Source organism: Cynocephalus volans, unplaced genomic scaffold (assembly GCF_027409185.1).
Source record: "Cynocephalus volans isolate mCynVol1 unplaced genomic scaffold, mCynVol1.pri scaffold_35, whole genome shotgun sequence".
Taxonomy (NCBI): Eukaryota; Metazoa; Chordata; class Mammalia; order Dermoptera; family Cynocephalidae; genus Cynocephalus; species Cynocephalus volans.
In genome coordinates this window covers 2,492,221-2,564,309 of record NW_026902463.1, presented here as the reverse complement: position 1 = coordinate 2,564,309, position 72,089 = coordinate 2,492,221, and the positions used below count along the sequence as shown (strand labels likewise).

Genomic DNA, 72,089 nt, shown 5'->3' with positions numbered 1-72,089 from the left:
TTCTTACTGCAGACACTCTTTGCTATAAATTTTCATCTTGAACTGTGAATGTTGTATTGTATAGACATGTTGTGTTGAGTTTTCATTTTAATTTGTCTCAGAAATTTTTCAGTTTTCTAATTTTGTTAAAAACCCATTGATTCAGAAGCAAACTGTTCAATTTCTATGTATGTGAAGAGTTTTTAATGTTCCTTTTACTACTAATTTCTAGTTTAATTTCATTGTGGTAAGCAAAGATACGTTCTATGATTTCAATATTTTTCTTAAATTTTAAGGCTTATTTTGTCACCCTACATAGGGCCTACTTTAGAGAATGTTTTGTGTGCTGTTTATAAGAATGTGTATTGCTTAGATGTTAGATAAAACGTTTTCTACATGTTTTGTGTATTTGGCCCTTTTAATCTAGAACTTCGATGTTTCTTTGCTGATCATTTGTGCATATAATCTCTTTATTGCTAAAAGTGGGGTGTTTAACTCTCCTTTATTGTATTGAGTCAATATCATTCTTTTGGTTTATAAATATTTGCCTTTTATGTTTGCATGCTCTGGTGTTTGGTGCATTTATATTTAAAATTATTATATGCTTCTGGTGTTTTGGCTTCTTTATCACTATGTAATGCCATTATTTCTGTTTTTTCTTTTGATACATTATTAGTGAATTGTATTTATCTGATATAAATATAGCTACTTTTATTGGTCTTTATTTCTATTCATAGTGACTCCATTTTGTTCAACTTCTAAATTAAAAGGTATTTTTCTTACTCTTGCAACCTGAACGGCATAGCTTGCAGCTCGACATTAGAATACAATGATTTTGGTTCACATGATTCTCTTAATTATTGTCTGTGGAGTAGTGAGCAAACAGACATTTGGGGTTTTGGTAACAAATGGATTATTTTTTCCCCATTTCTTCACTTTCAGCCTGTGTGTGTCTTTTTAGATGAAGTTTGTTTTGCGGAGGCAGCATGTGGTTAGGTTTATTTGTTAAAATGTATTAACCTACTCTAATCCTTTAATTAAAAACTGTACTGTATTTACATTTAGAATTATTGTTACATTAGTAGTCACTACAGCTATTTCATCACTTGTTTTTTTGTTCATATTTTTTGCTTTTGTAGTCTCTTTTAACTTTTTTTTTTCTTCTCTTACTGTCCTTCTTGGTATTTAAGTGATTATCTCTGGTGGCATATTTTAATTCTATGCTATTTATTTTCAGTATATATATTATAAGGTTATTTTATGTTTACCATGTGTTGGGAAAATAGAATAGTTTGGTCAGGGCCCTCACCTCAGGCCCAGTTGGGTGTGGTTTTAGCACATCTTTGTAAGCAAATTGTGCGTGTGTGTGTGTGTGTGTGTGCAGTTAGTACAAATGCACACCAATGTATCTTTTTAGTGTTGTTGCTATTCTTGTGTTCTTCAGACAGAGAGAGAGAGAGAGAGAGAGAGAGAGAGAGAGAGAGAGAGAGAGAGAGAGAGAGAAAAGTTTTAGTGAATGAGACAGGTGGACATCTGCCTCAGGCATCTGCCCTGTGCAGCCATGTTTTCCCACCTTTTGCTCCATGACCTTTTGGCTGGTTACCCAGCTTATAGACTTATGTGAAGGAGTCTGGTGACCCAGCCTGGCGTGTGTGGGGTCTGGTGACCCAGACTGGCATCTGAAGAGTTCGTGAGCCAGTCTGTGAATGGGCTTGAGGGGCCTGGGAGCTCCAGACCCAGCCCTAGTGCAACAGTTGGCCCAGTCAGCAGGATTACCGGCAGGTAAAAGAGCCCGACAACTGGTATGGCTGCCTACCTTTACAATTGGTTATGTTGACAGGATTCCAGACCTTAGCTGTGGTTCCACAATTGGTGTAGTTGGCAGGATTAAGAGTGCCACACCATGATACTAACAATAAACGTCTTACAGTTATAATAGGTTATTTAAAACTGATAACAACATAACTTTTATTAGAAACAAAAGGATGAAGCAAAAGCATATCTAAACTTTAACTTTATTATTTTTTACCTTCTGAGCTTTTAATGTCTCTGTTTACATATTTCATTCTGTCTCTTAACCAGTCCTCATAGTTATTACTTTCAACATTTTCTTTTTAGTCTCTATTAAAGATATGTTATTTACTCTCCACATTTACAATATTAGAATATTTTAAACTTGTCTGTATATTTATATTACCAAACAGTTGTATACTGTCTATATTTTGTTGTTACAAATTAATATCTTCTTTTTTCAGACTGAAGAATTTTCTGTAGCATTTCTTTTAGGATGGGTCTGGTGTTGATAAATTTCTTCAGTTTTTTCTTGTCAAAACTCTCTTCTTGCTAAAATGGTAGCTTTGCTGAACAATAGTTTTGATTGGCAGTGTTTTTCTTTCCTTTCATTTATCAGCACTCTAAACATATTTTCTCAATCTCTCCTAGCTTGTGAGATTTCTTCTGATAAATCCACTGAAAATCGTATTGAGGATCCTTGAAATGTGACGTATTTCTTTTTGCTGCTTTTAGCATGCTTCTTTATCACTGATTTTGATAATTTGATTATTTTGTGCCTAAGAAATATGGTAATCCTTTTAGGGTTGAATATGACTAGTAAATTCTGAGATCCATGTACCTGAGTGCTGTTGTCTTTCTTCAAGTGTAGAGAACTTTCAGCCATTATTCTAAAATATGTTTCTAGGCCATATTTGGTTTGTTTCCTTTGTAATTTATTTGCTTGGTTATAGTTTTCCATAATGTTTACAGGCCTTTCTCATTCTTTGTCTGTCTATCTGTTATCTATCCTCTATATAATCTATTTATTTTTGTTTCTCAGATTCGGTGGCTCCAGGCGTCCCTGGGCTTGTGGCCACATCACTCCAGTCTCTGCCTCTGTCTTCGCATGGCTTCTTCTCTGTGTCTGTGTCTCTTCTGCCCCTTATAAGGACAGCTGTCATTGGATTTAGGACCACCCTGATCCAGAATGACCTCATCTCAAGGTCCCTAACTAATCACATCTGCAAAGACCCTGTGTCCACATAAAATCCTCTTCAAGGTTCTGGGTGGACATTAATTTGGGGGTGTCCCGCTCCCCCCACTGCAGGTTTTATTATGAGGTCCATCTCTGGTCTCCACATTTTTTCTTCAACAAATAAGACTAGCCGAGACCCAGGAAGACTAATAAATCCAGTTTTATAAAGCATCTTTCACACGACCAGATGTTTAGCTCTGTTTGTGGCAACATAAGAAGAGAGCCACAGAAGCAGTAAAGTCACAGGTGTGAAACTTCCAACAGCAGCAGGGCAGATCAGCAGACACTGGTCTCGGACGCTGAGAAGATACTGTGCCAAGTGCATGGCAGCCCCAGCACTGTCCTCTGAGAACACTCAACACCCAGGATGGAGCAGGCTCTGGATGGGCAGGCAGCTGACCTCACGGTGTCTGCGTATGACCGGCAGGCCCCGGACCCAGCCCCTGAGTGGAAGCCCGGTCTCCCCCCACATCGAGTCTTCCCCATGGAGATAGCAAACTCCAAAAAGGTGGACAGAGATCATCATCGGTGACAGCAATAACCACCTGCACAGAGACAGAGCCAACGGGTCCCAGGGCTGGGAGAGGAGGGCATCCCTGCGACCTAATTCTAACCCTCCCCACCAGGAGAAGAGCCAGGACTGGAGAAAACACAAACTGATGTTCTCAACCTGTAGAGGGTCCAGCGAAGCCAGCAGATGCACATGTTCTGTCTCCTAAATGCTCTGTCCTCTGGACACTCTGTCCTCGATGGTCTAACCCCTGGATGCTCTGTTCCCTGGAAGCTCTGTCCACTGAACACTTGGTTCCCTGGACACTTTGTCCCCTATTTGCGCGGCCTCTGTGTACATTGTTCTCTGGACACGCTGTCCTAAATGCTCTCTCCTCTGTGTACTTGGTCTTCTGTCTCATCTCCTGATTATTCCGTCCACTGCCTGCTTGACCCCAGGTCCCCATCCCCCAGGAGGAACCCCTCTTTTGGCTCTGCCTGAAACCCTGCTCTGCTCTGTCACCCAGGGATGTGGGGAGCACAGAGGTCTGTCCTGGATGTGGACACTGCTGTCCTCTGAAGGGCAGAGATGGCCGTGTGGTCATCGTGGGCTTTGCAGCCAGCAAAGGACCAGGACCTGGTCAGCTGAAGGAAAGAGGAAGATCTCTACTAACTCAGGCAGCGACCTCACTGAGTGACTGCCCCATGGGCAGGCAAGAGGCCCCCTTGTGGGGAGGCTGGTGGGAGGGGATGCTGATATCCATGCAACTACCTCCGGATCCAAGGTGCAAGATGTATCAGAGCCCCAGGAGCAGCAGGCCTGACACAGTAGGTGATAGGAGACACCCCTGGGGGAGATGGTGAAAAGGTGGAACCCCAACATGGCCCCAAACCCAGAGCCTCTGCAGTGGGGAAAACCCTCCCATTCCTCCAACAGGGACCAAACTCGAAGGGAAAATCCAGGAGAGTGGCTTGGACCCATCCAAGCAGTTGGCTGCGTGGACACTTCTGCAGTAGGAGAGGAAGGCCATCCAGTGGGGATGGAGGGAGTGGCTCTGCAAGCAGCCATGGCTGGGAGACCTGGGACAATTTCTCAGTGCTGGCAGGACATGTGCTGAGGCAGAGAGCTTGGCTGAGTGATCCTGACAGAGTGTCAAAAAGGCTGGTCCAGGAGGTGGCAAATGCCATCCAACCCAGGCAGCATGATGGGCATGGCCTGTGAAGACCTCAGTGCGGAAAGCTTTGGGCCACCTGGCAGAGAAGTCCAAGCACAGGACCGTGACTACTCAGAGAGGACCTGGAAGGCGCAAGTGTGTGTCCTCTCAGAATAAAGATTCAAGTCTGTGATTCCTAGGAAACCCTCATGGGAGCCAACACCACCTGCTTTTCAGAGGATTAGGACAAAACCTCTCATTCAGGTTAGGATTGTGGTACCAAGTCTCAGGACAATGACGACTCAGCACCCAGTGAGACAGTGTGATGGCCTCTAGGGCCACTGGCCTGTAGGATTACTGACCTCTGGTGTTGCTGACCTCTGACCAGATGGCCAGCCTGCCCCTAGGGCAGTAACAAGCAAAAAGAAGCCCAGAGCCTTTAAGAACCAGCCTGACATCAGCCCCTAACATCAGCCTTGAAGTGTGCTTTGTTACAGTCCATGAATCAGTATTGACACATTATTGTTAACTAACACACACTGGGGTCTTACTCTCAGTGTTGTGCATTTTGTGGGGTTGGGCAAATGTGTAGAGAGCACTAACATTTATGGAGCAAATGTATTTCACAGGGCCTGTTTTCCAGGGCCGTGTGGCTTCAGGTTTAGCCTAACCTTTTAAAATTACATATAGAAATGTTAACCTTCCAAAAGAGAGAAAACTTTCTTCAGGCTAGGGTCTCTGATGTGGATGGAGAGTTGTGGCAAAGCAAGGTTGCTGGCTCAAGGACAGACAAGTTACTGATTGATGCGTAAAGATACTGGGAAATCGCTGCAGGGAAAAACAGTGTTTTCTAAGATCAAACTTTTGTTGGTGGACCGACTTAACCTTTTGCACTTGTCTTCCTCACTCCAGACCAGGACTTGGAGACCAGTTCCAGCACCCTGTTCCTTCACAGGAGGACAAGTCAGCACTTTGAAAACACGAGCCATGGGCCTCCACATCTGAGACACTGGATGGTGCAGCAGGCAGAACCAACTGCACACCCTCGTTTGCCCACACGCATGGCGAGACCCTTGTGGCCACATCACTCCAGTCTCTACCTCCATCTTCATGTGGCTTCTCCTCTGTGTCTGTGTCTTATCTCCTTCTGCCTCTTTTAAGTATTGTGTCTCGGGGCTGGCTTAGCTCAGCACAGCTATGTTAAGTGGCTTTTCCACTGTTCCCCTCCTGGCAAGGGGTAAACATTACCTTCATCATCAAGGGAAAGTCTTGTGCATTGTGTCCGCAGGCTTCAGGCTGGATTGCTTTGAACCAAGACAGTGGCTCATTGGGAGCCTGTGCCTTAACCAACCAGATGTTATCAGACCACAAGGGTGGTTTCACTTGCATACCACTGATTTCAAAACTGCCCCTTACTCTGCCAGAACCCGCAAAGCCTTATAATCCTCCTGCTTTCCTTTGTTGGTGGAAACTAACCTGGCTCAGTCTCCCTTCCATGTTACTGGAATAAAGGTTTTTGGCTGAAATAGTGCCTGGCTCGGTCTCTCTCTCTTTCCCTATTCTGTGTCTCACTGTATCTAATAATAAGGGCCTTGTGATGACACTGAACCCACTCACACAATCTGGAGCAATCTCTGCATCTGAGGATCCTTAACCAAATCACATCTGCCAGGTCACTTTGCCATGTTAGGGGCCAACTCACAGGTTCTGGGATGGGGACGTGGGCATCTTTGGGGACAGCATTCAGCTGACCACAAAGTCTCACATACAAGAGGTGGAATTCTAGCACAAGAGCCCCAGCTGCAGGCACATCTCCAGGTGACCCTTGCTAAGAGGGAATGCCACGAGTACCCTGACTGGTTCCAGGAGAGCTTTGGGGCATAAGGAGCAGCTGCCTTGTGGTGGGAACTGCTCAGACCCCTGTGTCCTAGAGACCTGGCAGGGCTGGCAGGAAGTCAGGGGCAGGGTCACACAGAAGGAACAGTGCCATGCGGGGATGCGGCTGCCCCTCCCCTCCCCATCTCCGCTCACAGCACCTGCCTCAGAGCTGAGCTCTGACCTGCCAGGGAGCCAGCCCAGCTGAGGGGCCTGGGAAGAAGCAGCCCCCCCCAAATGAGCCCAAACGAGAGGGGAGTCTTCAGTGGTGGCCCTGCACTGCACATCCCAGGCCCTCAGAGACACTCTGTGGTGACAGTGAGTGGCCGTCCTCCCCAACTTTGCGTTGAAACAGAGCAAGGACAGCCCAGGCATCCCTTGTGCATGGATAGGTGGATACACATGGTCTGTCCACACCATGGAGATGGTTCACCCGAGGCCTGAAGCTGTGACATGCTGATGCGGGTGAGCCTCACACAAGGAGCGGAGGGGAGGACGCCAGACACACACGGCACAGAGCATGTGAGGTTTTTCACACGTGTGTACAGAACAGGCGAGTCCACAGGGACAGAAAGCAGATCAATGCTAGCCGGGGCGGGGACTGGGGTGACTGCTGATGGGGACGGGGTCTCCTTTTGGGGTGATGAGAATATCCCGGGTTAACAGCACCGTGATGTATTAAAAACCAGTGAGTCGTTCACGTTTGAATGGTGAAAATGATTTTAAAAAGCCAAACCATCTCAGAGAAAAACGTCATTGGAATTTTGGGGGGCGTTCCATTGAATTTGTAGATCACTTTGGGTAATATGGACATTTTCACAATGTTCATTCTTCCAATCCAAGAGCATGGGATACTGTTCCATCTTCTCGTGTCCTCTTTATTTGCTCTCAACAGTGGTTTGTATTTCTCTTTGCAGAGAATTTTCACATCCTTGGTCAGCTTTATTCCTAAATTTTTTAATTTTATTTATTTTTTTTCTTTTTTTGTGGCTCTTGTACATGGGTTAGCTTTCTTGATTTCTTTTTCTGCATGTTCACGGGGAAGTATAAAAATGGTACTGATTTTTGTGTGTTCATTTTGTATCCTGCAAATTTGCTGATATCATTTATCAACTCCAAGAATTTTTCTGTAGAGGCTTTACTGTGTTTGATATGTAGGATCATGTCATCTGCACACAGGGACAGTTTGACTTCATCCTTTCCAGTCTGGGTGCCCTTTATTTCCTTCTCTTCTCTGATTGCTCTGGCCAGTACTTCCGACACTATGTTGAATACCAGTGGTGAGAGGGGGCATCCTTGTCTAGTTCCTGTTCTTAAAGGAAAAGCTTTCAGCTTTTCCCCATTCAGGATGATGTTGGCAGTGGGTTTATCATATATGGCTTTAATTATGTTGAGATACTTTCCATCTATTCCTAACTTGTAGAGAGTCTTTATCATGAAAGGATGTTGAATTTTGTCAAATGCTTTTTCAGCATCAATAGAGATGATCATATGGTTTTTGTCTTTGCTTTTATTAATGTGGTGTATCACATTTATTGATTTTCATATGTTGAACCAACCTTGCATCCCTGGGATGAATCCCACTTGATCATGGTGTATAATTTTCTGTATGTGTTGCTGTATTCTGTTAGCTGGTATTTGATTGAGGATTCTTACATCTCTATTCATCAAGGATGTTGGCCTATAATTTTCTGTTTTTGATTCATATTTGGTTTTGGAATTGGTGATAGTTGCCTCACAGAATGAGTTTGGAAAAAATGGCCTCTGTTTCAATCTTTCGGAACAGTTTGTAGAGAATTGGTATCAGTTCCTCTCTGAAGATTTGGTAGAACTTGCAGTGAACCCATCCAGTTCTGGGCTTTTCTTTGTTGGGAGCCTTCTGATAACAGCTTCAATCTCTTTTATTGTTATTGGTCTGTTCAGATTTTGTATATCTTCTTTCTTCAGTTTTGGTAACTTGTATGCATCCAGAGATTTATCCATTTCCTCCAGATTTTCAAATCCAGACATTTATATGGAACAACAAAAGACCATGCATAGCCAAAGCAATCCTGAACAAAGAAAAATAAAGCTGGAGGCATAACACTCCCTGACTTTAAATTATATTACAAAGCTATAATAACCAAAACAGTATGGTACTGGTGTAAAAACAGAAACATGGACCAATGGAACAGAATAGAGAACCCAGAAATTAAGCCATATGCCTTCGACATCTGATCTTTGACAAAGGCAGCAAGTCTACATACTTGGGAAGAGACTGCCTTTTCAACAAATGTGCTGGGAAAACTGGATAATCATATGTAGGAGAATGAAACTAGACCCATATCTGTCACCATATACCAGAAACAACTCAAAATGGATTAAAGAATTAAATATACATCCTGGAAAATAAAACTCCTTAAAGAAAACATAGGGGAGGGCTGACCGCATGGCGCACTTGGGGGAGAGCAGCGCTCCCGCTGTGCAGGTTCGGATCCTACATAGGGATGGCCGGTGTGCTCACTGGCTGAGCGCAGTGCAGGCGACAGCAAGTCAAGGGTTGCGGTCCCCTTACCGGTCACGAAAAGGACATAAAAAAAGAAAAAGAAAAAGAAAAAGAAAACATAGGGGAAACGCTCCAGGAAATAGGAGTGGGTACAGAATTCATGAATAGGACCCCCAAAGCACAGGCAACTAAAGGTAAAATAAACAAATGGGATTATATCAAACTAAAAAGCTTCTGCACAGCAAAAGAAACAATCAACAGAGTAAAAAAACAACCAACAGAGTAGGAGAAAATATTTGCAACATATACAACTGACAAAAGTTTACTATCCATAATATACAAGGAACCCAAACAAATTTACAAGAAAATAACAAATAAACCTATTAAAAAATGGGCAAAGCAGCTGAACAGACATTTCTCAAAGGAAGATATACGAATGGCCAACAGACATGTGAAAAAGTGTCCAATATCACTCCTACATCTGGGAAATGCAAATCAAAACCACACTGAGATACTATCTCACCCCAGTTAGGATGGTTAACATCCGAAACACTGACAATGATAAGTGCTGGAGAGGTAGTGGAGAAAAAGGAACTCTCATCCACTGTTTGTGGGGCTGCAAAATGGTACGGCCTTTATGGAAAACGATATGGAGCTTCCTGAAAGAATTACAGAGAGATCTACCATAAGACCCAGAGATCCCACTGCTGGGAATAGACCCAGATTAATGGAAATCATCATGCCAAAGGGATACATGCACTCCAATGTTTATTGCAGCTCTGTATACAATAGCCAAGAGCTGGAACCAGCTGAAATGTTCATCATCTGATGAGTGGATAAGGAAACTGTGGTACATCTACACAATGGAATTCTACTCTGCGATAAAAAAGAAAGATATACTACCATTCACAACAACATGGATGGACTTAGAGAAAATTATATTAAGTGAAACAAGTCAGGGACAGAAAGAAATACCACATGTTCTCACTTATTTGTGGGAGCTAAATATGAACAAATGAATAAATACACAAACAAATAACGGTTGGGGGGAAGAAGACAGAATAAGCACAAAAATTCCTTGAAGTATTTAGGCCAACTGCACAGATATGATGTGGGGGTGGTGGAGGAGAAAGGGTAAAGAGGAACAGATAAAGGGGCATGAAAATCAAGTACAACGTATTTTGAGAAGTAAAATTAAATTAAATTAAATTCAAAACAAACAAACAAACAAATAATAATAATAAAAAGCCAAACCAGAGCAGCAGCCCCAGGCCCATGCTGACACCTGCTGACCCAGGACCTGTTCCTGGGAATGGGCTGGGATACAGCAAGGTTGTTTTCTTCAACTACAGTTCCCAGTGCTGCTCTGATGGGCCACCATCAGCCCATCTGGGCAGCCAGCCCCACCCTGCCAAGGCCAACCCAAGGCAGGCAGGCCCAGGAGGGCCAGACCCCACAGACCCAGAGGTCTTAATAAATCGCCTTCCCTGCAGCCACAGTGCACCTGAGGCTGCACTTCCTGCCTCCCATCAGTGCTGCAGGGCTGCAGGCCAGGAAGGGTGTGAGGACTCCCGGGCCATGCAGCATCCAGCTCAAGTGGCCTGCGGGACCCACCGCAGGCAGAGCTGGACAGCGAGCTGCTGCTAAGGTTGGTGCGGCTCCCACACTTGCCATCTGAAGTTCTCCTACAGCAGGCAGACATCGGAAGCAAGAAAAAAGCCCTAAGGAGGCATAGCCTAGGTTAATCCACCCAGATAAAAAGAGCACCTGGGGCCAGAAACCAGGAGGCGTGACTCAACTCCAGCACTGTGTGCCTCTCACCTGGCTCCCATCCAGTGTCTGCTCCTTGGTGTCTAAAATCTTTGCACACATCTGGCCTGGTGTTCCCTGCGAGGGATGGGTGAGCCACCACAGGAGCAGCCAGCACAGGGACAGCTCACATTCATAAGAGGCTGGCTCTGGGGGCCTGCAAGCTTTTTCATGAGGACTGACCACTGGTGACTGTGAGAAAGTCCCCGTCTCCCTGGGGACTTGGTCTCAACTTCAGAATCCTGTTCATTTGCAATGCAAATGTCAGGAGTGGGTTTTCACAGATGTGGCTGGTGGCTTCCTAATCACCAGTGTGAATGGTGATGCTGGAGTCTCCACAATCAGAGGTTGACTGAGATGCGCCTGCCCCTCCTACTGTGGCTTGAGTATGGTGGGGGATCTGGTCATGGGCTGCAGCCTCTGGGATGGGTCCAAGGCGTGCACTCCAGCAGCCTGTGACCAGACACTGTGCTATGACTCCCGGTGACCCCGAGGATGACTCTAAGGGGTGTGTGATCCAGCCTCTACAACCCTTTAAGGAGACCCACACACCCAGGAGCCTACACAATGGGGACTGCAGGAGTGTCCTGGGGCAGCCATAGCAAAGGACCACAAACTGGGGACTTAACACAACAGGAATTGATTCTCCCCCAGCTATGGAGGCAGAAGTCTGAGATCCACAGAAGGCAGGGCCACGCTCCCTCCGGAGGCTCCAGGGGAGGATCCTTCCCACCTCTTCCAGCTCCTGGTGGCTCCAGGAGTCCCTGGGCTCGTGGGCACATCATTCTGGTCTCTGCTTCCATCTTCACATGGCTTCTCCTCTGTGTCTGTTTCCTCTTCCATGTCTTATGAGGACACCTGTCATTGGATTTAGGGCCCACTCTAATCCTAGATCATGTCATCTCAAAATTATTAATTACATCTGCAAGCACTCTTTTTCCAAATAAGGTCCCCTGAACGGGTACTGGGGATAAATCTATCGGGGGCACTATCCAACCCACTACAGTGTGTAATAAAATAACCTTTTGTGTGGGAGGTGACCGAGGTCTGGAGCAGACTGTTACAAATAGCACTGGGCAGGGTCTGGGCTGAACAAGGGTGCCGAAGGCCCTTCTGGTGGAAGGTCCATGGCCCGGCCTGTCAGAGTATGAGCCTGTCTGCAGCGAGGCTGTGCCAGTACCAGACCCAGAATGAGTTACCTTGGAAAGCTGGTTCTTCTGGAATTCATCATTAAGACCATCTTGTAACCAATAATTACAGGGTTAGAAGAAATCGATCACAAGACACATGATGGCACTGCTGTCTTAGGCTCAACAGGAATGAAATGGATGTTTAAAACAAGGAAAGCTCGGGCAGTTGCAAAGTGTGGCTGTCGAGGAAACTAAGCAGGCTTCACGGTTTCAGGGATGCCTCTCCTGAATGCAGACAGCAGAGTTGGGTGAGGCTGGACCCCAGGGTTCTTCCCGAGGGCATACCTTTAAGCACCGTCGCGTGAGTAATGGTCTTGAGACACATCTCTGCAGCGTGGGCTGTGGTTGAGGAAGTGTGAGCTACATTAAGTCTCATTTTCTGTCACAGCTGGGGAGGGGTTTGCAAAGCACTTTTGTGTTTAGGAAAAAGTCGAGGTTATGAAGAGTCCCGACACACCAGGGGCTGGAAAGAGGAGGCATCCGTTCCCTCACGTCAGCATTTAGGGATGCAGGTGGACAGCTCTGCTGCTGTGGTGACTCAAGCCCAGCCTGTGTCCTCCTGGCTTGTCACCTTCCTCCTGGGTGGAGGATCAGCAGCAGGACAGGTGGGTGGTTGTGCGGGGTGACCACGGGGCACAGCGTCCTTCCTTCCTCCTCACATCAGGCCGGCTGGGGTACACCTCACCTCCACCCACTTCCCACTGGAAACTTGGGGTCATTGCGCCTGAGCTGCAGGGTGGGGCAGGTGGGAGATGTTGTCTGGACACAATCTCAGGACAAAGGAAAGCAGACTGTGGTGGGTGCTGGGTAGCTCCAACACTGTGGGGTGAGCTGGACTCTGGGCACAGTGATGCCTGAGGTGCAGGTCAGTGCAGACCAGACCCCCGATGCAGTGTGGCTGTGGGAATCCTGTAAGAGGGGCGTGTGGTAGCTGCCAGCCTGACGCTAACAGTGGCGGTGATCATGCCAAACAACTGCAGTTCTGCATCAGGCATGGGAGTGGAGTTCCTGGAGAAAATCGCAGGAATAAACTCACCTTCTGAGAGTGTGTGTAGCTGTGTTCAACACGGATGCAGTCATGTTATGCACAAAATTTCTCCTATTGCTTCCTCTATTTGTCTGCACATTATACACCCTTGTCTATCCTGTTGAATAATCCAGCTAAGTCCATGCAGATGGCTGTGGGCCACCGTGCTGCAGCAACTGGCTGGTCAGCACGCAGTCAGGGGCCAGGCCCACAGGGATGTTGCCATTCTCTTTCTTGGTGTGTTGGGGGCACTCGTGGTATGTCGCTGCTTTGTAGTGAGCACTCGGGTGAACATGCTTGTAACGGAAACATTTTCAGGGTTTATGAGGGAAAGTGGCAATTAACCTGTCACTCAGCTGATTCCAGCCCAGCCTCCCAGAGAGCCTGCAAGTGGGACAGCCGTACTTACAGGAAGCCCGCTTTGTTTAACAACACAAACCAGCAAATTCGCTGTAATTGCAGACACTTGGTAGAGAATGGCCAATAGCTTGTCTGACATCAACCTGCATAGTTAAAATTCCCAGGTGCCATAAGTCTCTGTTGCCGAGAAAATATCCAGCACTCTCAATTGAGAGGCATTAAGTGCTCTCAGCACCCCACATAGCATTAGGGTCTCACCTTGTGTTCACGGGGCAGCTTAGGGCTGAGGCCACACGTGTGACACACCCTTTCACAAAAGGATACCATGTGTGTGCAGAAGGCCAACTAGAGGTGCCTGGTAGCTCTGATGAGATCTGCAGAACTGCTTCTGTTTCCACTGCCCAGGGAGGTCACTGAGGCCCAAAGATGCCAGCAGACCCCAGGCACCACTTCATCGCATGACAGGTAAACTCCTGGTCAGGGCCTGACACAGAACACCCATCTTAGCAGACAGTGGCCTCCTTGGCCACAGAACACACTAATCTTTGGAATCCAAGGGACACACCTAGAGGTCCCAAGTGGGGACCACTCCTGGATTCAGGAGGCCACAAATGAGTTTGGAATGATGGTCAAAATTAGTAGAACAGATGCAACTGTCCAGAAGAGCCTGGTGTGGCCTGAGCACACTCAGGTGAGGACACCTGGAGTCCCATGTTTGTGTGGTGAGTTGGGCGAGAGACCAGGTCAAGGCTGAGGCATGGGCACAATGGTTTCTACCCTGGTTCTCCTCACATCAGACACTTTGTGAGCCCAGCATCCCTCCCCAGTGAACCATCTGCCCCTGCAGAACAGCAGCGTCCCTGCTCCAAGGCTGAAATCCCTTCGTCACGTGGGAGATGTTGCTGGGAGGTGCAGGGAGCATGGAGCTGGAGGCAGAGTTGCATGGAGTTTCAACATTGACAGCGTGCACCCTGGGACAGCAGACTCTGCTATCCATGCGCCCAGGGCAGCCCCTAACTGCTCAGCATCGCAGCCTCGAGGCTGCCAGTTAGGGTTAGAAGAGTCCCAGTCTAAGCATGGCTGTGATGCTCAGCATAGTCAATTATGCACAGTGTCGAATACTCGAAAGCACTCACGCATCAAGCACACGTCGCAGCCAGACCAGCCAGACTGACAGAGGGAGCAAGAGGCTGCTTCCTGAAGGTTATGTACACCAAGGCACAGCCCTCTCCTCAGGACACCCCCAGGTCCCTGGGGACCCTGTAAAGTTACAGCGAACATACAAGGGGGGTGCGTGGGCTCCTTGAGTCTGGGATCTGATTTTACTCTGTGTGAGCCTGCCAGGGCCACCATAACAAAGTCCTACAGCCTGGGCGGCTTAAACAACAGACATTTATTTCTCCCAGTCCTGGAGGCTGGAAGTCTGAGATCAGGACGTGGCAGGGCTGGTTTTTCCTGAGGCCTCTCTCCTTGTAGACACCATCTTCTTCCTCTGTCCTCACATGGACATCCCTCTGTGTGTGTCTGTGTCCTAATCTTCTTTTCTTATAAGTACACCAGTCCTCTTGGATCAGGGCTCACCCTAGTGACCTCATTTTATCTTAATCACCTCTTTAAAGACCCTGTCTCCAAACACAGTCACATTCTGAGGTCCTGGGGTCAGGGCTCCAACACATGAGCTTTAAGGGGACTTGGCGTAGCCCATGCACCCTACTTAGGGCTAAAATGTGTTCTAGTCCCTCTCGCCTCAAGTCCCATGGGGTGATGTGGTGGCTTGGGGGACACTCTATGAGCAGGGGTTGGAGTCCCAGCTGGGAAATCCACTGGCACTTTTAATCCCATGGTGAGGGGGCCAATCCCCTCCTGAGTTGAGCGGTTCTGGGGTGTCTTCCATCAGGCTGTGTCACCTCGACCTTTTGGGGCACCCATGCAACCCACCCAGGAGTGCTTGGTGTCAGGAAGCTAAGGGGCATCCTGGAGAGGACTTCGGGGCTGTGTGATGTCTCCCCTGACAGATGCTCAGCAAACATGGAGACCTTCAGGAGTTGGGAGTGGGGGTGCCCGGGTCTGACGTTTGGTTCCGGAAGCCTCATGGGTCTGGGTGTGTGATGCTGGGGCGAGGAGTGCATTAGGTGGTGACGCAGGTGGGGTCTTGACAGGGCTGTGGCTGCAGGTGGCATGAGTGGTGGGATTAGGTTCTGGAGGAGGAACCTTTAGGAGCACTAAGGTGCAGAGCTAGGGCGTGAACGGGAGTGGGGGATAGTGGACAGCCCCTGTGTCTGGCTCAGAGCAAACCCCCGGGGTGGGCACAGCAAACCCCATCTCTGCTGACTGGATGCCTCTTAGACCGCAGAGGAGGTGGTCACTTGGTGACTGCATAGATGCAGCTGGAGCTGGGGAGAGGAGCCCAGTTGGAGGTGGCACTGCTGGTGTCATCAGCATAGCGATGACAAGGAAGGGGCAAGGGGACGTCTGTCACCAGCAGACCCCAAGGGTGGTCAGGGGCCATCTTGGCTGAGGCAGGTTCTGAGCCACACAAGGCAGCGGCCTCGATGGCTTGAGCCTCTCAGTTCAGATGCGTCACACCTCTAAATCCAGCTGCTGTGATGTTGCCATGGCGCAGGCTGGTGGCTCACAGGGCTGCCCTGCTGGGCATCATTGGGGTGTCGGGCAGCAGAGACCCTCTGCCCCGGGGAGGGTCTAGCGTTGTCAGCACTGCCTCCTGGCTATGGGACTTTCCACCTGTGCTGTGGTTTCCATGGTTCCCACTCTGCATGGCACTGTGCATCGAGTAAGTCACCCTGCCCACCCCCAAGGTGTCCATGGCATGTTTGGATGACAGACATGGGGTGGAGAAGCTGCTGCTTCGGCTATCAAGGGAAGCAATTGGATCCCTGCCTTCTTCTCAGCCCTGAGCCCAAACTGTTGCTGCTGCAAATGGCCTGTTCATCTGACTGTCCAAAAACTAAATAGCAAGTTTTTACCTGTTCCCAGCTGCAACAGGACTTCCACAGGCTTGAGGGGAATCATGGCCCCCAGGGACAGGAACACTGGGACAGATTCTCTCCCACTCCTTCTCCATCTCCCAGACACCTGCAGAATAAAAGAGACTTCGGGGTTTTATTTGGGGTTTTTTTTGGAGGATCTCTTGGGGGAACTTAGGGGAAAAAAGTCCAAAAAATCATACCTTCAAAAAAGACGGAAGAATTATTTCATGATTCCAGCACCTTAAATATCGTGAAGGAACTTTTGTGAACCAGCAGTAAGTGCTTGATGAGGACACATGATTTCAACGCAGAGGGACGGTGAAACTTCATAGCAGACTCAGAACCTACTTACAGCACGCTTGTGGCATCGCCAGGGCTAGACTGGGCTCTGGGTGTTTAGGAGTGAAAAGGGCAGTCTGTGCATTAGGTTCCCGGGGCTGCCACAACAGAGGACCACAGGCTGGGCAGCTCGAACAGCTGAAGCTTGAACAGCAAGGTGTCCCCTCTCACTGTTCTGGGGCACAAGCCCAAGATCGAGTGTCGGCAGGACTGGCTCCTTCTGAGGCTGTGGGGAAGAACCTGCCCCATGCTTCTCTCCCAGCTTCCAACGGCCACAGCGGCCTTGGTTTGTAGACAGCCAGCTTCCCCCTATTGTAGACAGCCAGCTTCCCCCATCCATGTCTTTCCTATACCCAGATTTCCTCTTTCAAATAGGACCCCAGTCGTCCTGGCTTATAGGCCCACGACAATGACCTCATCTTACCCTGATCGTTTGTAAAGACCCTATTCACAGGTACTGGGGATTACAACTTTTTGGGGAAACACAATTCAAGCCATACCAGTCTGCCTTTGAAAGATATACAAGCAATCAACGACATACATAATAATATGGAGAGCTAACTTTTATTGAGTACATACCATGTGCCAGACATGGTGCTAAGTGTGTTATACACATTCATTAGCCCTGCAACAGCTCTGTGAGGTAGCACTATGGGCTGAATTGGGCTCCCCCACCCCAATTCATAAGTTGAAGCCCTAACCCCCAGTAGCTCAGAATGTGACTATATGTGGTCTCACGGTGATAAAATGAGGTTGTTAGGCCTGGCCCTAATTCAATGTCCTGTTCTTATAAGAAGAGGGAATTTGGGCACAAAGAAAGGATGCTTGTACACAGTGAAAAGACCACGCGAGGACACAGGGAGAAGAGGGCCTCACGAGAAACTGGCCCTGCCACACCTCGATCTTGGCCAGGACTCTGAGAGGATAGAGCTTTGCTGCTGAAGCCCTGTTCTTGGTATTTTGTTATGGCAGCCCTGACAAACTCGTACAGGCAGGAACATATACTCTCTCTGTTCTTCTGACAAAGAAACTGAGGCACAGAGTGTTACCAACCGGCCAGGCTTGCCCTGCCCTCTCGCATTAAACAAATGACCTCGAAGTCCAAAAGCTGATGCAAGGATTGGAAGGTTTATTCAGATTACACGTACTCAACTAAATGTCTAACCAAGCAAACAAACAAAGAGAAAAGAGGAGCAGTGGAACCAGTTCAGCCTAGACCCAATCGGCAGGGCCAACCTACCCCATTAACAAGAATTGATAAAAGAAGTTCTCCCCCTTGTTTTCAGCATAAAGAAGAAAAGTACCAACTAGATTTAAATCAAAAAAACAAAGCATAGCCAGGAGCCCTCCACGGTGCACCTGCACAGACGTGGATACAATCCAAGCAAACAGAACAGGTCTCGGAAAGTCAGAGAAAGGTAAAGAGAATAAAGCATTGCCTTGTCAGAACTTAGGACAGGGACTCCAGGAGAGATCTGCCAGCAGCAGAGACATGGGAGCAAAATAGTCCCAGTGGCCACTTGCCTCTTGCAGCTGGAGTCCTCTCCGATGCCCTCCCAATTTTTGCCAGTGATTAAATTAGGAAATCGGATTCCAAAGTCATAGAAATGAATAATGTACCGAGCAGTAAAGCAAGCAGCGCTTTATGAAAAGAGGAGATGGACTTATTCATGAGGGGGGTAGCAACAGTAATTTAGCCCCCCCAGGGGAGCTGCTCAGGGTCTTTTTATAGGAAAGGAGTTAAGGGGTGGCAGGCAGCATCACTGGAGGTGGTCCGTTCTGTTCTTCCTGGTTGTGTCATGGGTGCATGCTCAGTAGGCAGTGCTGTTCATCATTGTCACCCCAGGAGGGTCATTGTAGCAGTCACCTTGATACTTTGTGCACAGGTGGGAATTCCTAAAGCGGTCTTAGGTTAATCTGTAACTTTTACAATTATAGTAAACAAGCCTTGGGAAGGGTTTTTTCCACTCAGGAAATATCTGTTTCCTGTCTTATGTCAGTCTGTTTTGTCAGGGCAGCCCATGGGGTAATCATTTGCCCGGAGGGGTCTCATGACTGAGGAGTGGAAAAGTAACGAAGTGTCTTCTGCAGGGAAAATGGAGTCAGTTTGGTTGTAGGCTTAGCCTTACTCAGTTTCAAGAGAGGTTTAGTGACTTAGCTCACGTGGTCAGGACCCGACAGAAACGAGGCCTCTCTCTGCAGCACACACACTCTGGGGTGCTGTGCTGCGCTTCCTTAGACTCCCTGGAAAAATGTGATTCCTCAGTGCACCCTCAGTGTGCAGGAGCGTGAGTGTGGAGATAAAACCCGTTTCAACCATCTTAAGCAAATGGGCACAAGGCGGAGGAGTATTGGATATGTTGGGGAAGGAATGAAGGACCAAGCCCAGGAGCGAGAGACAGACCTGGCCGCAGAGATAGCTGGGTGCGGACTGGATGCACTGGGCTTTGTCTCCTCTCCCCGCTGCACCCTCGGAGGAAGAACTGGCTCTTCTCCCATCACAGAGCATGTGCCACAACTCACAGTCTGTGACGAGGTAGATTGATTTAGCTAATGCCATTTTTACTGTTCGAAAAGTGTCCTTGTTTGAACCCACCCCCCAACACCTATGGTGAAAATTGAAGTTTAAAAATTGTCCTGTTCTTACACAAATTTTAAATTCTGCCTGCCTTTGCTGTTTCCCGCCTATGCTGTCCCTGACTAATAAAACCAAGAGCTGTTTCTGGATGTATCTAGACAACCTGAGGAGGAAACCGCTCTGTGGAAGTTTTTGCTGTCCCTAAGTGATTAACTGGCTTGTCTTGGCTTCTGTAGCCAGCTTGCAGGAGGCCTCAAAAAACCCCCTCCCTCCTCAAACTAGGAGGAAACGTGTGTGACTATATGATAACTTTAAGTGTGTGACTATATGATTTTCTTGCCTGTGTGACAATGTGCCTTTAAAAGACCCTTTCAATTTAAACTCAGGGCTCTTCTCATACCAGAATATCTGGAGAGACAGTTGCCGGTAAAGACCCCCTTTTACAATTCTCAGTTGGACGTTCTGGTTCCTTTTCTGTGCGACAGCCTCACCACAAGTCCAGCTGCGGAGAGACTGGGATCCAGGGTGGTCAGATTCCCAAGTGGCAGATGTCCACTGGCTGCCGCCAGCCCAGCACTGCGGGAGTTGGTGTTTAGTGGGTGCAGAGTCTCAGTCTCGGAGATGAGAGAGTTCTGGAGAGGGACAGTGGTGATGTTTGCACAGCAGTGTGAACGTGCTCAATACCCCTGACCTGGACACTTAGATGGTCAAGATGGTCAGTTCTATGTTACGAATGTTTCACCACAATAAAGATTATTCCTTAGAGAGAGATACTGACGGGTGCACTGAGAGATGGGCTTAAATGGGGCCCACTTGGGTTGGGCCCCAACCTTAAGCCATGCAGCTTGCGTGGCGCCGTGGCTGGGCGCTCGCAGGCGTCCGTGGCATGGCCAGGGAGGTCAGTCCCCAGCCCAGGATGGCGCAGGCAGCAGAAAGGCGTCCTGGCGAGGGATCATCCCGGGGCTGTCCAGGGCCAGGGGACCCTCGGGCTGCAGCAGCGAGTAGGACTAATGGTCCCAGAAGGAGCGTGGCTGTGAGGGCGTCGTGTCCATCCATACTCGGGTGGCCAAACGGCAGAGAGCAGGTGTCCGCAAGAGCCCTCTTGACCCGCGGGCGGAGCGGCGGACCCCGGGTCGCGGTGCGTGCGGCCCGTCTCTGGACCCTGCGGGCCGGGTCCACACAGCTGTGGGGTGGCGAAGCCTGGAGCCCGGGAGCCCGGGACCCCGGGCCGCAGCCGCACCGCATAGTGAGCCCCGGGGACGTGTGCCAGGCGCGGTCGGGGGCGGGAGTCAGGACGGGGAGGGAGCCAAGGAGCGACAGGGGCAACCGGGGCGCCGCCCAGGGCCATGCTCTGCCAGAGACTGCGCGACGGCCGCCGTGAGCCTCCCAGCGCCCGGGCACCGCCGCGCGCCCCGGGCCACCTGCTCCCCGGGGCCCAGCAGCCGCGCGGCTACCCCAGTCCAACGCCCCGCTCTCTGCCGGCGCCACCCCGCCCACCCGCCACACCCGTCACCGCTCGGCTCCACTCGGTCCCATCCGCCACCGCTTGGCTCCACCCGCCACCGCTCGACTTCACTCGCCACCGTCCGGCTCCGCTTGGTCCCATCCGCCAGCATTCGGCTCAGATGGCAGCCTGAGGGTGGGGTGCAGGTGTAGGTCCTGCAGAGCGACAGCTGAGGGGCAGGTGTTGGTGCAGCAGAGTGACAGCTGGGGTGCAGGTGTAGGAAGTGGGCAGCTGGCAGACGGGAGGTTTGCCCCTACTTTAGGTGGTTCCCGAGTGTCCACCTTCTGACTGCATCCTTCACCCTCTCCGCGAGCCAGACGGAGCCTGTCAGCAGGTGGGAAGCCGAGCGTGCAGGGCGTCAGCAGTCCAGGGGATCTGCCATCACCGGACAGGGGCTACCTCAGCAGAGCTTGAGCCACGACGCCAGGTGTAGTGGATCGAATCATGCCCCCCGCCAACTCATTGCAGCTTGAATTGTGTCCCCCAAGTTTTATGAATTAGAAACTTAGGGAGGTCAAGATGGCGGAAGAGGAGAGGTGCCTGCCGCTTTTCCGCCACCAGTAGAAGCAGCCTGAGGCCCGCGCCGGATGCAGCTGTAGCAGAGTCAGCGCAAAGGAACGGCTTCGAAAGGGTGTCTTTACCCTGCCGAGAACCGGGAATCTTCCCCCAACGCAAGCAAGGGACCCCCCGGTTCGCCGCAGCCCGCGTCTCAGCCGCAGCCGCAGAAGTGGAAACATGGAGGCCTGAACAGCGTGTGTCACCCCAGGCTGCAGCTGTGACCACAGCTTCTGACCCCCACCCCCCGCCTCCACCTGCCCATCCCTGGAGCTGGAAGCAATTCAACTGGCGGCCGAGAAAGGGAGACGTCCAGTGGGAGAGGCAGAATTTCCATGGAGACCACATGCCCTGCAGGGCCGCCACTGCGTGATCCAACAGGTAGGCTTCACAGCTGCCACCCAGCTTCATTCCCAGCTCAGCCCAGTGCACACAAAGCGGGGAGACGTCCGGCAGGGGAGGCGGGAACTCCACAGGGTCCACGCTGCTGCTGCACAATCCAGCAGCAGGTAGGCTTCACCACCGCCACCCGGCTCCATCCCAAGCCCCGCCTAGCGCACACAGGGCAGGGAGACATCCTGCAGGGGAAGGGGAAGCTCTGCAGAGACCACACGCTCTGCGGTGCCTCGGTGCATCCCAGCAGCCCGGAACAGAGCACACAGGAACAGGGAGTCACTGAGGTAGCGATACCAAATTGGCAACCACAGCAACATCTTAGTCAGTCAATAGTGCCAAACCTGTGGACTGTGAAACCCCCTGCCACAATGAATAAACAACAAAGAAAAGATAGAAATACAAAAAATCAAGAAAGTACACCACCAAAAGATAATAAATCTCAAGCTCTAGATCCTATAGAACAAGAAGCCCTTGAAGTGACTGACAAGGAATTTCAAGTGATAATTCTGAGGAAACTGAATGAGATACAAGAAAACTCAGCTAGACATCATGATGAAATGAGGAAAAGTATACAGGACCTGAAAGAGGAAATGTACAAGGAAATCAATGCCCTGAAAAAAAATGTAGCAGAACTTGCTGAACTGAAGAAGTTATTCAGGGAAATAAAAAACACAACGGAGAGCTTAACCAACAGGCTTGTGGAACTTGAAGAGAGAACCTCTGAACTTGAAGATGGGCTGTTTGAAATAACACAAGCAGTCAAAAAAAAAAAAAAGAAAAAGAAAAAGAAAAGAAAAAGTAAGAAAGAAAGAAAAAAGAATCAAAGGCATTGAAGAAAATCTGAGAGAGATATCAGATAACCTTAAGCGCTCAAATATCCGACTCATGGGTATTCCAGAAGGGGAGGAAAAAGGAAATTGCATTGAAAACATATTCAACAAAATAGTGGCAGAAATCTTCCCAGGTATAGGAAAAATCACAGATCTTCAGATCCAGGAAGCTCAACGATCTCCAAATGTATTCAACTCAAAAAGGCCTTCTCCAAGACACGTTATAGTCAAATTGGCAAAACTCAAAGACATAGAGAGAATCTTAAAAGCTGCAAGAGAGAAGCATCAAATCATCTATAAGGGAGCCCCAATCAGACTAACATCAGACTTTTCATCACAAACCCTAAAAGCCAGAAAGGAAAGGGATGATATATTCAAAACACTAAAAGAGAGATTGCCAGCCAAGAATACTCTACCCTGCAAGGCTATCCTTCCGAAATAAAGGGCAAATAATATATTTCTCAGATAAACATAAACTGCGGGAGTTCACCACCACACGACCACCCTTACAAGAAATTCTCAAGGGAGTACTGGGTTTGGTTCCTGAAAAATAACTACCACTGCCGTAAAAACCCAAGAAAAATCTAAAGCCACTAGTATAATACAAATGGCATTCATGAAGAGAAAACAAACAAACAAAAAGGCTATCTGCAACCTAAGGAACCAACAAACACAGAAAACAAACAGTAAATCAGAAAGCAAGGAACAAAAGACACTGAAGCCAACCAAACAACAATCAACAAAATGCTAGGAATAAACCAACACTATTCAATAACAACTCATAATGTAAAAGGCTTAAATTCCCCAATCAAAAGACACAGACTTGCTGACTGGATTAAAAAGGAGGACCCAACTATACGCTGCCTTCAAGGCACCCACCTCACCTATAAAGACTCACATAGACTAAGAGTGAAAGGATGGGAAAAGATTTACCATGCAAACAGAAAAGAAATACGAGCTGGAGTAGCTATTCTTATATCTGACAAAGTAGACTTTAAACTAAAAACCATAAAAAGAGACGACGAGGGAACTATATAATGATAAAAGGACTGATCCATCAATAAGACATAACAATCATAAATATGTACGCACCCAATGTTGGAGCAGCCAGATTTATAAAACAAACTCTATTAGAACTAAAGAAGGAAATAGACACTACTACCATAATAGCAGGGGACCTGAACACCCCACTGTCAATATAGGACAGGTCATCTAGGCAAAGAATCAGCAGAGAAACACAAGATCTAAAAAATACTCTAGACCAGTTGGACTTGGCAGATATCTACAGAACATTCCACCCAACAACCTCAGAATATTCATTCTTCTCATCAGCACATGGATCATTCTCCAGGATAGGTCACATATTGGGTCATAAATCAAGTCTCAACAAATTCAAAAAAATTGGAATTATCCCATGTATCTTGTCAGACCATAATGGATTAAAACTAGAAATCAATAACAAACAAAATTCTGGAAACTACACAAACACATGGAAATTAAACCGCATTCTACTTAATGACATATGGGTCCAAGAAGAAATCAAGCAGGAAATCAAAACATTTATTGAAACTAATGAAAATAATGATACATCATTATTATTATCCCAAAACCTGTGGGATACTGCAAAAGCGGTATTAAGGGGGAAATTTATTGCATTAAATGCTCACCTCAGAAGAATGGAAAGATGGCAAGTGAACAACCTAACACTTCACCTTAAAGATCTAGAAAATCAAGAACGATCCAAACCTAAAGTTAGCAGACGGAAAGAAATCATTAAGATCAGAGCAGAACTTAAAGAAATTGAAACCCAAAAAACAATACAACAGATCAATGAATCAAAAAGTTGGTTTTTTGAAAAGATAAATAAAATTGACAAACCATTAGCATGGCTAAAAAAAAAAAAAAAAAGGAAGAGAGAAGATTCAGATAACAAAAATTAGAAATGAAAAAGGAGATATTACAACTGATTCATCTGGAATACAAGGAATCATTCAAGACTACTATAAACAACTATACACCAACAAGTTTGAAAATCTGGAGGAAATGGATAAATTTCTGAACACACACCAGCTCCCAAAACTGAGCCATGAAGATACAGAAAATCTGAACAGACCAATAACAATAAAGGAGATTGAAGCAGTTAGCAGAAAGCTCCCAACAAAGAAAAGCCCAGGACCAGATGGATTCACAGCAGAATTTTACCAAACATTCAAAGAGGAATTGACACCAATTCTTTACAGACTATTCCAAAAGATTGAAACAGACGCAAGTCTCCCTAACTCTTTCTATGAAGCAAACATCATCCTGATATCAAAACCAGGTAAAGACATAACCAGAAAAGAAAACAACATGCCGATATCCTTGATGAATATAGATGCAAAAATCCTCACTAAAATACTAGCAAACAGAATACAGCAACACATACGTAAAATTATTAACTACAATCAAGTGGGATTCATCCAGGGATGAAAGGTTGGTTCAACTTATGCAAATCAATAAATGTGATACACCATATTAATAAAATCAAACACAAGGACCATATGATCATCTCTGTAGATGCTGAAAAAACATTTGATAAAATTCAACACTCATTCATGACAAAGACCCTCTATAAGTTAGGTATAGAGGGAAAGCATCTCAAAATAATTAAAGCCATATATAATAAACCCACTGCCAATATCATCCTGAATAGGGAAAAGCTGAAAGCTGTTCCTTTAAGAACAGGAACTAGACAAGGATGCCCACTCTCACCACTCCTATTCAACATAGTGTTGGAAGTACTAGCCAGAGCAATCAGAGAAGAGAAGGAAATAAAGGGCATCCAGATTGGAAAAGGTGAAGTCAAACTGTCCCTGTTTGCAGATGACATGACCCTATATATCGAACAGCCTAAAGCCTCTACAAAAAAAAAAAAAAAAAAAAAAAACCAAAAACTCTTGGAGGTGATAAATGATTTCAGCACAGTAGCAGGATACAAAATCAACACACAAAAATTAGTAGCATTTCTATTCTCCAATAGTGAACATGCAGAAAGAGAAATCAAGAAAGCCTGCCCATTTACAACAGCCACCAAAAAAAATAAAATACTTAGGAATTGAGTTAACCAAGGATGTGAAAAATCTCTATAATGAGAACTACAAACCACTGCTGAGAGAAATTAGAGAGGATACAAGAAGATGGAAAGATATCCCATGCTCTTGGATTGGAAGAATCAACATAGTGAAAATGTCCATACTACCCAAAATGATATACAAATTTAATGCAATCCCCATCAAAAGTCGAATGACATTTTTCTCAGAAATGGAAAGAACTATCCAGAAATTTATGTGGAATAACAAAAGACCACGCATAGCCAAAGCAACGCTGAGCAAAAAAAATAAAGCTGGAGGCATAACACCACCTGACTTTAAACTATACTACAAAGCTATAATAACCAAAACAGTATGGCACTGGCATAAAAACAGACACACTGATCAATGGATTAGAATTGAGAATCCAGAAATCAACCCACACACCTACAGCTATCTGACCTTTGACACAGGCATCGAGCCTATACTCTGGGGAAGAGACTGCCTCTTTAGCAAATGGTGCTGGGAGAACTCGATATCAATATGCAGGAGAATGAAACTAGACCCACATCTTTCACCATACACTAAAGTCAACTCAAAATTCATTAAAGAATTAAATACACACCCTGAAACAATAAAACTTCTTAAAGAAAACATAGGAGAGACACTTCAGGAAATAGGACTGGACACAGACTTCATGAATACGACCCCCAAAGCACGGGCAACCAAAGGAAAAATAAACAAATGGGATTATATCAAACTAAAGAGCTTCTGCACAGCAAACGAAACAATTAACAGAGTTAAAAGACAACCAACAGAGTGGGAGAAAATATTTGCAAAATATACATCTGACAAAGGATTAATATCCAGAATATACAAGGAACTCAAACAACTTTACAAGAAAAAAACAAGCAACCCAATTAAAAAATGGGCAAAAGAGCTAAGTAGGCATTTCTCTAAGGAAGATATACAAATGGCCAACAGACATATAAAAAAATGCTCAACATCACTCAGCATCCGGGAAATGCAAATCAAAACTACACTGAGATACCATCTCACCCCAGTTAGGATGGCTAAAATCCAAAAGACTCTGAACAATAAATGCTGGCGAGGTTGCGGAGAAAAAGGAAGTCTCATACATTTTTGGTGGGACTGCAAAATGGTGCAGCCTCTATGGAAAATGGTATGGAGGTTCCTCAAACAATTCCAGATAGATCTTCCATATGACCCAGCTATCCCACTGCTGGGAATATACCCAGAGGGATGGAAATCACCAAGTCGAAGGTATACCTGTTCCCCAATGTTCATCGCAGCACTCTTTACAATAGCCAAGAGTTGGAACCAGCCCAAATGTCCATCATCGGATGAGTGGATACGGAAAATGCAGTATATCCACACAATGGAATACTACTCTGCTATAAAAAGGAATGAAATAGTGCCATTTGCAACAACATGGATGGACCTTGAGAGAATTATATTAAGTGAAACAAGTCAGGCACAGAAAGAGAAATACCACATGTTCTCACTTATTGGTGGGAGCTAAAAATAGATAAATAAATTCACACACACACACACACACACACACACAAGCAAAAAAAAAAAAACGGCGTGGGGGGGAGATATAATAGCTATAATTCCTTGAAGTTGATACGATGAGCAAACAGAAAGGACATTGTTGGGAGGGAGAGGGGAGAGAGAGGAGGGAGGGAGTTTTCAGTAATGGGCCACAATTATCAACAACATTGTATATTGACAAAATAAAATTAACAAAAAAAAAAAAATAAATAAATAAACTTAGCCCCCACTCTGACTGTTAAGAGGGTGGGAAATCCTATTATGGTAATTGAAAGTTGGAACCTTAAAGAGGTGACTGGATTGTAGGACCATGCAGTAGTGAATGGATTAAAAATGGTGCTCAGGGGCGTGTTTCTGAGGGCTTTAAAAGAAGAGGAGAGCCTGACTCTCTCTCTCTCTCTCTGTCTTGCTTCCTCCCACCATGTGATCTGCTGGTACCCGCCAGCTGCTGCTGCTTTTCCTCCATGAGTAGAAGCAGCCGGAGGCCTGCGCCAGATGCAGCTGTCCCAGAATCCTAAGCCAAATAAAACTCTTTCCATTATAAATTACCCAGTCTCAGGTATTCTGTTACAGCAACACAAAAATGGGCTAATACACCAGGGTCTGTGACTAAATTTTGCCACAGACTGGCTGAGTTCTTGGATAATTTGCCAAGAAATGGAGACTTTTATGTAAGTGTGCTTATGTACAAATACATATACACCTCTATATATCTCTCTCACTGTATAAATATCTCACTATATATCTCTCACTGTGTATCTCTCATTATATAAAAACCTTACTATTTATTTATTTCATTATGTATCTCTCACTGTATAATCCTCTCATTATACGCATATCTCACTATATAAACATCTCACTATAAAAATATCTCATTATATATCTCACTAAATAAATATCTCAGCATATCTCACTTTACATCTCTCACTGTATATCTCTCATTATACACACAATTGAACTCTCTTCTCTCATGTTCTTTTCCATCTATCACAATATTATCGATGTCACTGGCTCCAAGAAGCAGCAATCACTGGCTGCTTCTGACCTTAATTGGGTCGACACACATGGAGTTTAGGACAAGGTCAGGCCGATGTCCTCAGTGTCAGCTCTCTGCAGGTCATCAGCTGGGGGACACTTGGGTTACTTCTGAGATGTGCTGACCATTCCTGCCCATCTCCAGGCACCACGGGTACATTGCTGAGGGTCAGACTGGACAATGGGTAGATTGTGGTGACAAGGCCCACCCAGGGCAATGTGGGTGCCCAGACACCTCAATCCCAACACCTGGCATGGTCCAGTGACTGCCATCCCTGGCTGCACTGCAGACACTCTCGGGATGCTTCTTTTTCATTCTGGCTAGTTGATTTGAAATTCTTATGTGGTCGTCATAGGGTTCAGGGCTACCTGTGATCCAGGTGGAGGCCCCTTCTCAGTCTGGCTTCCACTCTCATCTACTGAAAGGAAACAAGCAATGTAGACAGCAAGATGCAGACAGAAGTTTTGAGAAATGGTTCCAGGTCCAGAGCTGTGTGGCCCCCCATCCCCACCCCAACACCCCAGGGCTCTGTGAACCCATGGGGGTGGGTTCGTTCTGTTGATGGGAACTGTAGGGACAGAGACGCCAGTATTGCACGGGTTAATGTTAGGATTATGCCTCGAGGTTTAGGGCTGGATATCATGGTTGTGGTCAGGGTTGGTTCTCAGGTAACCTCAAACCCTTCCTTAACTTGAAAGGGCTGAGGCCAGTGTTTCCTGTACTCAGTTGCATTTTTCTAGGATCCCAATTTGCTCCAGCACTTGTTTAAAATTCCCCATATTACCTTGTAAGATGTCCAGTGCAGTCAGTCTCCAGCACGTTGTTTCAATCCTGTAACCCTCAACAGGCAGGTGGATGTTTCGTCAACCTTTGATTTCCTTCCTCAGCATTCTGAGCACATCAGGACAGCCACGACACATCTGCAGGGATTACTTTTAGCACTTTTCTTAGAGGACTTAAATGCTGTTTTCGAGACTCTGGGTTTCATCACAACTTCATTGCTTGTGATGCACTTGCCAACTCCAGGTCAGCCTGTTGTTTTTCTGTGAACTCACCACCTCTCTCTCTCTCAACAGCAGAATCTGATCAGAAATTGTCTCCCACGTCCAATGCTGTATGCCAGTCACAGCCCTGAGGGAAAGAGGTCTTCAAGTTTGAACCTGTGGGCTGCCCACCTAGCTCCCTGGAGCTGTGCCTGGACAGGGCCTTGAGACCTATGGGGCCTCCATGTTGGGCAGTGCCCCCAATGCTCAGAGCCCACCCAGCACAGGATCAGTAGCTTTCTCCCCAGTGCCCACCGGCCTCTCACTGAAGACACACTCAGTCTGTGCAGAGACATGGTTTTCTTCTCTGTGTGAGGATTCACTCCCAGAAGGGACCAGGGGCAGAAGGAGGAGCAGAGGAGGGGGCACCATCCCCATCTCCCCCCTGCTCCTCTGTGGAACCCTGGCCCTGGACACCAGCCTTTTATAGCCCATCCCAAGCTCCCCAGCTTCAGACAGGTCACAGTGGAGTCCCCAAAATATTACTCCCATGACTCCATCCATCTACCACCTCCTAGAGCATTCTCCTCCTGGGTATCTGCCCAGGCAGATTTGTCCCATGACTCCTTCCCTTCTCCAGGCCCCGCCTCCCTCTCCCCAATTCCAGAGACTTCATTTTACAGGTAGAACGTTTGGGTCTGGGGGAGATGACCTACCCAGGAGCATATGCAAATTATATGTCGGGCAGCCTCAGACCAAGACCGCAGTGGTCTCCTCCCACCCCCCTCACGCTGTTTCCAGGAGCTGGAGGATCAGGGACCAAGAGCCCACAGCTGGGGAGGGCTCTGTGATTACAGGGTTTGGGCCCACCCCACCACCGAAGCCCTGCTCTGTGAACATGCCCCAGATCCTGGGGCTGCAATTGCCCCCTCTGCTATGATGCCTGATACCCAGCCTAAGACTGGACCCATAGAGAAGGGGTTGGGGGCTCGGGGAACTGGTTTCCTGACTCCTTTTCCTTGTCTCTTGAGTTCCCACTCACGTCCCTGCCTGGCTTCTGCCTCTAAGGCTACAGAGATCAGAGGAAACAGGAAAGGCCAAGGGGGTGCTGGTGGAGGCGGGCCCCTCCTGGCCCATCTCAGTCTCCATGTCCTCCCCTGGTTCTCTCCCTGGGCCCAGGAGGTGATTTAAGCAGGGCTTGGTTCCCATGAGACCCAGCTGAGAGTCCAAGTTCTCCGTGGCCTCCTGGACTCTCCCACCTTTGGGACTGAGAACAAGGTACACAGCCTGCACTGTAGCTTTGTATGGGGATGATGTTTATTGGAACAGGAGGCCAGAAGGACATGGAGGGGAGCCAAGTGGGACATGGAGGGGATCCGCACCCGTCCACAGACCATGAACCCTTAAGGAACCCCTGCATTCCCACATTTTCTGCCTCATCTCTGGTCATGAAAATGGAGGGTGTGTTTGATCGGTCACATCTGTCTCTACACTCCTGGGGAATATGAGAGGTCCAGAGAAGTTCTCTGAAGTTCCCTCAGTGCTGGGTTGTGGAGGTGTGTGGTGGCCACACACTCTCTGTTGAGATGTGGTTTTACTGCTGACTCACTTGCCCTTCCTGCAAACATAGGGCTTCTCCCCTGTGTGTGTCCTCTGGTGTCGCATGAGGTGTGACTTACAGCCAAAGCCTCTCCCACACTCCCTGCAAACATAGGGCTTCTCCCCTGTGTGTGTCCTCTGGTGTCAGATGAGGCCTGACTTGTTACTGAAGCCTCTCCCACACTCTCCACACTTGACTTTTGCAATTCTTGAGATTCTTACCCCCACAGATAACTTGCCTGTGTTCTCTGGATTCACCTTCTGGCCTGTTCTGGACTCTTCTTCCATCTCACTCTCCCTAGAACTCCCCATTTGGCCTTTGGGCGGGCTGGAAAATGTGCTTGAAATCCTCCTGTGCCTTGTCCTCTTATATAAGGGTTGGACCTTTCTTTGGCCTCTTGACCTTCGGCCTCATCATTCCAGCTGTGTGGATCAGGATGTTGCTGCTCCTGATTCTGACCCACTGCACAGAGATCTCCTGGCTGGAGATGTTCTCTTGCAGATGTCTCTGGGAAGGTTGGAGAGGAGTGATTGTGTTCCACATGTTGCCTGAGGAATTTCTGACTGGAGAAGGCCAGAGGGCATGAAGAACAAGGGTGGATCTCTGGCTTTGGTTCCACTGAAAGAAGAAGGTTTTGGTCAGGGGAGGTGTAGACAACTGGGCCATCTGCTTTGTTGTATGGTAAGGCCTGCTCCACTAATCATTCCTCATGTGTTAATACAAGCTGTCTCCCACCGAGCATTCCTTTACAGTCTATTTTTCATTCTGTTTTTGTTTACTACATCTTCCTCAGAAATCTAGAAAGCCCACATCAAAGGCCTTGTCTATGGATCAGCCAAACCAGGGACCTTCAATAGCATCAGAGGCAGCTTCAGTCTTTGTACAGAAGGAACTGCAGTGACTTCCCCCCCACACACACTACAATTATCTTCTGGGTCATATCATATCCTCTTCTCTCCCTAATCTCTGGGTACTTTTCCTGATAGAGCATCTGCAGCTATTTTATTCTACTGAGAAATAATAACTCTGGATTACATAGATGGTGATAGAGTTTGGATGTGTTGTCCCCCCAAAACTCATGTGAAAATCTGATCCCCAATATGGCAGTGTTGGGAGCTGTTTGAATCATGGGGGCAGATCCCTCATGAATGAATTACTGTTCTCCCCGGAAGGTGGCAGTAGTGAGTGAGTTCTCACTCTATTAGTTCCCATGAGGGCTGGTTGTTTAAAAGACCCTAGCACCTCCCCCATCTCTTTCTCTTGCTTCCTCTTGCCGCTTGTACCCGCCAGCTGCCTACCACTTTCCACCATGAGTAGAAGCAGCCTGAGGCTCATGCCAGGTGCAGCTGTCCCAGAATCATAAGCTAAATAAAACTCTGTTCTTTATAAATTATCCAGTCTCAGGTATTGTGTTATAGCAACACGAAAAGGGGCTATTATGGATGGACTCATCCTTAGTGACTTTTCTTATGAGGGGAAAAGGATCTAGTAAGTCAGGAACCACTTCGTCTGGAGATGCACAAATGTAGAAGGCAGTGTAGAGTTAAAGAGCATGTGTAAGTACACCTGAGTTTGAGTCTCCCCAGTCAAAGACATCTAATTGAGGACTCTTGTGTACCTGGTTCTCCATCAGGAAGTGGGATTCAGAGTGGTCCAGGCCCCCTTGAGTAAAGGACTCTGGTTCCTGCTGCCTAAACTAGATTATGGATTGCTTCCATCTCAGTGTCCACAAATCATAAAATAAAAATATGTTCTTCCTTGGGTGACACATCAAGTATTCCTACTTGAGGTATTTCATTCAGTCTTAACACATTTCAAATTTAATAGGAAGTTCTGTTTCAATTGTATCCCTAATCAGACTTCTTTCCTCCTGACTCCCATCTTTATCCAACCCACCATCCTCTCTTACCTGGAGACTGATGTGGCGTCTGAGGGGATTACACACTGCAGATTATTTTCTGAAAATTAACTCAAAGTCCACAATGGTTTCCATCTCAGGAAAATCCCCAGTGTCTTGGCAGGAATCATGGGCACTACATGTCCAGGCTTCTGTGTATCTCTCTGACCTCTGCTCTCTTCTCTGCTTCCTTCACCTGGGTGGTCTCAGCCATTCCTCAAACACCCTCACTCTCTCCTGCCTCAGAGCTGTTGCACGAGCTGCTCCTTCTGCCTGGAGACATTTGAGCACAACTCTGAACCTCTCAAATGTTATGTCCTGAGAGGAACCTTCCCTCATGTTCCCTGCCATACCCTCCCTCCCCTCATGATGATCTCTAGGCACTTTTCTGGCTTAGTTTTCTTGAAAGCATGAATGACTATCTCATTTTATGCACATGCCTGTGTGTGTCTGCGTGTTTCCCTAACTCACATGTCAGCTGCTCAATAGCACTTATTCTGATCATCTTGTTCTATCCATATTTCCTGTTCCTCAAACATTGTCTGGCACAGAGTAAGAATTCACATGACAACTAATTGAAATAATGAATGAATGAAAAACAACATATGTATGTTATTTAGAAATACGGAAGAAATTAAGAAATAATTAAAAGAGCCAGAAGAAACTGCCTTGTTGAAACAGCCGGTAGGTGCTTGAGAACTTGTTCTTTGTCTCTAAGCCTGTCAGGACTATATGTTGTTATATATTTTGCATATAAAGTAGTTAAAAAAATAAAATGAGAACAAAAAAGTTTAAAATATAAATTGTCCCTAAAAGTCAAATGCATATAAAACAAAGCCTTAATTTCAGAAACACCTGATTTGAAATTTTTCTGACTTCAGACTGCATTTTACTCTACTTAACAGTTGTACCATGAAAATTCCCAAGGAGAATTCTTTCTTTTCTGTCCTTTTTAAAGAATAATGTGGTGCCTACCTCTCCCTGCCATGAGCTCTTTCTTCCACTTGCTGTCCCACTTGATACCCAGCTCCTGGCCATATTCATCCCCGTACCAGACCAGCAGTTCACAGCCTGGCCTGATGACCTGGCAATTTCAATAGAAGATCTGACCGTGGTATTGAAAGGCCACCAGGTTCTGCTCCTCATCATCCCGGGCACAGTTCACATACCTGGGGTTGAGGCAGACAAAGGGACAGAAAATAAAAGGCAGTGAGTCTCCACTACCTGCCAGGGCCGTGTTGGGCTTGTCACCAGATGGTCAAGGCCCCCATGCTGTGACTGGCCATGCCGTTACCCTCCTCCAGGAACCTGCTGTTCATACCTAAGCCTCTTTCTCCAAGTCCTGCTTATGGTGCTCATCCTGCCTGGAATGCTTTTCCCCCCTTGCCTACTTAACCATTCTTCAAAGCCCAATTACAGACTTACCTCCACCATGATTGGCCATAAAACACTGACTTCTCACTTCTCTAAACTCTCAATCGATTTCTACTTATACCACAGAATTTGGTGTTTAATCAATCATGTACTCTGCTTCTAGATTAGCTCACATCATTCTATAATCACCCCAAGTCTATCTTCTTTTGAAAGACCTTTTTCTAATCTCCCATAGTTTACCCAGGTGCCATTCATCTGCCTCCCTGGGTTCCCATAGAAACTTAGATGTTCCTTTGGCCTTGCATGATAATACACAATAATAACAGCATATCCCTATTCTTATCCTCTAATATAACAAGAACCTTCATGGAAAGGGGCTGGTCCATGCAGCACAGAGGTCCATGACCACCCTGCAGCTCACTTCTCAGGCTTCAGGTTTTAATTTCACTGAAGCTGGGAAGAATTCCTGTCCTCACAGATTAAAGGTCCCTTGTTTTACATTGTCTTGGCCTTGTGTACTTCTACTATAATCAAATGTTTCATTTATGCTTGCAATAGTCCTTCACAAGGGCATGGGTTGTGTGATCTATTCATGAGATGTACTCCATTTTCTAAACTAGAGTACAGCAAATGCTTAATAAATGCTGATTAGATAAATTAAAGTGTGAATCCAGCATCCCCAATGAATCTAGGCTCCTCAGGGTTTATCCTGGTGCCCCAATTTTGTCTATCATAGAGATTTAGTTTTTTGATTAAAAAATGGTAATGTTTATATTTTACCTCTTTTTTCCTGGATGTTCATAATAAGAAAGTACATTGTAAGGGGAGCAGAGAGTGTAAAAACCATCGAGGGAGGCATCCTGAGGAGGAAAGAAGCCGAGCTTGAGAGAGATGAGTGTCCCTGCTGGAACCCGAAACCTATTGGCCTTACCTCATCCAGTTGGCCCGAGATTTGTCCTTTCCATCCACATACTCATAGCAGTTTCTCCCCTTGGTGATCTGAGTTTCAGAAAAATAAGTTAGTCATTTTTGGGTTTGATGGGCAGGTAATAATCAGAATTATTTTATTCTACTGTCATCCATGCATTTGAGCCTGCATGGATTCAGCCGCCAATGGTGACACATGCTGTGTACTCCTCAGCATCATCTACACATCTGAGTTGATTTGTCCAGTCAGAGCTGAGGCCCCATAGGGAGAATGCACTTTTTCTGTCTCTGTGCCACTTTTCTCCCACTCACCCACTAACCTTTAAATAGGAGTTCCACGTTCATGTAAAGACCACTAAGTACACAGATCTAACCATGTTGTCACTATCCATGTTCTAGCATGTAGAAGGTGATGTCCCACCAAAGGCACAGAAGGGATATAGGAAGCCAGAAGACGGGGTTAAGGTAGGCCCTTCTCACCATCCAGGAGTAGCCACTGTTGACTGCCTCTTCATCTTCTCTGATCTGGCCCTCATAGGGGCCAAAGTGCTGACCCAACGGCAGATCGGATGCCTCATTCCATACTCCAAGCCCGGCCTCGGGGATGCCCGACGGCCCAATTCTCAGCCCAGGGGGCAAAGTGAGGGCTGAGTGGTTGGGATGCCCCTTGTCCACTGCACTGTCCTTTACAAATGTAGGGGGTCTATAAGCCAGTCAGCTGTCGATGAAGTAGTCCTGGTATTGCTCACAATCTGAAGGCAAGAGCAGCAGGGATTAGGAAAAGTATAGTGCGTGTTCCTGGATATAAAGAGCTTCAGAAAGAGCCCAGCATTTACATAATTCAGCCTCAATCCTGTACTCCAAGCCACCAGAGTAAAGGAATGATTTGGGTTCAAACAACAAGATAAAATTATTGTACCGGGACATAGCCTTCTCCATGAGTGGGCCAAAAGGGTCACTTACACAGGTAGTCATCATCCTGAGGTTCACAGACCTCTTTGTATGCATGACCCTTTCTCGCAGGCTACACATCTTCATTTCAATCTCCTTTCTCTTGAGTTCTACATTGGAGAAGATTAAGTGAGTGAAGTTAGGAGTCTGGAGTGTTTGTCCCTGTATCGTCAGAAAATGTGAAATCTCCTACCATCAAATTATTGTCTATCCTTCTACATACTCTGGCTCGCCACCCCTTCACTACCTCTTAACTATTATTTCAGAGAGACTAAGACTCTACACCCACACTGACTACAGATGCATAATTCAATTTTAGTTTCTGGATTCCCAGGATCAGGATTAACTTCCGAAACTTTCTAGTAACAAACCGTTAATTCATGCATTTATTTATACATAAAATATTTGTTGAAGGTGCATTACATATTAGGCATTGAACAAGGGCAGGGATATACAATAAGAAAATGTGGTCTCTATTATCACAGATGGATTTATTGGACACCTTGAATGTATATTTATTTTAGTGCTTTCAAACAATATATGAGCCATTGGTCTTTATCTTCATTTTACAGATTAGCATTAATGAGCTCAGAGAATTTATAATGTCTTCCCAAGGTCCAAATGATTCTACGTGGATTATAACAAGTGTGTGACTTCAGAGTTAGTGTTTGTTCTTACATGTTATTCAATACAGCATCTAACTTCTGGTCTCAGCTTAGTCCAGCTTAAGCACAGGCCTATCGAAAGTCTACGCCACATATCTAGACCATACTCATCAACCTTTCTAAAGGACCTAGAGGGACTAAAGTCCCCAAATTATTTTCTCTTACCCAATTTTTCTCTAGAATGCTGTACGGAGGTACTTGCTTCTGCAGGAGGGGACACTCGTTTCCGGGCCTTCTCTGAGTCCCTTGTGTTCAGTAAATCTGTTGTTCCTGACAAATTCTTCAAAATAGATTCATTATTTAACAGTGATCTGGATATTCCCTTTAATGTGAGAATCACATATTAAAAGACAACATACATTTCTTTCGTTCCTTAGGGCTTGCAACCTGTTTTCACATGCATGACTTTAGTTAATGGGTCAACAATCCCTGGAAAAACTTGGAGTGACTGAATACCAGAGAGAAAGGGAAAGGCCTGTGTGGGCAGGACAGTCTTAAGGCTCTTTTGCTTCAACTTTCTATATATACATGAGAGCGAGGGAGGGAGAATAATCTGGAAGACTACCTGGAGACTCAACAAGGTCTGTGAAAGAAGGAGGTAGGGGCTTATAGGGAAAAAGAGGGGATCTTCTATGAACTAGGAGACATTTGACAGAAGGAGAAAGGTAGGAAAGCACAGAGGGTAGAAAACACATCTGGGGGCCGAGCCCGTGGCGCACTCGGGAGAGTGCGGCGCTGGGAGCGCGGCGACGCTCCCGCCGCGGGTTCGGATCCTATATAGGAATGGCCGGTGTGCTCACTGGCTGAGTGCCGGTCACGAAAAAGACAAAAAAAAAAAAAAAAAGAAAACACATCTGGAGAATGAACAGTGAGGTTGGGAAGAGAAGAAACAGTTGGCATAAAGGTTATCTAGACAACTAAGAGAGTGATGCTAAGAGCTGCAAACTGCCATATCCTGGAAGGGATATTTAACTTTGAAATTGAATTAACTAGTTCCTGTACCAATTCTGCCTAAGTAAGGGTGTACTACCAGCTAATTCTATTCACTTTCCCGATCCGTAAATTGGCATACATGCTAATTCTTAATGGTACAGTGAACATGAAATGTAATAACGCTCACCAAAGTGTTTTGAGATTAATAATTTCTCTTATAGTCCTGACATCAATTTTCCTCCTCAACCATCTCTACAGTCAAAATCTAATTCAAAGATATTATCTTCAGCACTCTCTGACCCTGTTACCTCTATTTTAATTTGAAAAATTTGGAATTATTCAGAAAACACTGAGGGGGTCATCAAGGGCTCTGAGTTGGGCCTGGGACTCCTGAGAATAATCAGGTATGGACCAGGCTCTCAAAGAGCTCGTAATACAGAGGTGGCAGGCTATACAAATGATTACAAACAGCATGAGATTTGCCTAGTTCGGGCCCAGAGGAAGGAGCAGTTAACTTCTTCCTACAGGGATGAGCATTTCAAATCAGTACCAGGATACATTTCTACTGAATAGTGTAATATACATGAAGTGCTAAGTCATTCTCCTATCTGTTGTTTCTCAATCAAACTTCAAACTTCTCAGGGCTAGGAGCAGTCTTCTCACATCCGAATGGGTCCCTTATGAGAGAGTAGGAACTATCTCCGTCTTCATCTGGGACCAGGCACAATGTAAATTGACTGTATATTGCCAAGCTCCCCTCAGACTGTCTTAGCATATCTCTCACTTAGCACATCAGAGAAGAATCAGGTTGAAATAATCAGTCAGATGAATAATGTAAAGGTGTATGAGTAAGGCAGCATGAACTTTACAAAAGAAGAAAGTTTTAATCAGCTCTTAAGTACTTTAGGGAAAGAAGGAGTATTGGATTAGACTGAACCACTACTGACTGTAATGTCAGGCATAATCTAACATTTCTGTACTTCAGTTTTCTCATCCACAAAATGGTTATGCTTACAGTACCAACTTCATAGGGTTGTTGTAAGGTTTGAGTGAGTTTATTCACGTACAATGCTTAAAATAAAGTCTGAAATATTGCAAAAATAAAACAAGCAGTAGTGATTATCATTGCTCTTCTTATTAACTCTTAAAAGGATGATGTCCGACATTGTGCTAAAGAGATCAGAAAAGGGAGGCAGCAGTCCTACGATACTGTGCACATTCTCCTTCTCTTACCTGTGTTTGGATCTTACATGAGGAAGATTGTTGTGTCAATAGGATTTTTCAGGTATTCACCTTCTGGTGTTTACTCTGTTCCACTCTGAAGACCACCCAAGGAGGATGGACCAAAAGGTGATGAGAAATCAGTGTTTTGATTGGTAAATATTTCCAAGCTCAGAAGATTCTCATTAGGGACAGAGAATTCTGAACTAGAGAGTGACAATTCCAAGTATTATCCAAGGGTGATTTGAAAATGGTTTCTGAAGTACCATGAAGACCTTTGCTTCTATTGGAGGCACTGCTAATTTTCTTAAAATGTTTTTTAAAAATAGAGCTCTGGATCTTGGTGTTAACACCACACTCTAACCAACTGAAGTAACTGGTCACCCACCAAAAAACAAACAAAACAAAACAAAACCTCATCTCTGCTTCATCTTGTGTTGACAAGGTTTCTATTACATTTATTTAAAAAAAAAAAATATTGGCTTGACTTTCATGAAAAAACGCTGAACAAAACCACACAATGGAGGAAAGGACAGTCTCTTCAAGAGATGGTATTGGGAAAACTCGATCACCATATGCAAAAGAATGAAGATTGACCCTATGTTACACTACATACAAAAATTACATCAAAATAGATTAAAGGCCTTCATGTGACACCCAAAAGTATAAAACTTCAAGAAGGAGACATGGGGGAAAGCTTCAAGAAATTGAGTTTGGCCATGATTTCTTGGAAATGACACCAAAGCATAAGTGACAAAAGCAAAAATAGACAAAGAGAACTATGTAAAACTTAAAAACTTCTGAGCACCAAAGGAAACAATCAAGGAGTGAAAAGGCAACCTACAGACTGGAAGAAAATATTTACAAACCATATATCTAATAAGGGGTTAATATCTAGAATATATAAAGAATTCCTACAACTCAGCAAGAAAAAAACTCAGTTAAAAGAGTGGGTGCTATGACTGGGTTTTTTTCCTCCAAAATTCATATTTTGAAACCCTACTTCCTGGTGTGATAATATTTGGAGATGGAGCTTTCGGGAAGTAACTAGGGCTAGATGAGTTCATGAGGGTGGGGTCCTCATGATGGGATTAGTGCTTTTTATAAGAAGAGGAAGAGAGAGATTCCCCCCAAGAGGTGGAAGTAACCTAAATATCCATTAAAAAATGAATGGATAAGGAAAATGTGGTATAGAAATACAATGGAATATTATTTAGCCTTAAAAAATAAAGAAACCCTGCCATATGCTGCCACATGGATAAATCCTGAAGACATTTTACTAAGTTAAATAAGCCAGTCACAATAAGCCAAATATGGCATGGTTCATTATTTGAGGTATCTAAAGTAATCAAATTCATAGAAACAAAGTAGAATTGTTGCCAAGAGCTGGGGCAGGAGGAAATGGGGTGTTGTTGTTCAATGGGTATAGTTTTATAGTCATGCAAGATGAAAAAGTTCTAGCAGTTTCTTGCACATCAGTGTGTATATAGCTGATAATATGAAACACTCAAAAACTGTTAGGAGGGTGAGTTTATGTTATGTGATTTCTTACCACAATAAGAAACAATAAATTGACTAAGATGGGGATTTAACTGAATCCAGATAATGATGTGTGACAAACCGTGGGGTTAGTCATTTCTTCTTCTAAGACACTTGATCCAATGACTGCACTATTATGAGATTAGGGTTAGAAAGCTCTTTGGTGGATTTACAGTTCAATTAAGGTTTAGTTAAATTGCCCACTAATTAATTAACAATGTTTAGCAAAACCAGTCTTTCTTTATGACTTTAAAGAATGGTAAACTTTAAACGTATAGAAAAGTACAGAGAATAATGCTGGAAAACATAAATCCACCACCATGCAGTCCCATTTCAACATTGTGCCACAGCTGCTTGAGATGTTTTTATTTCTACTTTTTATTTCAAAATTCAAAAGTAAAAATAAAACAAACAAGAAAGGTAACTATGACATAGTGAAGCCACCTGCCAGCCCTTCCTCCTTCTCTTGTGATGATAACTTCTGAGTTTGGTATTTCTTACTCACATTCATGTTTTTATATTTTAGCACTTATTACTGTATCTGTAAATAAAATATGTAATCATTTTACACGTTTAAAACCTTTATATGAACAGCCTCTTACTGTATATACTCTTTCGCATCTTGCTTGTTTGTCGAACATTTGTTTTTGAGAGAACATGTTCTCCTTTGTTAACTCCTAAGATAAACCCGAGACATCAACCCAGGCTGGTTTCAGGAGGTCACTTCTAATTCCTCCTGGCCCCGCACCTTTCTGACTAGGTATCCATTCTTCATCGGAATCCTCAGTGTCATCCACATGGAGTTTGGCCTGCCTTCATTGACACATGAAAGCTGTTCGAGGGGCTCTAGAAAGAAGCCAAATCTTTGTCCTAAAAGGGAAGAGTTGGGAGGAGGAACAAAGGGTGGTGGCAATGGAAAGCACCACAAAGCCAGTGTGGCTCAGCATGGGCTGGGAGAGTCTTGAACAAGGTCAAGATGTGAGCTCTGCATGACTAGTGCCGGCACTCAGCCATACCCTGACAAATAAAAATAACAAAATTTCCCCTCCAGATTTGTCTCCATACAGAAGGGAACTGTGGGCAGATGCAGCCACCTAAGAGAGAGCCATAATAATACAGGGACAGAAGACCTGTTTTCTATTTCCCAGGCTGGTCTGCAGCCAGCACTTGGAGTAAACTATGTTAATCAGTTCATTATAGTTCCTTTTCACATTCCTATAGCAAATTTTCTTCGATTCTCCCATCTCTGCCCCTTCTTCCTTGGAGAAGTATATCGAAATGCCTTTGAAAGCATCTTTAGCCTAGAGAAAATAACATAGTTCATCAGTGATTTACTGTATACATCACAACACCGAGTGGGGCCTTTTCTTCTACCTTGTAATCATAACAAGCAGAACACAGCCTGGGGCCTTGGGGTGGTCTCTGTGAAACAAGGATAAAGATATTTGTTCCCGCCCTCCCCAGATTGTGTCCTGTTTGAGAGGACACAGCATTTTTCTAGCTCTCCCCAACACAGAGAGTTTGATTCCAGTGTCCTCTTCTCTCCCATGTCCCAGACGGGACAAATTGTCCCCACTCCACGCACATTCACAGCCAGGGTCACACAGAGTTGCAGGCCATGGGTCTGTGGCCCCCAAGACACCAGCTCCTGTCACTCGATTCCCCTCTCCATCCTTCTTACAGATCCTGCTTGGAGCCCAGCTTGACTTCCCCCACCTCTCACCTTGGGCTTCTGCCCTGTACTCCCTGCATCTCCCTCAGGGGTCTCCTCCCAGGACCTGTTGGGGCTCTCGGTGCTGGGACAGGCTGGCAACTACCTGCTCCAACTCCAAGGTTGGGAAGAACCCTTGAGTCTCCCAGCTACAAGGCCAACGTTCCTGTGGAAAGAGATGGTGCTGAGAGGAGGCCACAGCCCAGACCATTATGCACAGCCAGGCTCTGTCTTCTCCACTTGGCCATGTTGTCCAGACCAGGAAGATGTGGAGACCTTGCAAGAACTGGAGGATGTTGGGGAGGTCTGAGGGCTATCGATGGGATAGGGGGAGGGTCTCTGCTGGCCATTGCAGACCACCTAACATAAGCTGTACTGTTTCAGTTCCCCTGCATCTTGACGCGTCTGAGGAAGGGTGGCAAAGGTGCCTGAGGGTCAAGGCTCAGGTATCTTCGAGGGGAGTCCTGAGATGTGAGGGCTGGGGGAGGCCCATGTAGACTTTGAGGCCCCCTGACTGATGGGACTCGGGTCAGACTCACCAGCTCCACTGAGAGGAAATGAACATTTCTCATAGGAAGCTTCTGGGATCTTCAACTGGAGATTCTGGAAAACTGTGGGAGTAAAGCAGTCTGGATCTCTAAGGAGCAGCAATCCCACAGGCTGAGGAGATTGCGGGTCTCCAAGGCCAATGAGATTTGGGGTCTCTCAGGCTGAGGTTCTGGGGGTTTTGGGGTTGAGGGGATTTGGGGTATCTCAGGCTGATAGTATTTGGGGTTTTTCAGGACAAGATTTTGGGTCTTTCGTGCTGAAGAGATTTGGGATACTCAGGTCGAGAGGCTTTGGGATTCATCAGGTAAATGGAGTTTGGGGTCCCTGAGGATGAGAGGATTTTGCATTTTTGAGGCTGAGGAAACTCGGGGTCTTTCAGGCTAAGGAGATTTGGGGTCTCTCATTAGGGGGCATTAGGCTCTCTGACACTGACGTTATTTGGGGGTCTTTGAAGCAGAAGGACGTTTCCAGGCTGAGTAGGATCTCTGAGCTCGGGGAAATTCAGTCTCTCTGTGGCTGCGGTATTTAGCGTTTCCCAGGCTGAGGGGAATTGTGATTCCTCAGGCTTAGGGTGTTTGGGCTCTAAGCATTAGAGGATTTGGCGTTCCTGTGGGTGAACGGTAGATTTGAGGTGTCTGAAGCTGAGGTGCATCGGGGTTTCAGGCCGAGGGGGTTTGAGGTCGGTCCAGGTTAGCGGATTCGAGGTCTCTTGGGGATCAGGGGATCTGGGGTTTCCCAGGCTGAAATTTGAAGGTCTCGGGCTAAAGGTTTACAAGGGTTTCTTACTGCACGGCAAAGACTTCCCGAGTTCCTGTCAGTCTCCCTGGCTTTCTCCTGCCCCGCTGCCCACCCTGACTGGCGCCCGCTAGGATCCTCTCTGGTTGAAACGGCCACGCAGCCACCGGTACCACCAAACCACCTATCAGAGTTGTGACCCAAACGCTCCCGCCAATGAGCGATCAGAAGGACATAAAGGGGCGGAGAGTAGGGAGGAGCCAAGCCTGTCAGTCACAGGCTCCCCTCAGTCCTAGGCTCGGGTGGTAAGGCGGGACCTGGTCTTTCCCGCCTTGGGGACAATCCACCCCAAACCTCAGGGACTGGCCGCTCTGGGTGGATCCCTGAAGGGGTGATTGGATTATAGCACCATGCAGTAGTGAATGGTTTAAAAATGGTGGTGAGTGACGTGGTTCTGAGGACTTTAAAAGAAGAGGAGAGTCTGTCTCTCTGCTCTCTCTCTCTCTCAGCTTCCACCATCTTGCAGCGTGAGACCCCTGGGTCACTGTTGCCACCACAAGATGGACTTTGGACTTCCCAGCCTCAGAAACTTTCGCAATAAATTTCATTTTCTTTATAAATCACCCAGTTCAGGTATTTTTTTATAAGCAACAAAAACAGACTAATACAGCAAGCTTTTCTCTCAGGCTCATCTTTAGGCTTCAGGTAATCCACAAGAGAAGACTTGAGCAGATGTAAACTGTTCGTATAGTTTTGACGGTGTAACAAAATTCTGAGCCAATCTGAAAAGAACAAGACAGCATTTTTTTTATTTGTCCTGTCTTACATTTTGTTCTGGGCACATAAAGAAATGTCTCCCAAATTACTGCTTAATGGAACAGAGACATCAGTGATTGCACACGACAAGTATGGTCTACTCAAAACAGTTTTGAAAAGTAAGTTTAAAAAATCGACTATAATGATCAGAAATAAACCATGGTGAGGGAGAATAACGTGTTCTCCAAAATTACTACATTGCAATAATCATAAATTCCAGGTTTCAAAAACAAAACAAAACAAAAACCTAACAAACGGGAAAACTTTTCAAAGCATGCAAAGAAACATGAAAGCACTTCCCATTCACGGGAAAATAGTAATGATGATGATGATGATGATGATGATGATGATGATGATGATGATGATGATGATGATGATAATTTAAAAAATGGTGGGTGGGGACTCCCAGTCAATGAACTTATTAGACAGTCTTTAAATCACCCAAAACAACTGTCATACATATGTCCAAGAGGTAAAGGGAATGATGCACAAAGAAATAAAAGAAACCAAGGGAACAATGTCTAACCAAATAGAGATTCTCAATAAGGAGATAGAAATCAACAGCTCGAAAACCATAACATGTGAATTGACACCTTCACTAGAGGTTTCAAATGAAGGTTTGAGCATGCAGAAGAAAAAATCAGAAAACTTAGTTAGTTCACTTGAAATGATCCTGTATGACGAGCAGAAAGAGAGAAGAAAGAAAAAATTAAACACAGCCTAGGAGACTGTGTGATCCCCATAAAGCAAGCCAATTGTATTAATCCACTTCTGTTGCCGATAACAGAAAACCTGAAACTGAGTGATTTATAAAGAAACAAAACATGTTTCTTACAGTTCTGGAGGCTGGGAAGTCCAAGGTCCAGGAAACATATCCGGTGAAGGCCTTCTTCTTGGTGGTGACTCCAGAGCAATGCAGGCTGTCACAGGGAGAGAATGGGTGAGCAAGAGAGCTAACCTGCTCACTTGCTTTCCTTCTAAAGTTGTCAGAACCACACCCATGATAACTCATTACTTCACGGACAAGGGCATAGTACTCACAATCCAATCCCTCCTCAAAGACCCTATCTTGCAAATATTATAATAGTACTTCCCACTCTCTTAGCACTGTTACAATGGAGGTCAAGCCCCAGTGAGTTTTGAGGAACAGTCGAAGCCCAGAATGACAGTCCCAGAAGAGAGGCTAAAGAGAAAAGGGCAGGAAAACAAACAAACAAACAAACAAACAAACAAACAAAAAAACATTTCGAAGAATAATTGCTCGAACTCCCAAAATTCTTGAGAAGACATGAAAGTTCAGATAGAATGTTCTTTGGCTTAGAAGCCTTTAGACCAAATTATCTCTTCCTGAAGCCCTCAAATTTCTTCAACACCCAGACCCTGTAGGCAGAATAGGCTCACACTGTTACCTGCCCTTTCTGAATGCCCTGTTTAGTTTGTGTCCCCCTCTCACTTCTCTGCAGGAGGTCAACGAGAATAGAGATTTTTTGACAACTTCTCATGCAATGACAAACCCATACATAAATAGCTTAGAACAAACAAATCATAAAGAAATTGTGCATAGATTAAGGTTTTTAAAGGAATAATCCAGTTAAAAACTGGAGGGGCTGTGAACATCAACTCCATTCACCACTGCACTGTGTTTACAGAACACTTACAAGTAAACCTGACAAGTAAACCCAAGATTCCCCCCCGCCCTTGAAAACGACCTGACACATTCCCTTCAAAGCGTTCATTCTCTTCTGGGCGCGAGGGGTAAAGGGGGCAGAACTAGGAGGCATAGTTGTTACTGACTTTTCCGAAAGCCTCTCTTATGTGATCCAAGTGGGATTTATGCTCCTCGTTAACTTCAGTGAGTGCACAAGCTATCCCTGTTTCTAAATATGTAACAAGGTTAGTTATGCCTATAAGTAAAGCATTTCCGTGACTCACAAAAATAACTCACAGATAATCTCAGTTAGAAGAGATAGACGGATTTGATGCAGAAATGGAGAAAACAGCCAAATTCACTTGGAGACAGGCTCAGACACAAACTGTATATGAATGAATGAACAAACGGTAACAGTGGCAGATAGCAAAGCAAAGAGATGAAAATATTGAAACCACTGTAGAGATGTGAGTGTTCAGTTTACATCAGCAAGGATAAATGATATCAGATGATAAAAGTATAGGCAGAATCAGAGAAATGGAGAAAACAGCCAAATTCACTTGGAGACAGACTCAGACACAAACTATATATGAATGAATGAACAAACGGTAACAGTGGCAGACAGCAAAGCAAAGAGATGAAAATATTGAAACCACTGTAGAGATGTGAGTGTTCAGTTTACATCAGCAAGGATAAATGATATCAGATGATAAAAGTATAGGCAGAGTCAGAGGAAGAGACACACACTCACACACAGAATGAGAAAGACACCTGGTGAAATGCAGACACTCAATTTGAATTTTAAACAGAGAATACCAAGACACTGATATCAGGAAAAACAAATGTGGTTCAGAGATATCAAGTCAGAATGCTCACAAATTAATCATGTGATTATGAGGCCCACATGCACTGATACTCCATGGAAGGAAGCATTAGGGAAAATGTACAATTTCACACTTCTTTTGGTAACCCCAAAACAGCGGGACCATGTGAAAGCAGTAATATGACTGAATTACACCTATGAGTCAAGGACGAAACTCAGGAAGCTGCATTCTCTTGGGTGGACATGACCAAGCCACTAGGCAATAGCAGTTTAGTCAACAGTAGACAGCTACGGTTTTGCTAGACCCTCCATGGAAGTTCTCCTCACATTTCACTCCAAGAGCAGCTACAGTTAAAACTGGCAACCAAGGGCTAGCGGGAGATAAGTATTTCGAGAACCCTTTCCTAACCTTTTCTCCATTCATTAAACACTAAGTAAGACCCCTAAACTTGCAGCTAAATACTCAGAAAAGGGCACACAGAAATCTGCTGACCTGTTCTCATGCAGGGCTTCTGGAACTGCTCTCTTTTACAAGCACAATGGAAGATAGGTAGCAGCACATGGCACCGGAAAAGTTTCCTGCTGTTTGGATCAAGATGGACCAAGTTGCTTAGAAAGCCTGTCCCATTCTTTCCTTTTATGTTAACCTTATGCACAACATGCTGAAAACACCACAGAAAATGAAAGGTTTCTGGGTTCCTAATACGGTGTGGGGTATCATTTACTAAGACAACATTCTCACTGGAGTATAACAAGAAAGGAATGTACTCATAATGGCTTACCTATTTACATTTTGGGATCTTCACCTAATACACAGGGTCTTGGGTAAAAGCTTAGACCATCTGAAAATAGGAATATTAAGAATAATGTCTACATCTAGGATCATCTAGGGACAGACAGCACATGGGTGAAAGTCTAGCAGTTGTATATTTAACCACTCCACCTCCCTGCTCTGTTTATATTTTTTGCCCAAACTCAGTCACCTGGAAAAACAACGGGACTCACATACAACTACAAGGAGACCCGCTTTTTCCCAAAAGTTTATCTTTTCACTTAGTCACCTTTGCCAGAAACAAAGCCACAACTTCACTGCCTTCCCTCATCCCTTTGTGTCCTTTCCCACAGTCCCTTCATATACCATATATTCCCATTTCTTAAAATGTTGCTGGGAAGCCTGGCCCTGACAGGTTGATTGTCCCAGCAAAGCACAGTGCATTCATCTACCTAAGGATGATATTTGGTTCAGAAGAGAAACGAACTTTAATATTTCCACCTTGAATTCTCTTAACGCACAAGAGAGGATATTTGGAGGAGCCCTGTGCAAGAAAATTTCACCCTGATTATCTTACTTCTGTAATCACTAAGTCCTTTCCTTGAACTACCCTCACATTCCTGGGAAAAACAAGAAGTGTCAAACTAAACTGTTTCTCTTTCCTTTCTTCTTTCTCCACAACCCCCTGCTCTGTGGGGAAGGAATAAAAAAAGTCCTCAGACGGAATCCCAAACCTTGGTGTATCTGCTCTCTACAACTTTATAAGCCCAGATCCTCCACAGACTGACAGTTCCTGGACAAAGAATTAAAAATCCCACATGGATTTGACCTATGTAGAATCTCACCCCACTCCGGTACACAAGCACACACACAGAGACACATATGTTTGATGGTGTTTATTTCTCCTTCACACCAATCCGATTTTATCCAAGTGTCTTGCTGTCTGCATTTTTCATCACCTGACCGGCTTTTCTTTCAATCCTGAGCATGAGAACACTGTATCTGAAGTCACTTTTTAGAAGTTCTGCTTTTTTAGGTAAAGTCTGATGCTCCGAGATATTCAACTCAAAAACTTGGAATACTCTAAAACACACAAACACACATAAAAACTCATTTTCTCTGAAAAATGTTAAAAATTGCTTTAATTATGCAAAGTCCTGCCCAGGAAAAACTAGCCCTTCCCCGTTTGTGACCTCTTCAATTTCCCCTTACCATGTGTTAGAAATTGCTCTCCGTAACATCTGCCCCACTGCCAGTGTTCTCTGTATGAGTAGAATAAGCTAAGGAGATAATTAAAAGAAAATTAAAAGACACTGATTACCAAAATGGAAAATTGATGAGAGAAAGGAATGAGACTGTACAAATATTCATAGCCTTTTGTGGAAAGGGTGAAAGGAGGAACATTTGATGAGCCAAAATTTAAGGGGGTGGAGAAATGACTGAGGGTGGGGTTGGCTGTCATGGAATTAAGTTCAGAGAAGTAAAGGATTGAGCTTTGCTTCTGTCCAAACGACTCCGGACACTGACTATAGTGCAGTGGGCTTAAGCTTCCCCAGCTATAACTTGTTTTGCAGTGCAGTTTCTCCAACGTTCCTGTTTCATCTTGATGCCCTGGGTGACCTGGTTTGTGTCATTCCCTGTCTTTCAATTTCTACACTTGTGAAATGAGTGTCCAGGTACCTAAAAACATGCATTTCAGCCCCTACTTCCTGAGCTGCTCACCTGCCCTCTCGGTTCCCTGTCCAGGCACCTGCATCCTCATGTGGTACCGCAGGGGATTGAGCCATAGGTCTTTACAGATGATCTGTTAGGGGAACCAGGACAGGACCGCTCAGGGTTCAGACACCATTCCCAAGAAGGCTGGGAACCCTCCCTGGTCATTTCTGAATTTTCGCAGTGAGGCCCTACCTCAGCGATCCTGTTAGATCCTGCAAAGTTGTGGTCAGAAAACCAGTTGAAGAAGTTAACACTGCTGTTGTGGTGCCTGCGGCTATAAGCCTCATGTTCATAATCCTGATACCACTGAACTGGAGTGGAATGAGATGCCCTGTATCCTGCAGGGAAGAAAAGTATACAGGAAGGGGTTGGAGCATGCTGACGATGATAAACCCAACACCTTCACTACCCATCCTGGGATCCACCTCCTACCGGTGACATTAATGAGATATTCCTTAATAATCACTTTATTCCGGAAGTACGGGTTGTTCCGAAAGAACAACATGATCTTGCAGCAGTGAATGGGATGCCTGATTTCCTCCACCTGTCATGACAAAGTGGAGAAGGTTAAAATTTCTCTTCAGGTCACCTACCCTTTTCTGTTTGCCTGAAAGTATTGCTTCTCTTATCCTTCCCCGCTCAACCTTCCAGCCTCAGTCTCACTAGTTCTGACCTCCAAGTCGATCATGTAGCTAAGCAAGTCTTCATCTTCATCGCTGATCATGGCCAACATCTCGGGGTGGTTCACAATCTGCCTCAGGTCAAGGAGCCTTTCCATGCTACGGAAGTAGGCGCTAGAAGCAACTGAGCATGTATAAACAGCTAGGAGAGTGTGTTGCGCAGGGGTCTCCCACACCTCACACATTGTGTCTCCCACACCTTATGCACCGTGCCCTCCCTGCCTTTCATGAGACACACTCAAGGCAATGGGTGCCTTGCATGGCCTTAAATGGGAGACTGTCCACGTTGACACAGGGAGGGGCTCCTTTCTGAGGGATGCTGAGCTCTATGTGTCCCTGATGTACTAGGGGCAAAAGTGAATCTGCTTGTATCTAAGTATGCACTTTATCAGCTCTTACTGACTAGGGTGGGAATTCATACACTTTCCTACAGCATTATTGTCAGCAAAGCCTGTCCTTCAAACACCTTTTCTACATGAGAACTCCTTTGTGCTATTCACGACACTGATCCAGAATGACTTCTAATTCTCCGCCCCAGTTAGTGTCTCTGTGCCATAAGTATTTGTATTTGCACGAGTGTGGCTGCAGCTCCGTCTTCCCTCAGTCTGTACCTTCCCCCACAACCCCCAAGTAGATGTTTTCCAGTACAGGAATGGAACTCTGGTCCTTGGTGCTATCAGTTCCATTCTCTAAACAACTGAGCAACCGGCCAGAAAAGCCTGTATATTCTCATGTTGAGCTGTCCCGTGGATCGATTGCTATTACCCTTGCCCATGCTCCTACTGGTCAGTACAAAGCGAGATTCAAAAGGATACGGCTTTGGCCCAGAAGCCAGGGATGCCCTGGATGATGGCCCTTCGGTGACCGAGATGAGTCCTGCGTCTCTGCACCAGGTTCTGCCTCAAACGAGCAAAGGCCCTCCTGGCTTGGTTGTTCACGGGCTCCAACTCTAACTGAAGGACCTCCAGTGACTACAGAGGGGATAAGGACAACATGGGGCTCCACAGAGTCTGTGTCGGGGTCTTCTATTCAAGCTTCTCCTCAGGCTCTACAAGTTGCATTAGAGTTTCCTCCCCCACGTCTTCTTCCTGAACTTATTCCTCAAATTCCTCCTCCTCCTCTTCCCTGTCAGGCTCCTACACCACCCTCTCACCGTCCATCACGTGCTGCGCCCACTCCCCCTTCCACTGCTCCTGCTCCTCCTTCTCCTCGTCCTGCTCAACTGCCTCCACCTCCTGAATAACATCCACCAACACAAGCACCACATCCTCCTGCTCCTCGACTTCTCTCTCCCCTTGTCCCTCTTCGGATTTCCCCTTCTCTTCCTGCTCCTCCTGCCATTCAACGACCTCCGCCACCGCCATTACACCCACAAGCACAGCACCACGTCTTCCTGCTCTTTATCCTCCTGGTCCTCGACTTTTCCTTCCTCACACGCCTCTTCCGGTTTCTCCTCTTTCCTCCTCCACAGCGACCTCCACCACCTCCACTGCCTCAAACAAAACTGGTGCCACCTCCTGCCCGGTCGCCGCCGCCTCCCTCTCTGCCAAGGCCTCGCTTTCCTGCACAGCTTCAACCCCGGTCCCGGAGGCCTCCTCGGGCGTCCCACCCAACTCTGCCAGGGTCGCACACCCCACGCCATTACTGGCCTCTGGCGGCTGCTCCCCAAGAGGCCTACCGGCCCCTCCCTCCCCAGGGCCCTTTCCCACACCTACCTTTATCCAGGGTTCGGCGGAAGCCCCTTCCTCCCGGGAGCCCGCCTCACTCGCCATGCTGCCCTGGTCCTCAGCAGGCTCAGCTGCGCCGGGTACGCAAGGTCGAAAGCCTTGAGCTGCACACCCCCAGCAGCAGCTAGAGAAGCCGAGCCGCAGGCAGCTTCCGGCTCTGAGAACTTCCGGGAGCCTTGCGGTTGGTCACGGCATTCTGCGCATGCGCAGGACTTTGGCCCGCTCTGCCGGCTTCATGGCGCCAAGGCACCCAGCCACGCCCAGACCTCTACTGTGGGTCCACGGCCAATGGATGAAGAGGTAGTGGCTGTCACGCAGGATGGCCCCGCCTCCCGTACTCAGGCATCTGGGGCACAACTGCCCCGCCTGCGAGCCCTGGCCGTTGTCTCTAGGAAGCCCTCCAAGCTTGCCCGGTGCAGTGCACACACACAGCCGGTTTGCACTTTGTAAAGTCCAATGAGTGTTCCACTCCAAAGTCCATGCCTGCGTCTTGTGTGGCACCGAACCCAGACAACATAAAGTACTTAAGGACACGAAGTGGGAGCATTGGACAGTACTGGGTATTTCAGTTCCAGCCCACAGACAGAATGAGGTTCTCTGAGGGTCGGGCCCATGTGTTGCTCTATATGATGCTGCGCTGGATTTCATCGGGTCTAGAGGCAGAGAGCAGTACTGCAAGCCCTCCCTCAGGATTAGGAAAATTAGGGGTCTCAGAAATAGTGCACGATTGTCTCTGCAAGTATCAGACCCACTCCTCCTCAGTGCCTGGCACAATGGAGGTGATTCAGCAGAATGTCCGTCCGCCTGCATGCACACATTTATGCAGTGCCTTCCCAGAGACTGAGAGAGCAAGCCGTGGCCTCCTTTCTACCAATGGCAGATGGCCACCGGCCGTTTGTGCTTTGGAAGAAAGGAAGTCGTGCGCAGGTATGTAGGTTCCTCTCTTCGGTATGTATAGTGGGTCGGTAGGTCAAGGGTGTCGTCCAGATCTCCTACACCCTTCTTCCTCGTGATCTTTCTCTTTACTCCCCTCCCTGTTGGGTAGAGGGTACCGATCGTGGTTCCCCATGGGCTGTGTTGAGTGACTGATGTCACTGTCTTGTTTTCTAGTGTCTCGATGGAATTGTACACGGGCACCCCCTTGCTTCACAACTGTGTTTTTCTGCCCTTCCTTCTTTATTCTGGTAACCTGGTTTTGCACTTTCACTTGCACAAGTAGACTCCCGGGCTACCTCTTGCAAAAGAGGCAAGGTGAAAGTGACCAGGGCAAAGAGCACATGAAGTACACAGTAAAAACTGCCTGGGACCAAGTTGTGTGAAGTCCTACCCTGTCCTTCGACCCTTTTGATGATGACAGAGTAGCACCAATTAGTACACCTGTACCACCACATCCTTCTTTCTTGATGCTGCCTTTCCTCGGACACCATGCTTGAGCCTCAAGCACTCTCTGGTCAATCAGCCTCTGAGTCCAACTTTTTCTTCACGACGCTCACATGTTCCCATGGTTTTCCCTGAACTTCCCTGGGAGTGTCCTCACACCAGCTGCTGTGTGAGCCCATGTCTTCAGTGGCTTTTATTTTCTCTAACAAACGTAGAGGAGGCCCCTGGGAGCCAACGAGCTCTGAGATGTTCTCCTTTGCTCCTGACATGCAGAAATGTAAACTGTCTAGGTAAATATCAGGAAGGGGATTTTGAGGGAAGTAGAGTCATGCAAGCTTGTCGAAGCATTAGGTCATCTGAAAGTGAGGAAAAGAGAAGGCATCCTCCCCTCCTGACCGATGGAGACTTTGCACTGCACACTCATGGACACCGCATGAGAGTGGCTGTCCCGGGAAGTGTCCATGCTCTGGGGATTGTCATTACTGGTCTCTTTTCCAGGAGCGAACATTTCTTAGTATGCCTCCTGTTCTGGGTGGAATGTGAACGCCCTCTTTGATTTCTTTGTAAGAGTCACTCCTTTTTTTTCCTAAAGTGTATGTCTTATCTGGACATTACACCACCAAAAGCAATCCGTGAAGCCTAAACACGTGAAATCAATCAACCACCTACCAGAAACATCTTGGTTCATTGAGGTATGAAAGAGTTTCCCTTTATCTCAGTGAAACAAGGTGAGATCTCCAAGTCACCCTCAGACGGGCTGCAGAATAATGGTGACCAAGATGAGAGAAAGAGCAGTAAGGGCATGTGACACAGAGTGCTATGGACATCTTGAACTGAAAATTTTGACATGCAGGCATAGAAGACGCGAGACTCATCGAACAATACACCTAGGGAGATCAGGTGACACCGTCTCACTGACACAGACACTGAGAGAGAGAGAGGTAGAGAGAGAGAGAGAAGCAGAGACTGAGGATATGAATGGACGAGTACGGGGACATCCTCACGTGCACGGTGCACTGTAAAAGAGTAACAAGAAACACCTCATCGAAGAGGACACGAGGAAAGGAATTGTTACAGAGGGAGTGAGCCAGAAAACTCACAAATTGATCAGGTCATTACCCCTGGATTGTGACGGGCTAGGGCCCATTGGAACTGGCATTGAAGAGAGGACAGCAGGGGCAAATCAAACCCATGGAACCTCACCTGGGATAACCCCCTATCATTTGGCCCTGGAAAGATCCCTAGTGAGAATGGGTTCCCCCTATGTGTAGATCTGTGCTCCGAGAAGACACTCAGCGTAGTCGTGTTCTCTGGGATGGCACCCGGGACGAAACGTTGGCACATGAGTCTAGAGACGGCTCCCTCAGACTTCCCTGTGCAGTGCACGTCATAGCCCTCCACTTGCACGCTTCATTTTAGGGCCGGGCAGAGTTTAACGGTGCCGTCACTTGTCCCTGCCGGGAGATGACCTTGGTTTAGACAGACGGCTAAGGCTTTCCCCTGCTCTTCAGAGCCTGAGTGCTTTCTTTTCTTTCTTTTATTTTGTAAATATAGAATATGGATGATTCTTGTGGCTCATTACTGAAACCTCCCTCCCTCCTACCTCTACCGCCTCCCTCCCAACAGCCTCATGTCTGTTCACTTGTCATGTCAACTTCAAGGTATTGCAATTTTTGTGTCGTTTTCCCTCCTCCACCAGTTTATTTATTTATTTATTTTTAGTTCCCACCAATAAGTGAGAACATGTGGTATTTCTCTTTCTGTGCCTGACTCGTTTCACTTAATATAATCCTCTCAAGGTCCATCCATGTTGTTGCAAATGGCACTATTTCATTCGTTTTTATAGCTGAGTAGTATTCCATTGTGTAGTTGTACCACATTTTCTGTATCCACTCATCCGATGATGGACATTTGGGCTGGTTCCAACTCTTGGCTATTGTAAAGAGTGCTGCGATGAACATTGGGGAACAGGTGTACCTTCGACTTGATGATTTCCATCCCTCTGGGTATATTCCCATCAGTGGGATAGCTGGGCCACATGGCAGATCTATCTGCAATTGTTTGAGGAACCTCCATACCATTTTCCATAGAGGCTGCACCATTTTGCAGTCCCAGCACAATGTATCCCACCATTCTATATACTATTTTTATGAAGTGCAACTTCTTATTTAGATTCCATAGATGACTGAAATAGCGTGGCATTTGTATTTCTGTTTCTGAAATTTTACTCATAATTTCCTGCAATGTTATCCATGTTGTTGCATATGACAGGCTATTGTTTTTAATGGCTGAATAGTATTCCATTGTGAATATGTGCCATATTTTATTATTCATCTATCCATTTCTGAAAACTTACCTTGATTTAACGTCTTGGCTATCGTAAATGGTGATGCAACAAACATGAGATTGCAGATATCTTTTCAAAATACTAATTACATTTTCTTTAAATATATTCAAATTAGTCTGTTCCTTGACCATTTTGTTCTACTACTTTTAATAGTTCAAGTAAATTTCATACTATTTTATATAATAGTTGTACTTAAATTTTATTTCCACTGAAACTGTGTGTGAGCGTTTTCTTTTCTCCACATTCTCATCAACACTTATTGGCCATTTTGATAATAGCCACCCCAGCAGGAGCAAGATGATATATCATTTTGGGTTTGATGTGCATTTTCCTGATGAGTAGTGAAGCTCAACATTATTTTCATATACCTGTTTTTCTTTTGTATGTCTCCTTTTGAGAAACGTCCATTTAACTCTTATAACTATTTTTAATTCGGTGTTTGTTTTATTACTATTGAGTTGTTTTAAGGTTGTTATATACACATATTTTGGGTGTTAACCTTTATAAGATTTATAGTTTGAAATTTTATTTTTATATTCTGTAGATTGGCTCTTTACTCTTCTGATTTCCTTTGCTAGTTTAGTTTGATGTAATCCCAATTGTTTATTATAATTTTTGTTGCCACTGCTTTTAGACGCATCCCTGAAATCATTACTCAGCCTGATGTCATGAATTTTCTTCAAGACTTTATGGCACAGCCCTGCATTGTCTTGTAATATTTTTATAGTTCATAGTCTTACACTTAAGTTTTTATCTACTTTGAGTCAGTTTTCATAGAAGGTCACAAACAGGGGTCTAATTTTTTTCTGCAGGTAGATATCCAACACATTTGACAGTACTTCTTTCTCATTGTGTGTCCTTGGCACCTTTGTCAAAAATCATATGGCTATGAATAAGTTTATTTTGAGTCTCTCCATACTGTCTCATGTTTTGTTTCCTTGTTTTGTTTTAATACTAGTCCATTTCTGTTTTGGTTTCTATAGCTTTGTAGTATATTTTAAAGTAAGGTGAGGTAACCCCTCCACTTTGTTCTTTTTGTTAAAGATTGCTTTTCTTTTTCGGTTTTATTGGGGGGATTATACAAATTTTAGGACTTTTTTTTCTGTTTTTCTGAGAAATTTCTTTGATATTTTGATAGACATTGCATTTATGTCTACATTGCTTTGGGTAGTGTGGATTTTTGAACAATATTTAGTTTTACAATCCACAGACACAAACTATCTTTTGATTTTTGAGTCTTTCTAAATTTTCTTCATCAATGTTTTATGTTTTTTTATTGTATAGATCTATTAGCTCTTTGGTTATATCTTCCTAGCCTTTTTGTACCACTATAAATATAGTTGTGTTCTTGTCCTTGTTTTTCCAGATAGTTAACTAGAGTATAAAGATGTTACTATGTCGTGTATGTTAGTTTTGTGTGCTCCAATTTTACTAACTTTATTTATTATATCTCACAGTTCAGGGGTGCAGTATTTTAGATTTTTATATGTAAGACAGTATTATCTGGAATGAGAAAAAGTTTAACTTTTTTTTTTTTTAAGTTTGGATGCCTTTAATTTCTTCTTCTTTGCTAATTGTTCTGGCTATCCAGGAAAATGTTGAATAGCATTTTTGTCTTGCTTTATATCTAAGTAAAGTAACTTTAACTTTTCTTTACTCAGAGTGATATTATTTGTGACTTTGTCATATATGGCTTTAATTATACGAAAGCACATTTCTCCTACATCTAATTTGTTTGTAGTTTTTAATCATAAAAATTGTTTAATTTTATCACAAGATTTTTTTGGCACCTATCAAAATAATTATAGTTTTGTGTTTTAATTCTGATAATGTGATGAATCATGTTTATTGATTTGCATGTGTTTAATCATCTTTGCATCCCTGGGATAAATTCCAGTTGATCACATTAAATAATCTTTTTAATGTTCTGTTGAATCTAATTAGCTAACATGCTAACATCTTGTTGATAGTTTTTGCCTCTACATTCATTAGGTTAGGTAATTAGTGTGTAATTTTAGTTGTTTTTGTTGTTGTTTTGTCCTTGTATGGCTTTGTTATTAGAATAATTCTAGCATTATAGAATGATTTTAAAGTACTTCTTCCTTCTCAATTTGAAAAAAAAAAAGTGAGAAGAACTGGCATTTTACGTTTTTAAATTTTTAGTAAATTTCAGCAGTTGAGCTGTCAGAGACCCTGGGCTTTTTAACTTTATTTTATTTTTTGTTGTTTATGTTCATATTTTTTTCGCTATTGAAATATAACTGATTACACATATTTGTGGGAAACAGATTGATATCAGTACCTATGTACCTATGTGATGATCAAATCAAGATAACTAGTACATTCATCATTCTTTGTGACCCTTTTCCACTTTCTCACTAATCTTTCTCCCACTCCCACATTTCCACCCCTAGTAACCACAGTTATGTTCTCTCCTTTTGAAAGTTCTTTATTGTGATTGTTGTATTTTTACTACTTATTTATTTATTTGTTTTTTAGATCCCATTCATGAGTGAGGACATGTGGTATTTCTCTTTCTGGTGCCTGGATTATTTCACTTAGCATAAATTTCACTAAGAGTGAAGAGATCCTTGTGAAATGTGGAAGGAAGAAATGGAACCACAGAAAGAAGAACAGGGCATCCAGCCTCAGCCACACTGCAGTATTCTGGCCTTCAGCCAGGTAGAGAGAAGGTAAGCTGGAAAAGACCTCAACAATTCCCAGGACAACCACAAATGCCAGTGATCGCCTACTTGGGGTAGTCTCCAAATAGTTTTGGATCTGAACTCATTCAGCACTTGCTCTCTACTTCCCAGGTGGGCAGACAGACATGCTGAGTGGGAAATGCACTAAAGTGGAGTGGTTCTGCACATTTGTGGCCAGCCTTGCATAGCCTGCAGCAGCTGAATCAAGAAGTGACCCATGGCCCATAGCTGAACTAGTAGCAGCCATGGCTCTCACTATGACCCTCCACATGGTCACATGAGTGACACCAGCAGGTCCGTGATCCTAGGTACATGGTAGCTGGACCCCTGTGCTGGGTTGAGTGTGCCTGAGTCTCTTTGTCTGGAGACACTGTTTACATTCTATAGTTCTCAGGTGTTAGCAGGACCAAGGCATAAGCTGCATGGAGCCTAGGGCAGACAGAAAAACTTAGACCCTAGAGACTGAAATCACTCAGTACTCCTCCACCCAAGGTGAGCAGGCAGACTGACTGAGCAGAAAGTCTGCTGGAATTCAGCAGGTCCCCACATTCACAGTCTGCCTTGTGTGACCCATGGGGACTCAGGCCATGGGTGCCCACATGGCCAATGGATAACTTAGCAAAAGCCTCACTGTAGAGGATTCTTAAAGCAAATGTACTTCACAGGGCCTGGTTTTTCAAAGCCTTGCAGTTTCCAATATTGACCTTGAAGAGGACTGGAAATTTTCCTCAGGCTACAAAGTCTCCATTGTAAGATAAAGATTTGTGGCACAGCAAGGTTGCTGGCTCAAGGACAGACCAGTTACTGATTGTTATGTAAAGATACTGAGAAATTGCTGTAAGAAGGTATGTTTGCTAAGATCAAGCTTTTGTTGATAGGGTCACTTATTTGCCTTACTGGGATGTCATCTGATTTGTTTCACTGAAAGTTACCAGCCTACATATATTGTTAAACTATAACCCCACCTATGTTCTCTTCCTGTAAATTCCTGGTCTGGAAAATAAATGCAGGAAGAGAACCCCAATTTGGGGTTAATTTCCCCAGGAAGGGATGCCTCTCGCTTGAGCTTCCTGGGAAGATTAACCACTTTGTGGTCTCTCACGGGTCAGAAGGGATGGGCTTTGAGTAATCCTTTGCATCCAGGGGAAGTAGGGTGACAAATCCATGGGGGACACCTCACTTCCCTCCAGGGCCATCCACATACTTACATGGCTACTGGAATCCCAGCCATTTGGAGCCTAGACCCCTGAACTATAAGGGGCAAGTTTGGATCCCTTCGTCTGGAGGAGCTTCCTGAATTCCACAGTGCTCACATAGGCACCAGCAAGGTCAGGACACAGGCAGCCTGGAGCCTAGGACAGACAGAGTAACCTAAACCCCAGCCTCTGAACTCACTCAACACCCTTCTCCCCAGGCAAGAAGGAAGACTGGCTGAGCAGAAAATCCTCTGGAGTGTAGCAGATCCCCACAATCACTGTCTGCCTGGCGTGGCCCATGCAGGCTGAGCCCATGGGTGCCTGCACAGCCCACAGTTAACATGACAGAATTCCTGCCTCCCCTGCAACACGACACATGGTAGCATAGGTGCTGGTAGGGCCCAAATCCCAGCTAACTGGAGCCTAGACTCCTATGCTGGACCCAGAGAATCTGAGTCCCTTTGCCTAAAGGCACTGACTGCATTCTGCAATGTTCATTCAGATGCACGTGGGACCAAGGTGCAGGCTGTCTGGAGACTAGGACAGATGGAAGGACTGAGACACAACATCTGAACATAGGCAGCACTCACTCCCCAAGTCAGGCCTTGATAGTTCTGCTAGGCTCAGGTGAAAGCTTGTTGGCTCACATTGGTCTCAACAGTTATTGAATAGCAGCTTTCTGTTTTTACAGCATTCCTCCAGACAGGTGCTGGAGGAATCATTCACATAGGCATAGTTCCGGCTCAGCTGAGCCTGTGGCCCTCTACAGACCTACCAGGAACTGCTACAAATGTATACATCTATGCACTGACTGACAGCAGATCATGAATCCCAACAAGAAACCCACCTCAGCCAGACACTGCTGAATGACCCTCCACCTAGGTGACAAAGACATCCACTGACAACTCAGATTGAATACAGTTGAAGAAGTTACCTGAAGGCTGCACTACCACTCACCCAGATCCAAAATTAAAACGTTCAACCCAACAGACAATATAGAGTATTTCTGAAGGAAAGTCTCTGCATAAAAAGCCATGCCTAGAATTAAATGCAGTGACTATGCCACCAGATGCCTAAATGTCAATGCAGAGATATGAGACACAAGAACAAACAGGGAAGCTTGACTCCTCTAAAAGAAGACTGTAATTCTCTAGTACCAGACCACAAACAACAGGAAGTTAATGATTTGCCTGAGTGGGAATTCCAAAGGGCAATACTAAGGAAATTCAAAATGATGGATGAAAAAAATAGAAACCACAATTAATTCAAGAAGAAATTTGAGGACATGTATAAGAAGTTCAACAAAGAGATTCAAGTGATTATTTTTTTTTAAATCAAGCAGAAGGGGAAACTGAGAGGATAAACAGCAGGAAAGAAAAAGTGGAAGAAGGAATCTCCAAACTAGAAGTCAGGCTTTTTGAATTAATACGTTTGGGAAAGAAAGAAAAAGAGAAGAAAAGAAAAAGGAATTTTGAAAAAGACATTCCCTACAAATAGAAACTGAAAATGAGCAGGAGTTGCCATACTTAGATAACATAGATTAAAAACCAAGAACCATAAAAAGAAAAAAAAGACAAGGGTAGTATATAATATATAATATTAATATATAAAAGAATCAATGCAGCGAGAAGATATAACAATCATAAATATATATAAATACAACATAAGAGCACACAGATATATAAAACGATTTTATTGGATATAAGGGGAGAAATTGACCCCAACCCAGTAATAGCAGGGACATTAGTATGCCACTTTTCACTGTGTGATGGAGATGCAAAGATTGGTCAGAGCCCAAATATTAAGAGCATTGAGAAGCCCAAAGGGATTGCACTGAGAAAACTCCCTCAAGAAGGGAGTAACAAGGCACAGCCACATCAATATTTGCTTCAGCTTTTATTGTAAAGACAAGGAAATACAAGAGAAAAAACAAATTAATCAGTCATTTAACAAAAGAATGAAAAGAAATTGGGTATGGGGAAATTTCTGGAAAACATCTTGAGAAAAAAGGAAAGGGAGTAAAGCTGGACAAGAAATGACCTTAATCAATGACTTTCTTATCTAATCTAGCAGAAACTATTTACTATTTTCAGCACATGCTGTTTTCAGGGCTTAGGTTCTGCATAACTGCATTTAGGATTTTTGCCTTTTGTGCACTCCCTGTTCTTTGTCAAGCCTATGTGCTCCCACATATCCCCCTTTTTTTGTTTAAGCAAAATCTAAATCAACAGGGTGTCTGAAGTAGGTTCAGGAAGTGAGTAATATGGAATCTTTTGAAGTACAGTCAGCATGGCTTCTGCATGGAGAGTTCTTTGGAGAAAGGTGCATAGTTCCTTCAGCACTTAAAGAAAACACAGTAAAAATAATGTACCAATACCAGCAATAATCTATATTCTCACATTGAGTCCTGAAAACCAATTAGCAGGATAAAGCCAATGATCAAAAACATTTAACTGATTGATGGTTGCATTTTGTGTTTCCTCTTGAAGTTGAAGGATCTTCTTCTGGAGCTTATATTTAAGATTATCTCTACTCAAATCAGAGTGAAAAGCTCCATGTAATAACCATTGTACATCCTCCCAAAATGTAGAATTATCAAAAAGAACAGGAGTGATACATATCGATCAATATCCAGCATCACAGTTAAGTTGACTTTGTGTCCAAAGTGCTTGCTGATGTGCACCTAACCAAGATACAGTGGCTTCTAAGGCACTTAGTCTTTGTAAAATATCTTGGGCAATTTTTGTTTGAGTTAAATGTTCAGAAGTTAAATTTTTAAAAGAACCATTTGTTTTTTGAGCTGTCTGAATTAAATGAGGCAATGCAACCACAGTTGTCACAGCTGTAGGTGCAATTATTGAGGAAATAAGAATGCCCCAAAATCTCTTATGGTGAACTCATTCTAGAGCAGAAATTATTTGCTCCAGGGCAGAATTCCCCATCCATTTATGAGTAAGTTTAATTGGTAACCAGGCTTCTGCTCTTTGTTTTAACACAAAGACATGAGTACTATTAAGGGCAGAGATATTAGAATGTGCGTTGCCAGGAGTAAACCATGTTTTATTGGAAGGAAAGGCGATGTTAAAACCTTGAGTATGGAAACCTGTAGAAGTAAAATTAGTTATAGTAACATTAGGTTCCTGAGAGGTGATAGTAAATATGTATGATCAGGATGTGCATATCGTAAGAGAGTCACTGGTGTCATTTGGCTATCCATGTAATTTCTCATTTCTTTGAAATTCCCCTTGTCAGATAGTATGAGGGAAAAATGGAGTAGCTAAACACCAAGTAGACTTTTTTTAAAAAATGGAAGTATAATATTAATTACAGCAAAGCCTCAGAAGAGGACCTGCCAACCCAGGATTCCATTGAGATGACTGACCAGAATAATTAAAAAGAAGAGTATAATTCCAGGTGGTATTAGAATCCAGTACCAACAAATCACATGGACCCCAATTTTCTAAAGTCCAATTATTACACGATGTGTTTTCTGTAAAATTGGTACAGTGGAAAGAAATCCAATTAAAGTCTTGAACATCTCTAATAGACCTCCCAGGATGAGAACAATCAGGAATATTGGGTTTAGAATGCTTGTCTCCCCATTTAGAATTTCCACCAACTCCTGCAGTTTGAATAAATATTTGATGTTTTGCAGGTATAATATGATTAAAAGCTGTAAAAATGTGGTTCATATACCATTGTGGTCAAAAGGGAATGCAAAAGTTGCTAGCAATAAAATTAGTCACTATACATAAAGGCAATTCCTCAGCAAGGAAACACCAATTATGAAAAAGTTTGTGCCATCCATTATGATAACCCTTCATACAGCCATTTTTTCAGCAATCTTGTGAGGGGGAAGCCAGTCACCTCCAGAGTAAGCAGTATCATTAGATAACAGAAGAGTCTCTGAATCACCCCAAGTAAGCAAATCAAAAACAGGAGGATTCAAAACATGGGTCCAAAAGATATTATTGGTTACAGAAGCCTGAATAAAAAGGGAAAGCCCATATATCTTGAACAGGCATGCTACCTTTGGACCTTTGCAATTGATAGTTTTGTGAGCAAGCATGGCTACAAACAGGTTTTCTAGCATCTTTGGAGTCTGAGTGGTTTCTAGAGTGCTCTCCATCTGTGTGGTAAGCTTCTTTAAATCACTCCAAGGTGGACCAGAGGACAGCATTGTAGAGGTCAATCTTCCATTTCTTGTTCATCATTCCTGGGGGTGGTTATACAGTAGGATTCTGCAGTTCTGGAATTGGATTTATTCCCACATGGTGACACATGATATGGTGAATGGCCTTTGCTGCCATTGAAAGGAGGCCTACAGGAGAAAGAACAGAAGCATATCTTCTTCCCCATGTCTAACCATTTTGGCCTTTGTAAAGGATGTCAATACAAAATGAATGGTTTAGGCCTATCAGGAGGGGATGTGAAATGTTGATCCACCACTGTTAAATTTTGGGAACGACCATTTAAAATTTTTAGGGTAAATGATCTCTCATTAATGGTTCTTGGGGGATCCACCATCCTTCTGTGTTATCCCTTTTTTGTTTATTTAGTTGTGATTTGAGGAGACCATTAGCCCTTTCCACTATTGCTTGACCAGTGGGGTTATTTGGGATTCCCATAACATGTTTAATATTCCATGTATCACAAAATATTTGAAGGCCTTTGGAAGTATATGCAGGTCCATTGTCAGTTTTAATTTGAATTGGAATCCCCATAGTAGCAATAGCAGAGAGAAGATGTTTTCTAACGTTTTATTGTTTCCCCTTTCTGTGCTCAACAGTAACATGTAGATATTTAAGATGCCCAAAAGGGTCATAATGAGTGACATCTATTTGCCATATTTCATCTCCTTTTAGTCTACGGGGATTTATGCTTCCAGGGGAGGTCATTTAGAATATCTTTGGCGAAGCTCCATTGGCGCAATCAGTTAGTGCGCGGTACTTATAGAATATCTTTGGCAGTTAGATAGGCTCAAATAATTTATTGGTTTTATTTATAGGGTGTTTAAGAGAATGAGCTAATGCTCCAGCCCCTCGATGAAAGAAGTGATGAGAAGCAATGGCCATTTGAAGGGTGATAATATGCATAACTAGTTTATCAGCTCAATTATTACCTTCTGTAATCAAACCTGGCAATCCTGAGTAAGATCTGATATGACTTACAAAAAATGAGATGGTCCTGTTTTGAATTAATTTTTTCAATTGTCTAAACATTTCAAAAAGAGCAGGGTCATTTCCATTATGAATCAATGCATCTTGAATAACTTGTAAAGTACCTTCTACATAAGCAGATTGAGCCACAACTTTTAATACCTAATGAGGGAAAATGTAAGGCTGCAATAGCAGCTGCTAGTTCAGCTAGCTGTGTGGAGCAATGGTGAAGAGTTAGAAAAGGTTTCCATGAACCCTGTTCTTCTCAAGTAACAGATCCTTTGCTGGACTTTCCAGACCCATCTAAACAAATAGTTAAAACATCTGGATTTAACTGATCCTTGATAGCCAAAGATAGTGATTGAGGGTGAAAAGCTCTTTGGGTAATGATGAACCTAAGTATTTCCAAGGTTCTGTTTTTTCAGTTTTTTCAGGTGCTATCTGTAGGCCTACTTTATAGCTATGATGTAGAAAATGTAAATAAATTTGAGACCCTGGAGGTGAGCCCGCTGGAAGTGGCTGGCAGCAGCACCAGTCGGTGGAACCGCATGACTCCACGTGCCCCATCACCTCGCAGCCAGGTCAGATGCATAACTATATGAAAAAAAGTGTGGATTATTCCCTGTTGTAGAACAGAAACTGAAACCACTTCTCTTAACATAAATACATGTAACAACTCTTAAAATTCTCAGTATTGACCATATCTTCTGGGATGTGAATTATCCTTAATAAAATACAGTTAACTTATATTTAAACCAAATTATGTTTTACAACTTGCTTAGTTTATCTCTCCTATGTGACAAATAGCAGTCTCTTCTCTCTTGCTCCTTTATGACATATTAATATAACATTCTAATATGTACAAGCTCATAAGGGAATTTCATCTTTTCAACCTTATCACATTCAATTATTGTTTAATTTTTAAAAATTTCTGATGCTTCTTTAGAACCCACAATTAACTTCACTACATTTCTGGGAGAAAATGGTAACAAAAATAACAACCTCCTCAATTGTGAATAGCACGAATTTCCTAGAAGTTAAATTGATGTGACGATGTTGCCAGGCTGACGCAAAAACTACAAAGCAGAGTCTTTGCTTGCTCTGGAGCATAATCTATGTAGGTGTAGTGTAGCTCCACTTATACCCAAATATGTTCTTCTACTCACCCCCAGAAAACTTAGTCACTTTGGCCTTATTTAAATTTATCTGCATATGCTTTAAAAATAAATTTCAGAGCTTGAATATAACTTTGTTTGAAGAAACAAATGGATATGATGTTAAAATCAGCTTTTCTTGATGTACATATACTTTTAAGCCTAAATAGAAACTTACCAAAAATATTCTTATAAATTTTGTAAAATATTAGGATCCCACAACACAGTGAATTAAAAAATAATAAATAAACACAAATTCTATGCTATGTTTTAAACAAAAATAGATCAAAGCAAATGAGAATAAGTCTAGGTGTGTTGGTTAGATGTAACTTCTAAAGTTGAGTATACAAACTAGAATGCGTTAGAAGACAGTTACAGGGAAAATGAGGTGACTCCAAATAAGGTGAATTTATGCATTCATTTGTTTATATACTTTTCCTCTCTTTCATCCCACAATTGTTTTGAGGTAGCTTATACAGATACATTAAGAGGCAGAAATTCAGATACAATAAAGCATTGAGATCAAGAAGAAAACAAAAACACGTAATAGTTATGTAGTAATGCAAGTTTTAAAGACTGTTTATGGTGGTGTGGATACATGGTCTTTAGAGTTCTAGAGTTTCCTGGCATCCATTTAGAAAATATGGTTGTTAATTTCATTCACATCCAAAATAAATAAATAAATAAATAAATAAAAAGAAAGAAAGACAGAAAGGAAGAAAGGAGAAATGCATACAAAAGACTTAGGTTCTTCCTGGCACTAGGCTTAAAAGAAATGACTCACATGGCTCTTTATAGTGGGAACACTGAGCAATGCAGAATCAGCATCCTCAACAGCATCTCTGCAATACATAAAATAACAAGGTCCTTATGCCACTTATGTAAGTGCCCTACGGCATGAAGCTCAGGACAAAACATTCCATGAAAATAATTCCTCCAAGAGCCACATCGCTGTTATATAAATGCAGTGTTTTCTGCACTTTTAGTTTGGTTCAGAGACAAAACCTAGGGAAACATGGGTGACTTGAGAGAGTCACTGGGGATGTTGAGGAAGCTTTGGCTGTGGGGATAGCAGGGCAAGGGTGCTAGCTGTACAGCAGAGTCTTAACTGAGAAGTTTGGAGGAGGCAGCCTGGGTTTAATTTCATTCCATCTATGCCACTTCCTGATGGTGTAACTTGAGCAAATGCTTGAAACGCTCTGTGCTTGTTTGCTTCTTCGTAAAATAGAGATGATGATCATATTCTACTTTATATAACTGTCATGAGGATGAGATTAGTACATACATGTAACGTCCCAAGAAAAGGGTCTGGCACTGTCAAATGTGCGATAAACGTTAGCTTTTACTTATATCTTCAAATACGAGAAAGGTTAGTTTGTGGAAGAGGATATAGGCTTGATCTGCTTGACTCTAAGCAGTGAAAATAGGATAAACACAGTCCTCATCCATGGACTTGATATTTTTAAATTCTCCTACTTGCTAAAATTTATGCATAACTGAAAAGCAATTTCAGGGGCTGTTTTGGTCATTTGTGGACATATGCAGAACAAGGAAAAATCTCAATCACCCAGTGTGCCTGTTCCCAGCTGAGGTTAATAAAGCTACCTCTCAGACTGTAAATAAGTGTCCTATTCATACGTTCTCCTTACTACCACATTTTTCACATTTTTGTGTTTTTTGATGTTAATTTTGTTCTTTAAAATGACCCTCAAGCATAGTTTGGAAGTGCTGTCTGCTGTCCCTAAATGCAAGAATGCTGTGATGTGCCTTTGGAAAGAAGAGCTCTGGGAAGAAGAAAAAAATAATAAAAGGAAGATGCTAGGACTGCAGAGACTGAGCGGCTGCTTCCAGAGTGGGTGGGTCCTTAACTGTGATGTTGAAACAAAATGACCGTTTATCCCTGATTATAGAGAGAGGAAGCCAGCAAGATTCACATTTCAGGCATAAATCTTATAGCTCTGAGAAAAATTAAGACAGTTATAAAAGATAAGTATGGTTTCATCATAATACAAATACTGAGGAATGACAAAACATTAAAGAATAATGCTTGGTTTTTATTAAATTTTAATTTAAAGTTTGGCCAAAACTATAGCTATGTTTTTCTTGTTTTGTTGTTGTTAGAGCTCAACTAAGTTTTGAATTCTTTGTGGTTAAAATTATGTTGTGCGAAGTGGGGTGTGCCTCATCGTACATGCAATGTTTACAACATGACAGACTCAAAATTAACATGGTCTTAATCAATGAGTTTTTACTTTGCACAATCCTTTTATACTTGGGGTAGTCCTAAAGCCAAATAAAGTTTATTGAGCTTGCTATAAAACACTTTCTTGTAAACCCAGCACTGGTTTTGTTGAGAAAGAAGAATTATCACAGTATTGTAGTTCCACAACTGGTTATAGACCTCATTCCCAGTTTAGAGCTTAAACAGCGTATGCCCACAGATGAGGAGGGAGGGGCTCAGCCTTCTAATACTACTTTCTCTACATGTCTATTGAGACAGCTTTTGTAGAATATGCTCAAATAATTTCATAACTCAGTTTCTATGCAGTTGAAAGATTATTTCTCCAGAGTGGCCAGCAGTGCCTTTCCCTGAAATGGAATGTGAAAAAAGTGTAATTGAGGATCCAGGGTAGAAAAGGAACCTTTTTCTCTGCGTGTGCATTTTCTACAGTGCAATGAAAATGTGTACACCCATTGTTTCCAGCTATTTCTCGAAAATGGATTCTTTTTCTCTACTGCTTCACTTTTAACAGTTACATATTGCTAATACCTTGGTGGAAACCAGTTTAGTTCACCTTTGCATCAAGTCTAATTACTTTTTTTAAAATATGGAATATTCACTGAAGTTAGAAAACAGAATAATAAAGTATACAACTTTTATTATCACCTCCCAGCTTTGGATGTAGACACTGTCGATCTCTTACAACCTACTCTGTGGCTTCCCTATTCTATCCCATTTTTCACCTTCAGACTCCATCACTATTCTGAGTTTGTGGCTGACCATATCCTTCATTCCTTTTTAATTTAAATGATTTTGTCACTTTGTGTACTTATAGACAACTTATATACTGTAAGATTTTATTTGCTTTATTGCTGATAACTCACGTTTGTGCTCAAATATATGTTTCTAATATTGTGTGTTGTTGCAGATAGCTATAATTCATTTATTTTCATTCAATAAATTCATAAAAGTTTATGTACCACAATTTGTTTATCTACTGTCTTATTCAAGGACATGACATGTAAGTCGTTTCCTGCTTTAGCTATTACAGCATCTAAGTACCTGTATCCTGGCATGTTTGTTTCAGAGCAGAATCACTGAGTTGTGGAAAGTGCACGTGCTCATCTCTTCAAGGCAATAGCAAATTATCCTTCAGCGTGGTGGTACAACAAACATTCCCGCCAGCTGTATAAAAGAGTTCCATTGATACACATGCACACCAGCAATTGGAATCATCAGATATCTTAATGTTTGCCAATCTATCAGGTATAAGTGGAAATAGTGACTAATTACAGTTTAAAATTGTGCAACTCTAATAATTATCAAGGATGAGCAATTTTTCTGTGTTTATGTTCCTTATTGTTTCTGAAAGAAAGTGATCCTAAATGCTGGGTACAGATCAATCTTCATTAAAGGAAAAGAATCTGCCAGGCTGCACTCAAAATGGGGAGCAGCGCTGGCGTCGGCGTGGGAGGGCTTATATAGGCTGTAAGTAAGGCTGATGTAATCAGGGAGAGGTTTGGTGCTGGTGTGGAAAATAAGTTTCTATTTCTCAGAAACCACAAGGTTTCTCATAAGGGAAAAGCTGGTGACCACTTTGTGCTCAGTGTGCTAGTCATGTCCAAGATCCATTAGTTTACTCCTCAGCAAAATGCATATTCATGATTTTTTTAAAAAATGGACTTTATATTTTGGAGCATTTTTAGGTTTACAGTAAAATTGAGTAGAAGGTACAGAGATTTCCCATATGCCTTCTCTCCACACATATGCAGAGCCTCTCCCACTATCATTCCACCTGTTCACGACCTTTGTAAACTTCTCTAGTGATTCGTATCTGTCCTTCCAGAAAAGTCATCTATTTCCTAGTTTTTGGCTTGTCTTTTAACTCTTTTATGATGTCTTTTGAGGAACAGAAGATCTTAATTTAAATGTGTAGCCTATCAATTCTTTCTTTTATGGTTATCACTTTTCTGTTTTGTTTGCAAACCCCTATTCTACCCCAAGGCCATAAAAAAATATCTTCCTATACATTCGTTCAAAAGTTTTTCTAGTTTTGCCTTTCATATTTGAGGCTTTAATTCACCTGGAGTGAGTTATTGTGTCTAATAAAGTAAGGCTCTAATAGCATGCTTTTTCATAGCAATAATATAGTTCAAGATTAATCAGTATCTCAAATTCTTTCTCTCAAAATAGAAAGGCTGTAATAAACTTTAATTCTTGTCATTTGTTTCTTTTCTTATATACATCCTTAATATTATCCATTATTTTAGTTCTGTTTTTATTTTCAAACTCTATAAATTTGGCAATATTTTCATGCAGATAATGTTTCATTTGTTTATGTGCATGCTTTTTAATTTCTTTGTTTTCCATTCTTATATCTCAAAGCTTACTTTAATAGAAATTTTTCTTTTTCCTGAAATTATCTAGGACATTGTAGGCTATTTGAAAGTATTTGTTTTCACTGTGAATTCATCATCTCCTGTGCCCAATCTAATCTGTTGGCTTTCTATTGATAATTCTGTTTTATTTTTATATTATGTTATGTTGAATCATAAAACGTGCCTTTAATAACTTTTTGCCATGCCTCATTTGTTACATAGTCTTGGGTAGTGTTCTGTCCTGAATATTTAATGTTTTAAGATGTGACTCCAGTTTTCATCAAGCCCATGGGCTTAAGATTTTATGAGTAACTTTTGTTACTATGCATAACTGTCAGCTGTCTTGAGTAGGGACATAGATAACAATTGTGTTTTAGAAATAAGTGTGGGTAACTTCAGTTTTGGAAAATAGGGAGTTTCCATATGGAAGTGATGAATAGGTAAATGTAAAGTACAGAACAGAGTCTAAGAATAGATCAATAGGAAGAACAACCAGATTATGACCCAAGTTGAAGTATTTAAACAAAGGCACTTCAGTTCCTAAGCTAAAACAAATGAAAAAAATTCACTTTGGTTGCATGCAGTGAGAATGTGCTAAAAGTTATAATGCTTGTACTTGTAAGGGTAGGGTGAATTGCAGAGAGGGGAATTTGGGGTAAGGCATCAAATTTTTATTTTTTTATCTAGGATTTTGAAAAGTTGCATTGTTTCTACTAATACTAAGATAGAGCATTGTGAACTCTATGAGTTTGGTTTTAAAACGTGAGATCTGTCACTTTAAATAGAACCCAGTACTGGAGAATCATCAGTAGTTCCATCATCAGAAACAGTATAAAACCACTAACCAAGACAGCTCTGAAGCTGTGGGGTGGGAGGTACCAAATTAGCTGGGAATTCTTATACCAGCTACTGAGTGCAGAGCCATCAGGGCAGTAAGAATGTACTGGGGTAAACAAAAAGAAAAGAAAAAAAAAATCGCATGCTTAATCAGGAGCAAATGGACACAGGTGTAAGACGGATCTGGTAGCTAATACCAGGTAGCAAAAAAGAAAGAGCTGGAGAAGATAAATGCCATGCCCTAAATGTAGGCCAATGCTGGTAGTCAAACAATTAAAATGAGTAAGATTTGGATATATAACCATAGACACAGATACTCAAATAAAGGCACAAGGTACTGAACTGAGTGGAAGTCATAGAAATATTGAGGTGTATACATACAAAATTCCAGATGAATTCGGCTTGATGGATAGGTACTATGTTTTGTCTGCCTTCTTGTCCCTGATTGCAGATGTTTTTGTCCCTGGACTTCAAGATTTTAATACTTTCGACTTGTGCGAGAGTACACAAGATTGTACTTTAAAAACGGTAAATGCCCTGCACATCACAGGTGCTTAATAAATGTTTATTTAAATGTTTATATAATTTAATTTGGTTCTATTACAGTGCTCAACTGAATTTCACACTGTAATATAACCAAATGAGGAATATGTGTTATTGATTAATAGATTAAAGTGAAGGAAGTATAAAAGGAAGAAAGGGGTAAAGGGAGAGGGAGAAAGATCATGGAAGGAGGAAAGAAAGGGAGTAAATGAATTATTTTCTACATCTTGAGTCACAATATTATTCAAAAAGTTTTTTGATATTTTAAAAAATTGGGGGGGATAGAAAGTAGAAGAGTATACAGAAGGATCTCATGACAAGAATGATTTTTAATTTCCAATTGGAATATATCTGTAGAATAAAAGGTGAGCATATAGCAGGGGCAGGGGGGTTTAAACACCAGTGAGGTACATAGATAAGCATCTTGTGTGTAATTGGCTCTTCATAGCTTATGTGAAGCAGGTTCACTGTGCATTGGTTACCAACATATCTGAGTCTTGTGAGACAGAACACCCATGCATATAACAAGCTGTATAAAGCAGATTTATTACATAAATATTGGTAGCAAGGGACAACCAAAGCCTAGGATTCATTGACAGCTGATCCCTAAATGTTCAGTAAAGCTGCCTGGAATAGAT

The 72,089-nt window shown here is 43.9% G+C and overlaps 1 pseudogene; it reads right to left on the bottom strand.

Annotated features, from left to right (window-relative positions):
* Positions 1–30,852: 30,852 nt before the first annotated feature.
* LOC134369098 (histone-lysine N-methyltransferase PRDM9-like) lies at positions 30,853–51,768 on the bottom strand (annotated as a pseudogene).
* Between the last annotated feature and the right edge of the window lie 20,321 nt (positions 51,769–72,089).